The 63,253-nt window shown below is 40.6% G+C and overlaps 1 protein-coding gene and 2 pseudogenes across 2 annotated transcripts; all 3 read right to left on the bottom strand.

The window, feature by feature from the left end:
• Positions 1-3,523: 3,523 nt before the first annotated feature.
• LOC135536962 (C-type lectin domain family 4 member M-like) lies at positions 3,524-42,372 on the bottom strand (annotated as a pseudogene).
• On the bottom strand, positions 33,458-36,520 carry LOC135536956 (C-type lectin domain family 4 member E-like; annotated as a pseudogene).
• A 1,225-nt stretch (positions 42,373-43,597) lies between the features above and the next one.
• Positions 43,598-52,019, bottom strand: LOC135536952 (C-type lectin domain family 4 member E-like). 2 transcript variants are annotated; one of them, XM_064963169.1, is made up of 6 exons: positions 51,793-52,019; positions 48,489-48,590; positions 48,214-48,384; positions 47,959-48,101; positions 47,746-47,849; positions 43,598-43,990 (listed from the first exon to the last, which is right to left on the bottom strand). In XM_064963169.1, exons 1-6 carry the CDS (start codon positions 51,932-51,934, stop codon positions 43,834-43,836), a joined length of 819 nt encoding a protein of 272 aa, XP_064819241.1. In that variant the 5' UTR covers positions 51,935-52,019; the 3' UTR covers positions 43,598-43,833. The 2 variants fall into 2 exon arrangements, with proteins under 2 accessions (XP_064819241.1, XP_064819242.1); XM_064963170.1 differs by lacking the exon at positions 48,489-48,590.
• Positions 52,020-63,253: the final 11,234 nt, after the last annotated feature.

The raw sequence follows: 63,253 nt of genomic DNA, 5'->3' as shown, positions 1-63,253 counted from the left end.
ACATAAGTATTCACACCCCTAAGTCAATACTTTGTAGGAGCACATTTGGCAGCGATTACAGCTGTGAGTATTTCCTGGTAAATCTCTGGGAGCTTTCCACACCTGGATTGTGCAACGTGACCATTATTCTTTGGTCGGATTTGCAGTTCCACCACAAATGGTTAAGGTTAGGATTGGGGGAGAAAGACCTGATCCTAGATCTGTACCTAGGGGAAACTTCCCCCGGAGTGTGTTGTCTGTGAAGAGTTACTCAGAATGAAAAGGCAGAAGTTCTGAAAATATTTTCAGTTTGACAGATTTAAGAGAATAAAAAAAAGAATTTCAAATATTAACTGTTTATAATGATTAAATGAATCAGGTAATTATTACCTCAGCAACATGGGGCACCATGGGAAAGTTTGGTTTTATTGAGTTGCTTTTTCCCAGATTAACTCAAAGAATATCTGAATATTGATTTTACAACCGTTGCTAATGAATTAATTTCCTCGACAATCTCATCCTGAACGTTGCATAATCCGGGAATCTGCACAAACCCCAGTCCCCCAAAATAATCCGTGCCACACCAATTTAGTTAAATATTTATTTACTAACGAGCTAAAATGATAATATAAGATACACAAACACACAGTCTATTGGTTAGAATGTAGTTTAATAAAACATGTCCCTCGCTGGCCAACACAATATGGCACATGTTATACAAAATGGGGATTTAAAAAGAGTGAGAAAGTGAGAGAGCACAAGTGAAAAGCACACCTGGGTACATTTGTAAACTATGCTGAGTTTAGCCCTAACCTTGCCCCGAACTGCCGCTCTCATGGGTCAGAATATAATGATGTAATTACGTGTCAAAGGTCTCCGATTTGGCATCTCCTTGTGGACCGAGTTCCTCCTTCTCTGATGGCAGCACTTCTTTGGTTACCGGGTGTAACTCTCTGATTGTCCACACGATGTCAGGGTCCTTTCTCATAGTGGCCTGTTTCCTCGCCTTGTTCTGAACGGGGGTCTTCTGAGTATGGTCAGCCGTGTAGCGTAGGAATGAAAGCAGTGTTGACACACGATTCCTTGGAGTGTGGTAACCGGGTGGTCTTGCTTGAATTCAAGACACAGCTACTCATCCGTAGCATAGATTTGTTAAAAGGTTCCTTTGTCTTCTTCAACCTCGTGTTGCGTTGTGGGGTTACAACAAATAGGACATTGGCTGCAGCACATGGTCACGTAGTCTGTTATGTTAATGCTTAACTCACATGTTTTATACCCTCAGGTCAGAAAGAGGTGTTTCCGTCTTTTTGGCAAGTTCTCTGGGCGTAACTAGTTACGAGGCAAAGTCTGGATTTTACACATATCCTATTTAGACAACTAATGTCACATTTAATCTTTTCAGAAACATTCTATTTGATCTGGACATTTTCCACACAACGTACAGTGTGCAAACTTCAGGTACATATTGTGGAAACTCTTCAAGTTGCAATGTTTTCGTTATAACCTCATCATTTCACTTTTAATAACATAACAAAAACGACATTGATTTTCATATTCCATCTATCGTCATTACCACCATTTTGTCTGACAACACATATTGTCCCAAAGTCCCCTTATTGCATGTTACTGTTCTGAGGTAGGTTCTCCATAGGCCCAACATACATTCCATTCCTCCGCAGTAAGAGGACAAAGGGATTTTCTCTGCTGCCTTAAGATTTACAAAGGGCGTGAGGTTTCATAAAATCCGCCACCTCCATACCTCTCCATCTCTCCCCCTCTGGCGGGTGTGAGAGATGTCTCTGTAGGAGTGTGGTCCACGGTACCTGACCCGAACAGGACAGTTATGACACATCTTTAACAATATCTGGGTCTTTCTTTCTATGTAGGTCTACTATACATTAAGTCTCTGCTTCGAGAATTAATGTGGTGGACTTCCAACATGGCCACCAGGAGGCGTCGTACGTCAACTGCAAGACCTCTATACGTTAAGTCTCTGCTTCTGGTGACATGTCTGTCTCTGAGTCATCTGTGTGTCTCTGTCTGTGTGACTGTTGTAGGTGTTAACTCTAGCGAAGTATCAAAATGATGAAATGGTAGTTGTGGCTATGCTAATACAAAACATAGAACAAGTTTACTTACTTGTGTGCATACTGTAGTGTCACATCTATTGTCTGGACATTATAATGATTGTAGTTATCATTATCATGTTTGTAGTCCTGGACCTCCTGAACATGTTGATGTATATTTGGGAGTAAACAGTGTTTGTGTGTGTGTGTGTGTGTGTGTGTGTGTGTGTGTGAGATTGTTACAGTGGTTATTGTTAAACCATTTTCTGCAGCACAATATAAATCATTCCATGTCTCTACATGGTCAGCTTGTACAGAGTATATCTCAACACAGTCCTCCTGCCCAGGGAACCTGACTTGCTATTTGTGATGATGGACAGGACACTATCATACCAGGAAGATATAGATCATAGAGGGGAAGTGGAGAACAAAGACTAGCTGTTAACATGTATTAAATATCATATGTAACAGCCCCAAGATAATTCAGGGAGTTTCCAGAACTCCTCCTTCCTTTCACCTTTCTGCTGATTTGGACCCTCTGTTTACTCCCAAATATACATCAACATGTTCAGGAGGTCCAGGACTACAAACATGGGTCATTATAATGTCCAGACAATAGATGGGACACTACAAACTGCTCCTAGTGGATATTGAGGGTGGGTAGTTTTAACCAGTGAGGATGAGATGACAACAGTAACCCCCATGTCTCTCCTCTGCATTTACAGTTTAGTCATTTAGCAGACACTCTTATCCAGAGCGACTTACAGGAGCAATTAGAGTTAAGTGCCTTGCTCAAGGGCACATCTACAGATTTTTCAAATAGTCGTCTCAGGAATTTGAACCAACAACCTTTTGGTTCCTGGCCCAACGATCTTAACCGCTAGGCTACCTGCCACCCTTTCTCTTAATGAACCTGATTGGTTGAGGAGTTTTTGAGTGACATCTAGTTGAACCACTGAAAATATCCACTACACTTCCATCTTTTGGGACCCATATAGGAGAACAACAGTCAAATATGAGCATTTGATATTGTGCTTATATGTAAATTGACAACAAAGACTGACTGTTAAATATTATTAAGTAACATTCTTTGATATCTCTACTACACTCATTGATTGGTGATACAGTCAACTCCTATACAGTGTATGTAATGGTGTTGAGAATGTTATCACCAGGCCTAAATTGGAGCATGTAAATATCTGTAGAATATATTTGAATTAGAAATTATGTGTATGGAAAAGTCAAATGTACTGACTTCATGTTGAACCTGAGGAGGTATAAAACACAGGAAGTTACAAACAGGAAATAAGTAGGCCTTGTATTAATATAATACTGCAAATAAACACAACAATAGATAAGTTTGCATGCATGTGTGCACGCAGTGTGGGTGTGAGGTTGTGTGTGTGGGTTTGAGACAGAGAGAGAATGTCTGTGAGAGAGAGAGCTACAGAGAGAGAGACACACAGAGAGAGCGAGAGAATGAAGGAGGAAGTTTCGTGCACTGTGTGCTGCTGTATGTGTTACAGTATGTTGTCATGGTGATGTTAAACAACTTTCTCACAAACCCAGTAGATTTTTCTGTCACATGACAAGTCATTCCATGACTCCAGAGGACACTGATCTTTACGTATCTCAACACAGTCCTCCTCACCATATTCTAGTCTGCCAGCACCATTATCAGGCTGTGGTTTACGCCAGTACCTACAGGGTTAACAACAGTCAGATATCATGGTTAATACCAGTACCTACAGGGTTAATAACAGTCAGATATCATGGTTAATACCAGTACCTACAGGGTTAACAACAGTCAGATATCATGGTTAATACCAGTACCTACAGGGTTAACCAGTCAGATATCATGGTTAATACCAGTACCCACAGGTTAACAACAGTCAGATATCACTGTGGTCAGTGTTAATTTTTTAATTTTACCTTCATTTTACTAGGCAAGTCAGTTAAGAACAAATTCTTATTTTCAATTACAGCCTAGGAACAGTGGGTTAACTGCCTGTTCAGGGTCAGCTCAGGGATTCGAACTTGCAACCTTTTGGTTACTAGTCCAACGCTAACCCTGCCGTTATTAGAGCAGTAGTGTATTATCTTGGTTGGTCAGTGTTATTATAGCAGTAGTGTATTACCTTGGGTTGGTCAGTGTTATTAGAGCCTTGGGTTGGTCAGTATTATAATATATTATCTTGGGTTGGTCAGTGTTATTATAGTAGTATATTACCTTGTTGTATTTATTAGAGCAGTAGTATATTACCTTGTTGGTCAGTGTTATTAGAGCAGTAATATATTATCTTGGGTTGGTCAGTGTTATTATAGCAGTAATATATTATCTTGGGTTGGTCAGTGTTATTATAGCAGTAGTGTATTACCTTGGGTTTGTCAGTGGGGTGCTGTCCACCCATCTCCAGGTCCCCTCAGTAACAGAGTCAGTCAGACCAATCCAGACTCCCTTGTTGAGGTTGAAGAGAAACTCCTGTTGTTGAGAAAGATACATATATTTGATCATATCTACCCACTGAACACCCATATCTCTCTCTCTCTCTCTCTCTCTCTCTCTCTCTCTCTCTCTCTCTCTCTCTCTCTCTCTCACCTGTTCCTTGTCACTGTTTATGATCACCAGGTCTGCTCCTCTCTCCAGACAGTCCTTTCTGCTCTCATTCCAGGTTTTAGTCTCAGTAGACAGGAAGTACCAACTGGATTCAAACTTCTGCCAGCCTTCAGGACAGGTTTGTTCTTCAAGATGAAAACATGAATTTCCTTCAACTTATCACGATGTACACTTAATGAAAAAATACAGACACATGATAATAATAATAATTTATTACTGTAGGTTTACTCACTGAGATTGGTAAGCCTCCCGCTAAGAAAACTCTGTCAGAATGTAGCTGGTCTCTCTTTTAGTCAGGGTGTTGTAACTGGTCTGAAGCTGGTCTTCTCTTTAGTCAGGGTGTTGTAACTGGTCTGAAGCTGGTCTCTCTCTTTAGTCAGGGTGTTGTAACTGGTCTGAAGCTGGTCTCTCTCTTTAGTCAGGGTGTTGTAACTGGTCTGAAGCTGGTCTCTCTCTTTAGTCAGGGTGTTGTAACTTGTCTGAAGCTGGTCTCTCTCTTTAGTCAGGCTGTTGTAACTGGTCTGAAGCTGGTCTATCTGTGCTGAGTTGTGATGATCAGTGACTCCATCTGTAAAAGGGAAAAGTTCATCAAACATGTAAAACACCATTAATTAGTAAGTATAATTTAGTAGGCTACTTAAGTCTCAGTAAAAACACAGTAAACTTACAGTAGACAGACAGGACTATGATCCCAGCCAGTAGGAGAACACAGAGCAGCCCCAGACACACTGCAGCAACTCCAGAGGGTCTCTTCCACCACTGAACATGTGCTGAATCACAAATTATTAAAGTAAGTGTGTGCGTGTGCGTTTGCATATGGAATCTTACCTGAAGCAACAACTCCATCTCTTGTACTGGACTTGAAGGCTCTTACGTTGGCATATAATTTTCCATCAATGTCTGTGTTCTTCATTGCATCTGGCTCATCGTCATTAAATCCATCTGGGATTTATAGACTCCCTCTGACATAATTAAACTCTTGTGGTGAAACACAGTAACTTCTACTTCTAACCTCAACTCTGTGTCTTGTCCCTGCACTGTCCTGCGTCTGTGTAACTAATGGTAGTGTCACTATTTTTTAAACTGTCAACCACAGTGAAGGGGAAACTGTCAAATCCACACAACATTGGCCACCATGTGACTTGTTCCAGCTTTAGTTTCTAATCAGTGAAAAACACACATTATGTGTGAATTGACAGGGACCCAATATTGGATCTGCTCAAATAAATGGGGATCCTGTTAATTGGCATATAAACTACAAATATCCTGAGTTTACAGCACCACCAGCCTTCAAATGGAGACCATGGAGACTATGGCTTTCACACTGTGAACGGTGGTGTAGGGGGAAGTTGTCCCTAGACGCTGATCTTAGGTCGGTTTTGCATTTCCACCACAAATGGTTAAGGTTAGGTTTGGGGGAAGGAAAGCTGATCCTAGATCTGTGTGATCCTGATCCTAGATCTGCCAAGGAGTGTGAATGGCAACAATGATCATATCAGGGTCTTTGTCCTATCTATGTTGACTGTGAAGATTTAATCAGAATGAAAAATAGAAGTTCTGACAATATCTCCATAGATTCAGTTTGACAGACTTAATAGAATAGAAAGAAGAATGAAAACACTTCACATGTTTTATGACAAGAAGTTCATATCTCCACCCTGTCTTTCAGTACAACATAACATATACATACTGGTTACATCTAATGGCACAACTCTCTCTGCACTGATTCCACTGTTCCACATGACATCTACCAACATGAACTATTATACAACTCTACAGCTCTACTCTATTCCACAGGAGGAGAGAACATCACACAGACCATTAGATACAGGGACAGTCAAAGGTGGCCCTCTGGTGTATGTAGTACTAACTACAGCTACAGCTGAAGTGTTGGTGACAGAGACCTGGGTGGATGAAGTACTAACTATATATATATATATATCCATTTAGCAGACGCTTTTGTCCAAAGCGACTTACAAGTCGGCTGGGGCCACTACTTTTACATATGGGTGGTCCCAGCGGGAATCGAACCCACGACGCTTGGCGTTGCAAGCGCCATGCTCTACCGACTGAGCCACACATACAGGTACAGCTGTAGTGTTGGTGACAGAGACCTGGGTGGATGTAGTACTAACAACAGGTACAGCTGTAGTGTTGGTGACAGAGACCTGGGTGGATGTCGTACTAACTACAGGTACAGCTGTAGTGTTGGTGACAGAAACCTGGGTGGATGTAGTATTAACTACAGGTACAGCTGTAGTGTTGGTGACAGAGACCTGGGTGGATGTCGTACTAACTACAGGTACAGCTGTAGTGTTGGTGACAGAGACCTGGGTGGATGTAGTATTAACTGTACAGCTGTAGTGTTGGTGACAGAGACCTGGGTGGATGTCGTACACAGCTACAGCTGTAGTGTTTGGTGACAGAGACCTGGGTGGATGTCGTTACTAACTACAGGTACAACTGGCGTGACAGAGACCAGTGGATGTAGTGTAGTGTTGGTGACAGAGACCTGGGTGGATGTAGTACTAACAACAGGTACAGCTGTAGTGTTGGTGACAGAGACCTGGGTGGATGTACTAACTACAGGTACAGCTGTAGTGTTGGTGACAGAGACCTGGGTGGATGTAGTACTAACAACAGGTACAGCTGTAGTGTTGGTGACAGAGACCTGGGTGGATGTAGTAATAACTACAGGTACAGCTGTAGTGTTGGTGACAGAGACCTGGGTGGATGTAGTACTAACTACAGGTACAGCTGTAGTGTTGGTGACAGAGACCTGGGTGGATGTAGTACTAACTACAGGTACAGCTGTAGTGTTGGTGACAGAGACCTGGGTGGATGTAGTACTAACTACAGGTACAGCTGTAGTGTTGGTGACAGAGACCTGGGTGGATGTAGTACTAACTACAGGTACAGATGTAGTGTTGGTGACAGAGACCTGGGTGGATGTAGTACTAACTACAGGTACAGCTGTAGTGTTGGTGACAGAGACCTGGGTGGATGTAGTACTAACTACAGGTACAGCTGTAGTGTTGGTGACAGAGACCTGGGTGATGTAGTACTAACTACAGGTACAGCTGTAGTGTTGGTGACAGAGACCTGGGTGGATGTAGTACTAACTACAGGTACAGCTGTAGTGTTGGTGACAGAGACCTGATTGGATGTAGTACTAACTACAGGTACAGCTGTAGTGTTGGTGACAGAGACCTGATTGGATGTAGTCCTAACTACAATAGGATCCTGTGGTAATAATGATGGACTTCGACTTAAGATGCTTTTGGGAAACCGGCCCTGGGTAAACCGGCCCTGGGATGGGGTGGACTGTAGCTCACAACCACTCTAAAACACAGTTGTCTGCACTGTCCACTACCACCAGGACTCTGCAGCTTCTTGATGAACCGGATGTTTTGTGCACAGGTGGTTTTGGTTTTCACTGTAGACCACCCTCTTCCTCTGTAGTGTCACATTGGATGTCAGTACTAACTGGTATCACTCCTGGGGCCCTGACCTCTCCTGTGTAATAAGTGTTGAGGCCCCCTGTTGCCCTGGCACTGTTGTAGGGTGACTAAAACTGGATTGGTGCGCAATTTTTTTCTTATTCTAGCTACAGTGCTTAAAGCAGAGTTTCTCAAACTGACATCTTCGGTTTTGGGTTGGCAGAGAGCTTTGATGATTAGAATCAGCTGTGTAAGTTTGAGGAGCTCCATGCTAATGGTATGTCGGAGGAGACCACTGAGGTACAATAACAGCTGGAGACTGCATCCAAGATGTCCGCCCGTAGTTATCAAGGTAATCATGTTCGCATAATCAGATTCATGGACGTCTATATCCCAGGTGCATCCGGTTTACACAGCCAACATCACATGTGCAGTAACACTAAGTGCACAGGGAATAGTGTTAGCAGCAACATTGTCATTAAGTCATCCAAAAACATGCCAGACATTGGATGAATATAACATGTTTTTTAAAAATCAGCCTCAACAACAAATATTTAAATAATTCAATGGATGTTTTGTGCACAAATATGATGAAATCAGTGTCTTATTTGGAATTTTCTCATTTGGATTCTCAATGTGGCCGTGTTTGGAAAATTGTCTTTCTGGGCCGAGCCTCCGTTAAACTGCAGTACGAAAACTTTCAAAACTATCTCTCTTCCTCTGTAGCTGGCCTCTCTTTAGTCAACTTGTTGTAGCTTGTCTGTAGGTGGTCTCTTTCATTAGTCATGGTGTTATAACTTATCTGTAGCCTGTATCACTCTTCAGTTAAGTTGTTGTAACTGGTCTGTAGCTGTTCTCTCTCCTCAGGCAGGTTGATGTAACTGGTCTATGGCTAATCTCTCACTTCAGTCAGGTTGTTCTAGCTTGTCTGTAGTTGGTCTCTTTCCTCTGTAAAGGTGTTTTTAACTGTCTTGTAGCTGGCCTTTCTGTAGATGTGTCATGGTGCTGATCTCACTGTTCCCCCCAGTGTGTCTGCACTGTTGTAGATATCCACAATCCTCTCCTACATCTCACTTCTGTCAAACCTTATTGGTCATATCTGGATTGGTATAGATGGACTCACACATTTTAAACAATTGTTTTTGTCCTGGCTGGTTATACAGTAACATGTCCTGGCTGGTTATACAGTAACATGTCCTGGCTGGTTATACAGTAACATGTCCTAGCTGGTTATACAGTACCATGTCCTGGCTGGTTATACAGTAACATGTCCTGGCTGGTTATACAGTATCATGCCCTGTCTGGTTGTACAGTAACATGTCCTGGCTGGTTATACAGTATCATGTCCTGTCTGGTTATACAGTAACATGTCCTATCTGGTTGTACAGTAACATGTCCTGGCTGGTTATACAGTAACATTTCCTGTCTGGTTATACAGTTACATGTCCTGGCTGGTTATACAGTTACATGTCCTGGCTGGTTATACAGTAACATATCCTGGCTAGTTATACAGTAACACGATCACCAGAAGTGAATGCACATTTCACATCAGTTCAGATCAGAGCAAATGCATTTCACATTAGAACAGAGCGCAGAGTTGCTAGTGTGCACATTTCTTGATATTCTTTGCTAGTTGATGAGTTATTAGCCCAGTTATTGTAAGGTCTCCTTCCAACTCACACCTTCAAACACATAGATCCCCTGAGTGCAGCTCACTTTCCAGCCCCCTTTCCAGCTCACACTGTCAAACACTTAGATCCCCTGAACACAGTTCACTCTCCAGATCCCAATCTCCTGAATTCTGATCACCTGTTCATACACCTGTATGTCATTTTCACACACTATTTAGTTCAGTTCTTTGCTCCCCATCACTGTGAGGTGTTGTTTATTTTGTGACACTTATTTCGGTGTGCTGGTTTTCCCATGAATTGCTCCTCCCGTGTATGATCGTTTTTGACTATTCCCAGCCTGTACTTTAGCCTATCGGATTTCCTGTTATCTACCTATTGCCTGATCTCCCAAAACTACGTTACTAGCCTTTTCCCTGCCTGTACTGTTGCTGTTTTGAACCCCCTGTGTATGGATTTCCTGTTATCTACCTATTGCCTGATCTCCCGAAACTACATTACTAGCCTTTTCCCTGCCTGTACTGTTGCTGTTTTGAACCCCCTGTGTATGACCTCCGGCCTGCCCCTGGACCCAGCTACCTGCCTCCTCCAGTGGTCCTTTGCAATAAACACCTGCTACACCCTGCGCTTGAAACCAGCTCTCTGTCTCCCCTCGTGTCCATTACAGTTATACATTAGTGTATGTCAGATATGGGAGTTACTGCTTCCTACAAGAGCACACAACTTGTAAGCTACATTTCAAACTGTCTTTGAAAAACCAGTCAGGTAAAAAAGCTTACGTCTTAATTAAAGGGACGATGGTGAATTTTAAGACAGGTTTGAATATGTAAATAAGTCAATAGGCAGAGGGGTAGCCTACATTGTCTGATTCGCTGTCAGGTTAAAATAATTCATTTTATTTTGTGGAGTGGAGTGGTGTCTTGCATAATACAACAATGCCAATTAGTCACCTATTTGGCCCATGGTGTTATAGACCAAATAAAACATTAGTAAGTAGTATGATTAGAACACCATAGTTTTAGTAAGTAGTAGCAAGACAAATGTCAGACACGGCCTATGTGGTTTGTCTTTGAGGCAGGTTGACAAACATAAAATTGTGCAATAATTTTAGGATATATTTTTGCCATTGACCTTTTCTAAATTGAACTGATCAAGGGACAAAGTGGAAGAAAACTATACTTACATAAAAACAATTGCAGAATGTGCATTGTCCTCAGACAATAGCATGGTATTCTTACACTTTTCACTTAATAGCTACGGTATTGGTATCAAACACAAACATATGGAAACCACATGTTTGACTCCGTTCCATGAATTCCATTCCAACCATTACAATGAGCCCATCCTCCTATTTCTCCTCCCACCAGCCACCACTGATGTTAAGACATGAAGGTCTGCATGACTTTGTGCACATACAGTGGGGAGAACAAGTATTTGATACACATGTAGAGATCTGTAATTTATATCATAGGTACACTTCAACTGTGAGAGACGGAATCTAAAACAAAAATCCAGAAAATCACATTGTATGATTTTTAAGTAATTAATTTGCATTTTATTGCATGACATAAGTATTTGATCACCTACCAACCAGTAAGAATTCCGGCTCTCACAGACCTGTTAGTTTTTCTTTAAGAAGCCCCCCTGTTCTCCACTCATTACCTTTATTAACTGCACCTGTTTGAACTCGTTACCTGTATAAAAGACACCTGTCCACACACTTAATCAAACAGACTCCGACCTCTCCACAATGGCCAAGACGAGAGAGCTGTGTAAGGACCTCAGGGATAAAATTGTAGACCTGCACAAGGCTGGGATGGGCTACAGGACAATAGGCAAGCAGCTTGGTGAGAAGGCAACAACTTTTGGCACAATTATTAGAAAATGGAAGAAGTTCAAGATGACGGGCAATCACCCTCGGTCTGGGGCTCCATGCAAGATCTCACCTTGTGGGGCATCAATGATCATGAGGAAAGTGAGGTTCAGCCCAGATCTACACGGCAGGACCTGGTCAATGACCTGAAGAGAGCTGGGACCACAGTCTCAAAGAAAACCAGTAGTAACACACTACGCCGTCATGGATTAAAATCCTGCAGCGCACGCAAGGTCCCTCTGCTCAAGCCTGCGCATGTCCAGGCCCATCTGAAGTTTGCCAATGACCATCTGGATGATTCAGAGGAGGAATGGGACAAGGTCATGTGGTCTGATGAGACAAAAATAGAGCTTTTGGTCTAAACTTCACTCGCCGTGTTTGGAGGAAGAAGAAGGATGAGTACAACCCCAAGAACACCATCCCAACTGTGAAGCATGGAGGTGGAAACATCATTCTTTGGGGATGCTTTTCTGCAAAAGAGACAGGACGACTGCACCTTATTGAGGGGAGGATGGATGGGGCCATGTATCGCGAGATCTTGGCCAACAACCTCCTTCCCTCATTAAGAGCATTGAAGATGGGTCATGGCTGGGTCTTCCAGCATGACAACGACCCGAAACATACAGCCAGGACAGCTAAGGAGTGGCTCCGTGAAAGCATCTCAAGGTCCTGGAGTGGCCTAGCCAGTCTCCAGACCTTAACCCAATAGAAAATCTTCGGAGGGAGCTGAAAGTCCGTATTGCCCAGCGACAGCCCCGAAACGTGAAGGATCTGGAAAAGGTCTGTATGGAGTGGGCCAAAATCACTGCTGCAGTGTGTGCAAACCTGGTCAAGAACTACAGGAAACGTATGATCTCTGTAATTGCAAACAAAGGTTTCTGTACCAAATATTAAGATCTGCTTTTCTGATGTATCACTACTTATGTCATGCAATAAAATGCAAATGAATTAAAATCATACAATGTGATTTTTCTGGATTTTTGTTTTAGATTCCGTCTCTCACAGTTGAAGTGTACCGATGATTAACATGTACAGACCTCTACATGCTTTGTAAGTAGAGAAAACCTGCAAAATTGGCAGTGTATCAAATACTTGTTCTCCCCACTGTATGTGGTGCTTCAGTGTGGGAACATGGTTTGTAGTCATGTCTCCTTGTAAAGTCAGATCTCTGATTAGGTTTAAGTAGATTTTATCAGACAGTCTGCAAACACAAGTCCTGAAACTGAACAATACAAAACTACCTCTGTTGCAGTGGTGACCCATCATTCATAGTTGACCTATTTTTTTGCATGTTATTTTGGCGTTCATTCGTGTTGCATATCAGTTTGCAAACAATGTTAAAAAGAAATCAATGAGTTAACAAAGCTGCATACAAAAATGGTTTGTTGAGTAAGGCAGCTCCAAACTGCAGGTGTTTCAGTCTAGCTCAGAGTTTAATGTGGTGGTCAGGCAGCCAGCGAAATTTTGCTACCAGACAAGGCTCTGCTGATAGCCAGGTGTAGCAGTGGAAAGGTGTTGGGACTGCTGCTGGGACTCTGCTGTTGGGACAGCTTTATGTAGGCCCTAACAATTTGTATGCACCGTTTGTCACAGTTATAGTCCAACTAATGTATTGTTTAGTGTTTTGTTTTGCAGTGGTTTCGCTGGAGTTTGAATTAGATTTTTCCCCACCAAGATTTACATTGCAAAATCACCACTGATGTTGACTATGACGTTACTTTAGCTAATATGGTGACAACGATGTAGGCTGTGTGTACCGGTTATGATATGATTTGCTTGGAAAGTTTTTTTCGGCTGGTCACACACAGCTGATGTGATTTGCATTGAAGTCCACACGCGAAGGGAAATGGTGAGAGGGGGAGAGCGCATAGTTGCGAGAAGGAATACAAAGTGGCTGCTATGAAAGTGAACTGTGTTAACACGTGATCAGGGGTGTATTCATTTCATTCTGAAAAATGTTTCTTAAACGGAAGCAAATACAGTGGGGCAAAAAGTATTTAGTCAGCCACCAATTGTGCAAGTTCTCCCACTTAAAAAGATGAGAGAGGCCTGTAATTTTCATCATAGGTACACTTCAACTCTGACAGACAAAATGAGAGAAAAAAAGCCCCAGACACACTGCAGCAACTAGGAAGGGTCTCTTCACTGAGCTATCAGGCTCTGTGGACACATACAAGAGACTTTTATGTTTTTTGTGTGTGTGTTACCTGTTTGCTGGCCTCCTGGTCCATTATTAGGAGCAGTGTCTGCTGACTGTTCTCTCTTGGTGCTGGTCTCACCGTCTCTCTGGGTGACTGCACTGACATAGATATCCACAATCCTCTCCTTCATCTCACCTCTGTCAAACTTTACCTTCTTGTTCATATCTGGCTCAGCATAGATGACCTTTGACATCTTTAACAATACGTGGGTCTTTCTTTCTATGTGGGTCTACTATACATTAAGTCTCTGCTTCTAGAATTAATGTGGTGGTCTTCCAACATGGCCGCCAGGTGGAGTCGTACGTCAACTGCAAGACCTCTATCCGTTAAGTCTCTGCTTCTCGTGATATCTCTGTCTCTGAGTCATCTGTGTGTCTGTCTGTATGACTGCTGTAGCTGTTAACTCTAGGGAAGTATCATATATATGACACGGGTAGATGTGGCTATGCTAATGCAAAAAATAGAACACGTTGGCATACTTGTGTGCTTGTGAGAGATTGTTATAGTGGTTATTGTTAAACCATTTTCTGCAGAACAATATAAATCATTCCATGTCTCTACATGGTCATCTTGTCCAGAGTATATCTCAACACAGTCCTCCTGCCCAAGGAATGGTACTTGCTATTTGTGATGATGGACAGGACACTATCATACCAGGAAGATATAGATCATAGAGGGGAAGTGGAGAACAAAGACTAGCTGTTAACATATATTAAATATCATATGTAACAGCCCCAAGATAATTCAGGGAGTTTCCAGAACTCCTCCTTCCTTTCACCTTTCTGCAGATTTGGACCCTCTGTTTACTCCCAAATATACATCGACATGTTCAGGAGGTCCAGAACTACAAACATGGGTCACTATAATGTCCAGACAATAGATGTGACACTACAAACTGCTCCAAGTGGATATTGAGGGTGGGAAGGCTTAACCAGAGAGGATGAGATGGCCACATAACTGGCCGCAGCTCTCTTCTCTCTAAATGAATCTGATTGGTTGAGTTTGAGTGACAGCTGGTTGAACCACTGAAAAGATCCACTTCACTTCACTCTTTTGAGACCCATATGGGGGAACAACAATCAAATATGAGCATTTGATATTGTGCTTATATGTAACTTCACAACAAAGACCGACTGTCCAAGGTTATTAGGACACACATAGCAGCCTCAGACACACTGCAGCAACTCCAGAGGGTCTCTTCCACCAATGAAAATGTACTCCATCACAAATGATTAAAGATCTAATATGTTTTACAGTATCATCCACACCAAACAAATGATGGTTTAGTAATACAGGGTAATCTCACCTGTTTAATATATTGTGTGGTGTGTGTGTGTGTGTGTGTTCATGCAACCTTACCTGAAGCAACACCTCCATCACTTCGACTGGGTTTGAAGGCTCCTACATTGCCATATAATTGGTCATCAATGTCTGTGTTTATTTCATCAGGTTTGTTGTCTTCAAATCCATCTGAGTTTTCATAGACTCCCTCTGACATCTTAACACACTTGTGCTCAAATACAGTAACTTCTACTCCTTACTTCAACTCTAATATACGTCTGTAGCTGTGTCTTCTCCCTGCACTGTCCTGCGTATGTGTGACTTTAGGTAGTGAAACTCTTTATCAGTCAACCAAAGTGGGAAATTAACGCAACACTGGCCACCATGTGACTTGCACCAGCATTAGTGACTCCCACCAGTGTTAGTTTGATAATATAATACATGATATGACTCCCACCAGTCTTAGTTTGATAATATAATACATGATGTGACGCCCACCAGTCTTCGTTTGATAATATATAACATGATATGACTCCCACCAGTCTTCGTTTGATAATATACAACATGATATGACTCCCACCAGCCTAAGTTTGATAATATAATATATGATATGACTCCCACCAGCCTTAGTTTGATAATATAATATATGATATGACTCCCACCAGCCTTAGTTTGATAATATAATACATACATGACTCCCACCAGCCTTAGTGTGATAATACAGTGCCTTGCGAAAGTATTCGGACCCCTTGAACTTTGACCTTTTGCCACATTTCAGGCTTCAAACATAAAGATATAAAACTGCATTTATACGGAGACTTGATTACACACAGGTGGATTGTATTTATCATCATTAGTCATTTAGGTCAACATTGGATCATTCAGAGATCCTCACTGAACCTCTGGAGAGAGTTTGCTGCACTGAAAGTAAAGGGGCTGAATAATTTTGCACGCCCAATTTTTCAGTTTTTGATTTGTTAAAAAGTTTGAAATATCCAATAAATGTCGTTCCACTTCATGATTGTGCCCCACTTGTTGTTGATTCTTCACAAAAAATACAGTTTTATATCTTTATGTTTGAAGCCTGAAATGTGGCAAAAGGTCGCAAAGTTCAAGGGGGCCGAATACTTTCGCAAGGCACTGTATACTACATGATATGACTCCCACCATCCTTGATAATATAATACATGATATGACTCCCAACAGACTTAGTTTAATAATGTAATACATGATATGACTCCCACCAGCCTTAGTGTGATAATATACGACATGATATGACTCTAAATCATGCTATATGATGTACAGTATGTGTGAATTCACAGAGTCCCAATTTTGGATGTGCTAAAATAAATGGGGATTCTGTTAATTGACATATACACTACATATATCCTGACTGAGTTTACAGCACCCCCAGCCTTCAAATGGAGGGCACATTATGGATCTCACTCTGTGGCTGGAGGTGTAGGGGAAGTTGCCCCTAAACTCTGATCTTGGGTCAGTTTTGCATTTCCACCACAAATGGTTAAGGTTAGGATCAGGGGAAGGATTGCTGATCATAGATCCTTACCTAGAGGAAACGTCCCCCCAGAGTTTGACTGGCCACCAAATACCATTTACTGTACAGTGCATTCAGAAAGTATTCAGACCCCTTGACTTGTTTCACATTTTGTTACCTTACAGCTTTAGTCTAAAAATTGATTGCATAATTTTTTTCCCCTCATCAATCTACACACCATACCCCATAATGACATCACAATACCCCATAATGACATCACAATACTCCATAATGACAAAACAAAAACAGGTTTTCAGAAATGTTTGCAGGACATATAGAAAAACCTATTGTTGACTTTCAAATAAATCATTAGACATAGGTTTACACTAAAGTAACACTAAGACATGGCTTTGAAATATACTTGAGGCCAAAGAGTAACAAGTATGCTGTCCAACCAGAGAGAGAATAGGAAACTGTGGCTGTCAGAGTGAGATGGGAGGGAGAACAGTAGCAGGGTTAATAGTTTCCTGTATCTGTGAGGTCAGAGTGAGATGGGAGGGAGAACAGTAGCAGGGTTAGTAGTTTCCTGTATCTGTGAGGTCAGAGTGAGATGGGAGGGAGAACAGTAGCAGGGTTAGTAGTTTCCTGTATCTGTGAGGTCAGAGTGAGATGGGAGGGAGAACAGTAGCAGGGTTAGTAGTTTCCTGTATCTGTGAGGTCAGAGTGAGATGGGAGGGAGAACAGTAGCAGGGTTAGTAGTTTCCTGTATCTGTGAGGTCAGAGTGAGATGGGAGGGAGAACAGTAGCAGGGTTAGTAGTTTCCTGTATCTGTGAGGTCAGAGTGAGATGGGGGGGAGAACAGTAACAGGGTTAGTAGTTTCCTGTATCTGTGAGGTCAGAGTGAGATGGGAGGGAGAACAGTAGCAGGGTTAGTAGTTTCCTGTATCTGTGAGGTCAGAGTGAGATGGGAGGGAGAACAGTAGCAGGGTTAGTAGTTTCCTGTATATGTGAAGTCAGAGCTCAGAACTAATCAATCTATCAACTACAATGAGGAGAGAACAGTCTCGTTCAAGACCGACTATATTGTAGTTGAGTTGCACGCATCAACAAATGGGCATCAGAAATACTGTACAACATGATGTTATTAACTGATGTGTTAAACACCAATCCAGACATTGTGAGATCTGGCAGGCGACTTCAATGTAGTCAATCTGGAACGTGGCCAATGTCATGAGTGGGATTGGAGGAGAGAGATGGCGGGACTTGGTAATGAAGGAAGCTTTCAGCAGACATCATGTCAACTAGCAGAGACAACAGAGGTCATAGGGTGGCAGTGAACAGTCATAACATCTACTGTCTATCCACAGGTTAACTGTCATAACATCTACTGTCTATCCACAGGTTAACTGTTATAACATCTACTGTCTATCCACAGGTTAACTGTTATAACATCTAATGTCTATCCACAGATTAACTGTCATAACATCGACTGTCCATCCACAGGTTAACTGTCATAACATCTACTGTCTATCTACAGGTTAACTGTCATAACATCTACTGTCTATCCACAGATTAACTGTCATAACATCGACTGTCTATCCACAGGTTAACTATCATAACATCTACTGTCTATCCACAGGTTAACTGTTATAACATCTACTGTCTATCCACAGGTTAACTGTTATAACATCTACTGTCTATCCACAGATTAACTGTCATACCATCTACTGTCTATCCACAGGTTAACTGTCATAACATCTACTGTCTATCCACAGATTAACTGTCATAACATCTACTGTCTATCCACAGGTTAACTGTCATAACATCTACTGTCTATCCACAGGTTAACTGTCATAACATCTACTGTCTATCCACAGGTTAACTGTCATAACATCTACTGTCTATCCACAGGTTAACTGTCATAACATCGACTGTCCATCCACAGATTAACTGTCATAACATCTACTGTCTATCCACAGGTTAACTGTCATAACATCAGGTTAACTGTCATAACATCTACTGTCTATCCACAGGTTAACTGTCATAACATCTACTGTCTATCCACAGGTTAACTGTCATAACATCTACTGTCTATCCACAGGTTAACTGTCATATCATCTGCTTTCTACCCACAGGTTAACTGTATTAACATCAACAGTCTTTGAGGACAATACAGTGCCAATGACACGGCCTGCAAAGGAAACATGCGGTCTCTCCTTCACTGCAGCCAAGGTGAGTAAAACATTTAAACGTGTTAACCCTCGCAAGGCTGCAGGCCCAGACGGCATCCCCAGCCGCGCCCTCAGAGCATGCGCAGACCAGCTGGCTGGTGTGTTTACGGACATATTCAATCAATCCCTATACCAGTCTGCTGTTCCCACATGCTTCAAGAGGGCCACCATTGTTCCTGTTCCCAAGAAAGCTAAGGTAACTGAGCTAAACGACTACCGCCCCGTAGCACTCACTTCCGTCATCATGAAGTACTTTGAGAGACTAGTCAAGGACCATATCACCTCCACCCTACCTGACACCCTAGACCCACTCCAATTTGCTTACCGCCCAAATAGGTCCACAGACGATGCAATCTCAACCACACTGCACACTGCCCTAACCCATCTGGACAAGAGGAATACCTATGTGAGAATGCTGTTCATCGACTACAGCTCGGCATTCAACACCATAGTACCCTCCAAGCTCGATGACGAGCTCGTCATCAAGCTCGAGACCCTTGGTCTCGAACCCGCCCTGTGCAACTGGGTACTGGACTTCATCTCAACATCTCCTCCCGCTGATCCTCAACACTGGGGCCCCACAAGGGTGCGTTCTGAGCCCTCTCCTGTACTCCCTGTTCACCCACGACTGCGTGGCTACGCACGCCTCCAACTCAATCATCAAGTTTGCGGACGACACAACAGTGGTAGGCTTGATTACAAACAACGACGAGACGGCCTACAGGGAGGAGGTGAGGGCCCTCGGAGTGTGGTGTCAGGAAAATAACCTCACACTCAACGTCAACAAAACTAAGGAGATGATTGTGGACTTCAGGAAACAGCAGAGGGAACACCCCCCTATCCACATCGATGGAACAGTAGTGGAGAGAGTAGCAAGTTTTAAGTTCCTCAGCATACACATCACAGACAAACTGAATTGGTCCACTCACACAGACAGCATCGTGAAGAAGGCGCAGCAGCGCCTCTTCAACCTCAGGAGGCTGAAGAAATTCGGCTTGTCACCAAAAGCACTCACAAACTTCTACAGATGCACAATCGAGAGCATCCTGGCGGGCTGTATCACCGCCTGGTACGGCAACTGCTCCGCCCTCAACCGTAAGGCTCTCCAGAGGGTAGTGAGGTCTGCACAACGCATCACCGGGGGCAAACTACCTGCCCTCCAGGACACCTACACCACCCGATGTTACAGGAAGGCCATAAAGATCATCAAGGACATCAACCACCCGAGCCACTGCCTGTTCACCCCGCTATCATCCAGAAGGCGAGGTCAGTACAGGTGCATCAAAGCTGGGACCGAGAGACTGAAAAACAGCTTCTATCTCAAGGCCATCAGACTGTTAAACAGCCACCACTAACATTGAGTGGCTGCTGCCAACACACTGACACTGACTCAACTCCAGCCACTTTAATAATGGGAATTGATGAGAAATGATGTAAATATATCACTAGCCACTTTAAACAATGCTACCTTATATAATGTTACTTACCCTACATTATTCATCTCATATGCATACGTATATACTGTACTCTATATCATCGACTGCATCCTTATGTAATACATGTATCACTAGCCACTTTAACTATGCCACTTTGTTTACATACTCATCTCATATGTATATACTGTACTCGATACCATCTACTGTATCTTGCCTATGCTGCTCTGTACCATCACTCATTCATATATCCTTATGTACATATTCTTTATCCCCTTACACTGTGTATAAGACAGTAGTTTAGGAATTGTTAGTTAGATTACTTGTTGGTTATTACTGCATTGTCGGAACTAGAAGCACAAGCATTTCGCTACACTCGCATTAACACCTGCTAACCATGTGTATGTGACAAATAAAATTTGATTTGATTTGATTTGATTTGACATGCGCACACACACACACACACACACACACACACACACACACACACAAATAAGAGGGTGAAAACCAAACATAACCACACACACACACAGTTTCTCACAGCTGTTTGATGATATCAAGTCTACCAATCCATTCTTAAAGATGCTAACTTATAAATGCCTCATCAGCTTAATTCAACAGTTGTACCCCATTGGAACACAAAATTTAAGATTTAGTTTTTAATTGTTTGTAAACAACATTATTGTAAATAAACTGTATGTAAACCTCAAAACACGGATAAAACTACAATGTTGATGGATGATCCGTTGATGCATCCATAGCTCTGTCTATGAATTTAACAGTGGTTACATTTCTCCAGCACCATTCCTCAGACTTTTACAAAATCAGTGGTGGGGTGACCGCTATGTTTAGGTTGAACAGCAGATTGCCTTCACAATAACACTGAATAGTCTTAAAACATACGATCGTCAGGGCGTGACACGCGTCATGCGTTGCAACAATTTTGGCAGATCATTTTAGAAAGAAAGGGTCCAGATTGTCTAGTCCGGTGATTTGTAGAGGTCCATATTTTGTAGCTCTTTCAGAACATCAGCTGACTGGATTTGGGAGAAGGAGAAATGGGGAATGCTTGGGCGAGTTGCTGTGGGGGGTGCAGTGCTATTGACCGGGGTAGGGTTAGCCAGGTGGAAAGCATGGCCAGCCGTAGAAAAATGCATGTTGAAATACTCAATTGTAGTGGATTTATCTGTAGTGACAGTGTTTCCTATCCTCAGTGCAGTGGGCAGCTGGGAGGAGGTGTTCTTATTCTCCATGGACTTTACAGTGTCCCAGAACTTTTTTGAGTTTGTGTTGCAGGAGGCAAATTTCTGCTTGAAAAAGCTAGCCTTGGCTTTTCTAACTGCCTGTGTATTGGTTTCTAGCTTCCCTGAAAAGTTGCATCTCACTGGGGCTGTTTGATGCTAATGCAGAACACCATAGGATGTTTTTGTGTTGGTTAAGGGCAGTCAGGTCTGGAGAGAACCTAGGGCTATATCTATTCCTGGTTCTACATTTCTTGAATAAGGCATGCTTATTTAAGATGGTGAGGAAGGCATTTAAAAAAAAATCAGGCATCCTCTACTGACGGGATGAGATCAATACCCTTCTAGGATACCCCGGCCAGGTCGATTAGAAAGGCATGCTCGCTGAAGTGTTTCAGGGAGCGTTTGACAGTGTTGAGTGGGGGCCGTTTGACCGCTGAACCATTACAGATGCAGGCAATGAGGCAGTGATCGCTGAGATCTTGGTTGAAAACAGCAGAGGTGTATTTAGAGGGCAAGTTGGTTAGGATGATATCTATGAGGGTGCCCGTGTTTACGGCTTTGGGGTGGTACCTGGTAGGTTCATTGATAATTTGTGTGAGATTGAGTGCATCAAGCTTAGATTGTAGGATGGCCGGGGTGTTAAGCATGTTCCAGTTTAGGTCGCCTAGCAGCACGAGCTCTGAAGATAGATGGGGGGCAATCAGTTCACAAATGGTGTCCAGAGCACAGCTGGGGGCAGAGGGTGGTCTATAGCAGGGGGCAACAGTGAGAGACTTGTTTTTAGAGAGGTGGCTTTTTAAAAGTAGAAGTTGAAATTGTTTGGGTACAGACCTGGATAGTAGGACAGCACTCTGCAGGCTCTCTTTGCAGTAGATTGCAACACTGCCCCCTTTGGCCATTCTATCTTGTTTGAAAATGTTGTAGTTTGGATGGAGATTGCAGAATTTTTGGTGGTCTTCCTAAGCCAGGATTCAGACATGGCTAGATCATCCGGGTTGGCAGAGTGTGCTAAAGCAGTGTTTTACTCAAACTTAGGGAGGAGGCTTCTAATGTTAACATGCATGGGGATCAATCCGAATGGCAAAATAGATATAGTTATAGTGACCCAAGTAAAATTGTCCAATAGACCTATTCAGATAGCAGCCGACAAGACAGCTAACGATTAGCGGGCCGCAGATGGGCGTTCAGGAACAGTCACGGCGGAGGGGCCAGTGGGATAACTCCCTCGGGCAGATAACGTTGGTAGTCCAGTCGTGAAGGCTCGGTGGGCCACCGCATCGGCAGTAAAACGGGTCCGGATAGGAGATTGTAGCCCAGGGGTGGCTGATGGAACTCTTCAGCTGGCTAGCTCCGGAATAATTAATGTTTGCTCCGGAATCGACGTAAGCCAATAGTCACACAGATAACAGCTAGCTAGCTGCAAGATCCAGGTGTAAATGTCCAGAGTTTCCGGTTGAAATCCGGTGATATGGAGAGAAAAATAGGTCCGGTATGATCTGGTCTGAGTCGCGTTGTACAAAACTGGTGATAGCTTTTCAAGCTAAAGGAGAGCTGATGGCCACCAACTGTGGTTAGCTGAATGCTAACGTTAGCCAGTAAACTGGCTAGCTTCTGGTTAGCTTCTGGCTAGCTTCTGGTTAGCTTCTCGAAAGCTTCTGGTTAGCTTCTGGCTATCTTCTGGCCAGTTTCTGGTTAGCTTCTGGCTTGCTTCTATTGTTAATTTCAGATTTGAGGTAAATACATTTTTATTTTTTTAAATTGGTGAGGCGGGTTGCAGGAGAGTGTTTTGAAGTTGATTTTTTGGAAAAGAAAATATATAAAAGATATGCGAAGAAAGATGCATATATGTATATAAAGTTGAGTAGTAATCCATCTTAACTAATCTTAACTAACTGTATGATTACCTTTCTAACTGACTCCTAATGGTAATGTCTACTGTATGATTACCTTTCTGACTGTCTCCTAATGATAATATCTACTGTTTGATTACCTTTCTAACTGTCTCCTAATGTTAATATCTACTCTGTGATTACCTCAGAATTTTTGTTGGTCTTCCTAAGCCAGGATTCAGACATAGCTAGATCATCTGGGTTGGCAGAGGGTGCTAAAGCAGTGTTTTACTCAAACTTAGGGAGGAGGCTTCTAATGTTAACATGCATGAAACCAAGGCTATTACGGTTACAGAAGTCATCAAAAGAGAGCACCTGGGGAATAGGAGTGGAGCTAGGCACTGCAGGGCCTGGATTCCCCTCTACATCACCAGAGGAACAGAGGAGGAGTACGATAAGGTTACGGCTAAAAGCTATGAGAATTGGTCGTCGAGAACGTCTGGAACAGAGAGTAAAAGGAGGTTTCTGGGGGCGATAAAATAGCTTCAAGGTATAATGTACAGACAAAGTGTCACGACTCCGACCGAAGGACACTCCCCTTCCCGTTCGGGTGGCGCTCGGCGGTCGTCGTCGCCGGCCTACTAGCTGCCACTGATTATTTCCTCCCCCTCCTTATGTGTTTATTGAGTGCACCTGTTTTGAGTTAGGTAGTTAGTAGTAAGGCTTTATTAGTCAGCCGGCCCGCCTGGTTCCTTGTGTGGGATTAATTAATGTGACCGTCTGTTTGGTGTACTTGTGTGCACGTCTATGGGTTTTGTGTTTTCCCATTTTGTGGGTTTTTTCTGGACAGTTTAAGTCCCCCTGTTTGGGGCATTTGTTTGTTCATTACGCCCTGTGTTTTTGTGGGGGTTGGCTTATGTTTGCCGTTTCTCTGTGCATTAAAATAGCACTCCCCTGAACCCTCTGCTTCCTGCGCCTGACTCCTCACCCACTACACTCAGACCGTTACACAAAGGCATGGCAGGATGTGAATAGAGTGGAGGTAAACCTAGGTATTGAGTGATGATGAGAGAGATATTATCTCTAGAAACATAATTGAAACCCGGTGATGTCTTCGCATGTGTGGGTGGTGGAACTAAAAGGTTGGAGAAGGTATAATGAGCAGGACTAGAGGCTCTACAGTGAAATAAGCTAATAAACACCAGAACCAGAACAGCAATGGACAAGGCATATTGACATTAAGGAGAGGCATGCTTAGTCGATTGATTGTAAGGGTCCAGTGAGTAGTGAGGTTGGTTGGGGTCAAGGCGATTCAGACAGCTAGCTAGGCCATCGGTAGCAAGCTAGCATAGGATGGAGGTCTGTTTTTAGCCACCTCATGCATTCCGTCGGTATGATTAGTGGGGTTCCGTGTGGTAGAGGGGATCAATCCAATTGGCAAAATAGATATAGTTATAGTGACCCAAGAAAAATTGTCCAATAGACCTATTCAGATAGCAGCCGATAAGACAGCTAACGATTAGCGGGCCGCAGATGGGTGTTCAGGAACCGTTGCGACGGAGGGGCCAGTTGGATAACTCCCTCGGGCAGATAACGTCGGTAGTCCAGTCGTGAAGGCTCGGTGGGGCTCCGCATCGGCAGTAAAACGGGTCCAGATAGGTGATTGTAGCCCAGGGGTGGCTGATGGAACTCTTCAGCTGGCTTGCTCCGGAATAATTGATGTTTGCTCCGGAATCGACGAAAGCCAATAGTCACACAGATAGCAGCTAGCTAGCTGCAAGATCCAGGTGTAAATGTCCAGAGTTTTCGGTTGAAATCCGGGGATATGGAGAGAAAAATAGGTCCGGTATGATCTGGTCTGAGTTGCGTTGTACAAAACTGGCGATAGCTTTTCAAGCTAAAGGAGAGCTGATGGCCACCACTATGGTTATGCTGAATGCTAACGTTAGCCAGTAAACTGGCCAGTTTCTGGTTAGCTTCTGGCTTGCTTCTATTGTGAATTTCAGATTTGAGGTAAATACATGTTTATTTTTAATTGGTGAGGCGGGTTGCAGGAGAGTGTTTTGAAGTTGATTTTTTTTTAAAGAAAATATATAAAAGATATGCGAAGAAAGATGCAAATATATATATATACAGTTGAGTAGTAATCCATCTTAACTAATCTTAACTAACTGTATGATTACCTTTCTAACTGACTCCTTATGGTAATATATACTGTATGGTTACCTTTCTGACTGACTCCTAATGGTAATATCTACTGTATGATTACCTTTCTGACTGACTCCTAATGGTAATATCTACTGTATGATTACCTTTCTAACTGTCTCCTAATGGTAATATCTACTGTATGATTACCTTTCTACCTGACTCCTAATGGTAATATCTACTGTATGATTACCGTTCTAACTGACTCCTAATGGTAATATCTACTGTATGATTACCTTTCTAACTGACTCCTAATGGTAATATCTATTGTATGATTCTAACTGTACTGACTTGTAGTCAAATCAAATCAACATTTATTTGTCACATACACATGGTTAGCAGATGTTAATGCGAGCATAGCGAAATGCTTGTTCTTCTAGTTCCGACAATGCAGTAATAACCAACGAGTAATCTAGCCTAACAATTCCAAAACTACTACCTTATACACACAAGTGTAAAGGGATAAAGAATATGTACATAAAGATATATAAGTGAATGATGGTACAGAACAGCATAGGCAAGATGCAGTAGATGGTATCGAGTACAGTATATACATATGAGATGAGTAATATAGGGTATGTAAACAAAGTGGCATAGTTTAAAGTGGCTAGTGATACCTGTATTGCATAAAGATGCAGTAGATGATATAGAGTACAGTATATACATATACATATGAGATGAGTAATGTAGGGTATGTAAACATTATATTAAGTAGCATTGTTTAAAGTGGCTAGTGATATATTTTTACATCAATTTCCATCAATTTCTGTTATTAAAGTGACTGGAGTTGAGTCAGTGTGTTGGCAGCAGCCACTCAATGTTAGTGGTGGCTGTTTAACAGTCTGATGGCCTTGAAATAGAAGCTGTTTTTCAGTCTCTCGGTCCTTGCTTTGATGCTCCTGTACTGACCTCACCTTCTGGATGATAGCGAGGTGAACAGTCAGTGGCTCGGGTGGTTGTTGTCCTTGATGATCTTTATGGCCTTCCTGTGACATCGGGTGGTGTTGATGTCCTGGAGGGCAGGTAGTTTGCCCTCGGTGACGCATTGTGCAGACCTCACTACCCTCTGGAGAGCCTTACGGTTGTGGGCGGAGCAGTTGCCGTACCAGGCGGTGATACAGCCTGACAGGATGCTCTCGATTGTGCATCTGTAGAAGTTTGTGAGGGCTTTTGGTGACAAGCCAAATTTCTTCAGCCTCCTGAGGTTGAAGAGGCGCTGCTGAGCCTTCTTCACGACGCTGTCTGTGTGGGTGGACCAATTCAGTTTGTCTGTGATGTGTATGCCGAGGAACTTAAAACTTACTACCATCTCCACTACTGTCCCGTTGATGTGGATAGGGGGGTGCTCCCTCTGCTGTTTCCTGAAGTCCACAATCATGTCCTTTGTTTTGTTGACGTTGAGTGTGAGGTTATTTTCCTGACACCACATTCCGAAGGCCCTCACCTCCTCCCTGTAGGCCGTCTCGTTGTTGTTGGTAATCAAGCCTACCACTGTAGTGTCGTCCACAAACTTGATGATTGAGTTGGAGGTGTGCATGGCTACGCAGTCGTGGGTGAACAGGGAGTACAGGAGAGGGCTCAGAACACACCCTTGTGGGGCTCCAGTGTTGACGATCAGCGGGGTGGAGATGTTGTTACCTACCCTCACCACCTGGGGGCGGCCCGTCAGGAAGTCCAGTACCCAGTTGCACAGGGCGGGGTCGAGACCCAGGGTCTCGAGCTTGATGACGAGTTTGGAGGGTACTATGGGGTTAAAATGCTGAGCTGTTGTCGATGAACAGCATTCTCACGTAGGTATTCCTCTTGTCCAGATGGGTTAGGGCAGTGTGCAGTGTGGTAGAGATTGCGGCGTCTGTGGACCTATTTGGGCTGTAAGCAAATTGGAGTGGGTCTAGGGTGTCAAGTAGGGTGGAGGTGATATGGTACTTGACTAGTCTCTCAAAGCACTTCATGAAGACGGAAGTGGTGGTCGTTTAGCTCAGTTACCTTAGCTTTCTTGGGAACAGGAACAATGGTGGCCTTCTTGAAGGATGTGGGAACAGAAGACTGGGATAAGGATTGATTGAATATGTCCGTAAACACACAAGCCAGCTGGTCTGCGCATGCTCTGAGGACGCGGCTGGGGATGCTGTCTGGGCCTGCGGCCTTGCGAGGGTTAACACGTTTAAATCTTTTACTCACGTTGGCTGCAGTGAAGGAGAGTCCGCAGGTTTTGGTTGTGGGCCGTGTCATTGGCACTGTATTGTCCTCAAAGCAGGCAAAAAGTGATTTAGTCTGTCTGGGAGCAAGACATCCTGGTCCGCGACGGGGCTGGTTTTCTTTTTGTAATCCGTGATTGACTGTAGACCTCTGATCTCTGCTCTCTGTCTGTGGTCCTATACAGTTGCTAGAATGTTTTAAGTATCCAATCAAAATCAGACTGGAAGTTATACTTTGCAAGGCCTGTATGTGTCATTGTTCATAAGGAAGTCACGTTATGTTTTGTGCTCCGTGGCCAGCCACCAATGGCCCTATAGGGGCCTTCTTTACTGTCTGTTCTCTATCTATACTGACATCAGTGTGAAGAGTTATTCAGAAGTGTGTGTATGTGTTGTGTCTTTGTGTATGTTTTCTTGTGTGTGTGGATGCTTGTGTGCTCATGTACGTGCCTCTTAGATCTACCCTCTGTTGTGTTCAGGTCACACTATTTTATTGATCCAATCACATCCAATCAGGAAGCTAGTTCTCCTGCTGGGACATTGTTTCCTTGTTAGTTGACTTTCAGAGCCTTGAAAAGACAGTGTTAGAATATGGCAAATCACATGACATGTTCCTAATGAAAACAATTAATACAAGCTTTTTACAGAGTAAAGTCCCACTGGGCAGAGACAATGTCAATGTCAATTCCACGTTGGTTCAGCGTAATTTTATTGAAATGATATTGATACAATGTTGATTCAACTAATGTGTACCCAGTAAGGTATGTTTTCACACTCCTTTTATTAAATCTTAAACTAACTATTCTTATTTTCTTTCTGCCTTTTTCTTAATCTTCTTCTTCATCTCAGTTTGTGTTTCTTCAATTCCTCACCTACTATCAACCCTATTGGGAGAGAAGGTCCAAGGTCCCTCCCCTAGGATTGTATTCTCCAGTGTGTTTTGAGACAGTCTGTAATACCATTATTTCACCTCCTTGGTGAGTTCATCTCTCATTTTAACCACGAGGTGGAATCATCACTTAACCATTCAGGACCTTATCCAACTGAAGGGTTAAAGTTGATTTTGTGGGTCTTCTAAAGACCCCCACCATTGATTATGTTGTTACTTATTTGCTTTCGTGCCATTGTACTTTTGCTCACTGTATAGCTGAGTATTAAACCTCTGTCTGTGTCGAGCTCTCTGCCAAAACCCACCGCCCAGCGTCTGTGAGGAAAGGTGAGAAAAGGTACTGTGGGTGATAGCGAGACAGAGAGAGACAGTGTCTGTTCTTCTCTAAAACAAGGGCAGATTTGCATACTGCTGAGACAGGTTCTGAGAAACCTTGTGTTAAGAATAACTTTAGCTGCACATGCAGGTTTTGACATAGGAGATCGCACCATAAGGTCTGATCTCGGGTATAAAAGATGCCGTCTTTCTTTTGTTCGGGGCAGAACTCAGGAGAGACATCAGTTGCATGTCTGATGTTTGATCTTTGACTTCTGTCTACGGCTGTATTCTAATGAAAATATCTCTATTTTATATATGCACATTTTAAGTATTCCTTATCTGTTAAGTAAATGACGGAGCCCAGAAGAGTGTAACCAACACAACCATTAACATAATAACTATGGGAAATAATAGCGAAAGGGGAGAGAGACTCTTCTCTCTCACCTCTCACCTCCCTCTCTCTCTCTCTCTCTCTCTCTCTCTCTCTCTCTCTCTCTCTCCTTTCTCACCTCTCACCTCCCTCTCTCTGTCTCTCTCTCTCTCTCTCCTTTCTCACCTCTCACCTCCCTCTCTCTCTCTCAACTCTCTCTCTCTTCTCTATCACCTCCCTGCCTCCCTCCCTATCACCTGTTCCTCTCTGCTGTTTATGATCACCAGGATTGCTGCTCTCTTCAGACAGGTTTTCTTCCTAGTGGAGTGGAAGTACAAACTGTAGTCAAGGTTTCCCCATCCCTTTTGAAAATGCTGCTCAGTTGTAGAGCAAAGGTGTACACATCGAGAAACATAGCCAGTATCTTCATACTCATTGATATATAATATAACCCATTGATATATATTTACTGTTTATTTTACTTATAATTTATCACAGATTATATCTCACAAAAAGCTTTGCCTGAATATGGCCTTTCTCTTTAGTCAGGATGTTGTAGCTGGTCTGTAACTGGTCTCTCTCTTGTCAGGTTGTTGTATCTGGTCTGTAACTGGTCTCTCTCTAGTCAGGTTGTTGTATCTGGTCTGTAACTGGTCTCTCTCTTTAGTCAAGTTGTAGTATCTGGTCTGTAACTGGTCTCTCTCTTCCGTCAGGTTGTTTTATCCGGTCTGTAGCTGGTCTCTCTCTTCAGTCAGGTTGTTGTATCTGGTCTGTAGCTGGTCTCTCTCTTCAGTCAGGTTGTTGTATCTGGTCTGTAACTGGTCTCTCTCTTCAGTCAGGTTGTTGTATCTGGTCTGTAGCTGGTCTCTTTCTGCAGTTGTGTTAGTATTATAAAGGGAAAAACTCTGGTTGTTCCTTTTATCCTCAGAATCTGTGATGTCTCTGTTATCTACAAAGCATAAACACATAGTTACTAGGTAAAACACCTGGTAAATAGGCTTAGTAACCAGCACTTCTTACAACTAGGTGATAATCAATGAACTTGGACACAAACTCACAGTAGACAGACAGGCCTATGATCCCAGCCAGTATGAGACGCAGCAGCCCCAGAAACACTGCAGCAACTAGAAAGGGTCTCTTCCCTGAGACGTTTACGTTGTTTGTGTGTGTGTGTGTGTGTGTGTGTGTGTGTGTGTGTGTGTGTGTTTGTGTGTGTGTGTGTGTGTGTGTGTGTGTGTGTGTGTGTGTGTGTGTGTGTGTGTGTGTGTGTGTGTGTGTGTGTGTGTGTGTGTGTGTGTGTGTGTGTGTGTGTGTGTAATCTGCCTGAGTCGCTGTGATTGTGTGTTATCACTAGAGTGTTTCAGTCTCCGTGACAGAGTTTTCTTAGTTCCTACCTGAGTGATGGGTCTTCACTCTGCTCGGTCGGGGTGTGTGTGTTACCTGAGTGCTTGTCTCCTGGTCCATTATTAGGAGCAGTGTCTGCTGACTGTTCTCTCTTGGTGCTGGTCTCACCGTCTCTCAGGGTGTCTGCACTGACATAGATATACACAATCCTCTCCTCCATCTCACCTCTGTCAAACTTGACCTTCTTGTTCCCATCTGGTTCAGCTTCGACGACCTTTGACATCTTTAACAATGCCTGGGTCTTTCTTTCTATGTAGGTCTACTATACATTAAGTCTCTGCTTCTAGAATTAATGTGGTGGTCTCCCAACATGGCCACCAGGAGGCGTCGTACGTCAACTGCAAACCCTCTATACGTTAACTCTGCTTCTTGTGATATCTCTGTCTCTGAGTCATCTGTGTGTCTCTGTCTGTGTGACTGCTGTTGGTGTTCAAATCAAATCAAATCAACGTTTATTTGTCAAGTGCGCCGAATACAACAGGTGAAGACCTTACTTACAGGCTCTAACCAATGGTGCAAAAAAAGGTGTGTGTGTGTTTGTGTAGGTAAGTAAAGAAATAAAACAACAGTAAAAATACATTTGAAAAAAAGAGTAGCAAGGCTATATACAGACCTGATAATAAGGCTTATTGAGGTAGTATGTACATGTAGGTATCATTGTGACTATGCATATATAATTCTAGGAAAGTATCAACAAATGACACGGGTAGTTGTGGCTATGCTAATACAAAGAATTGAACAAGTTGGCATGCTGTGTCTGTGCGTGTGAGAGATTGTTACAGTGATTATTGTTAAACCGTTTTCTGCAGAACATTATAAATCAATCCATGTCTCAACATGGTCGTCTTGTCCAGAGTATATCTCAACACAGTCCTCCTGCCCAGGGAATGGTACTTACTATTTGTGATGATGGACAGGACACTATCATGCCAGGAAGATATAGATCATAGAGGGGAAGTGGAGAACAAAGGCTAGCTGTTAACATAAACTCAGCAAAAAAAGAAGCATCTCACTGTCAACTGCATTTATTTTCAGCAAACTTAACATGTGTAAATATTTGTATGAACATAACAAGATTCAACAACTGAGACATAAGCTGAACAAGTTCCACATACATGTGACTAACAGAAATGGAATAATGTGTCCCTGAACAAAGGGGGGTCAAAATCAAAAGTAACAGTCAGTGTCTGGTGTGGCCACCAGCTGCATTAAGTACTGCAGTGCAACTCTTCCTCATTGACTGCACCATAATTGCCAGTTCTTGCTAAGAGATGTTATCCCACTCTTCCACCAAGACACCTGCAAGTTCCTGGACAATTCTGGGTGGAATGGTCCTAGCCCTCACCCTCCGATCCAACAGGTCCCAGACGGGCTCAATAGGATTGGAATACGGGCTCTTTGCTGGCCCTGGCAGAACACTGGCATTCCTGTCTTGCAGAAAATCACGCACAAAACGAGCGGTATGGCTGCTGGCATTGTCATGTTGGAGGGTCATGACAGGATGAGCCTGCAGGAAGGTTACCACATGAGGGAGGAGTATGTCTTCCCTGTAACACACAGCGTATAGATTGCCTGCAATGACAACAAGCTCAGTCCGATGATGCTGTGACACACCGCCCCAGGCCATGACGGACCCTTCACCCCCAAATCGTTCCCGCACAAGAGTACAGGCCTCGGTGTAACGCTCATTCCTTCGACGATAAACGCGAATCCGACCATCACCCCTGGTGAGACAAAACCGCGACTCGTCAGTGAAGAGCACTTTTTGCCAGTCCTGTCGGGTCCAGCAACGGTGGGTTTGTGCCCATAGGTGACGTTGTTGCCGGTGATGTCTGGTGAGGACCTGCCTTACAACAGGTCTGCAAGCCCTTAGTCCAGCCTCTCTCAGCCTATTGCGGACAGTCTGAGCACTGATGGAGGGATTGTGCATTCCTGGTGTAACTCGGGCAGTTGTTGTTGCCATCTTTTACCTGTCCCGCAGGTGTGATGTTCGGATGTACCAGTCCTGTGCAGGTGTTGTTACACGTGGTCTGCCACTGTGATGATGATCAGCTGTATGTCCTGTCTCCCTGTAGCGTTATCTTAGGTGTCTCACAATATGGACATTGCAATTTATTGTCCTGGTCACATCTGCAGTCTTCATGCCTCCTTGCAGCATGCCTGAGGCACGTTCACACAGATGAGCAGGGACCCTGGGCATCTTTCTTTACTCCCAAATATACATCAACATGTTCAGTAGGTCCAGGACTGTAATCATGGGTCATTATAATGTTCTTACAATATATTCAACACTACAAACTGCTCCAAGTGGATATTGAGGGTGGTTATGCTTAACCAGTGAGGATGAGGAGACAACATAAACCACCAGGGCTCTCCTCTCTCGCTATGAACCTAATTGGTTCAGGCGTTTTAAGTGACAGCTGGTTGAACCACTGAAAATATCAACTTCACTTCCCTCTTTTGGGACTCATTTAGGAGAACAACAGTCAAATATGAGCATTTGATATTGTTCTTATACGTAACTTGACCACAAAGACTGACTGTCAAAGATTATTAATTAACATCGTTACGGGAAGCTATAATGTCAGGAAAAAAGCAGGACATTTATTAATACAAACTAATACAAAATTTGTGTGCATGCGTTTGAGACAGAGATAGAGAGAGAGAAAGAGAGAGCGACAGAGACAGAGAGAGAATGAGGAAGCTGTGTGCACTGTGGTTTACAGAATGTGTTACAGCATGTTATCATGGTGATGTTAAAGCACTTTCTCACAAATCCAGGTCCGTTTATTGCCACATGACAAGTCATTCCATGACTTTCGAGGACTCTGGTCTTTGTGTATCTCAGCACAGTCCTCGTCCCCATTTGGACCTATATTATCAGGCTGTTTGGAATACCAGTACCTACAGGGTTAACAACAGTCAGATATCATGGTTAATACCAGTACCTACAGGGTTAACAACAGTCAGATATCATGGTTAATACCAGTACCTACAGGGTTAACAACAGTCAGATATCATGGTTAATACCAGTACCTACAGGGTTAACAACAGTCAGATATCATGGTTAATACCAGTACCTACAGGGTTGAAAACAGTCAGATATCATGGTTAATACCAGTACCTACAGGGTTAACAACAGTCAGATATCATGGTTAATACCAGTACCTACAGGGTGAACAACAGTCAGATATCATGGTTAATACCAGTACCCACAGGGTTAACAACAGTCAGATATCATGGTTAATACCAGTACCTACAGGGTTAACAACAGTCAGATATCATGGTTAATACCAGTACCTACAGGGTTAACAACAGTCAGATATCATGGTTAATACCAGTACCCACAGGGTTAACAACAGTCAGATATCATGGTTAATACCAGTATCTACAGGGTTAACAACAGTCAGATATCATGGTCAATACCAGTATCTACAGGGTTAACAACAGTCAGATATCATGGTTAATACCAGTATCTACAGGGTTAACAACAGTCAGATATCATGGTTAATACCAGTACCTACAGGGTTAACAACAGTCAGATATCATGGTTAATACCAGTACCTACAGGGTTAACAACAGTCAGATATCATGGTTAATACCAGTATCTACAGGGTTAACAACAGTCAGATATCATGGTTAATACCAGTACCTACAGGGTTAACAACAGTCAGATATCATGGTTAATACCAGTACCTACAGGGTTAAAAACGGTCAGATATCATGGTTAACACCAGTACCTACAGGGTTAAAAACGGTCAGATATCATGGTTAATACCAGTACCTTCAGGGTTAACGACAGTCAGATATCATGGTTAATACCAGTACCTACAGGGTTAACGACAGTCAGATATCATGGTTAATACCAGTACCCAAGGGGTTAACAACAGTCAGATATCATGGTTAATACCAGTACCTACAGGGTTAACAACAGTCAGATATCATGGTTAATACCAGTACCTACAGGGTTAAAAACAGTCAGATATCATGGTTAATACCAGTACCTTCAGGGTTAAAAACAGTCATATCATGGTTAATACCAGTACCTACAGGGTTAACAACAGTCAGATATCATGGTTAATACCAGTACCTACAGGGTTAAAACAGTCAGATATCATGGTTAATACCAGTACCTTCAGGGTTAACAACAGTCAGATATCATGGTTATTACCAGTACCAACAGGGTTAAAAACAGTCAGATATCACAGTTAGAACATCACCATCCTAAATAATATACAGAAATGTGTCATAGTTAATCGTCTTGACTGGTATCATCAGTGACAGTAACCAGTATAGAAAAAGGTTGAATGGAGCCTTATTGACAGATTAGTTATCATCTCTCACCTTGTGGTCAGTGGGGGTTCCATCCACCCATTTCCAGGTCCCCTCAATAACAGAATCGGTCAGACCAATCCAGACTCTCCTCTTGAGGTTGAAGACAAATTGTTGTTATTGAAAAAGATAAATATACTGTACATATAATTGTATGTTTGATCTCATCTAACCCCCACACACACCTGTTCCTTATCACTGTTTATGATCACCAGGTCTGCTCCTCTCTCCAGACAGTCCTCTCTGCTCTCCTTCCAGGTTTTAGTCTCAGTAGACAGGAAGTACCAAATGGATTCAAACTTCTGCCAGCCAGCAGGACAGTTTTGTTCTTGAAGATGAAAACATGAATTTCCTTCAACTTAAAACACTGGATATTTTATGAAAGAATGCAGACACACGATAAAGTGTGTGGGATTAATGACAATGTACTACTGTATGTTTACTCACTGAGATTGGTAAACCTCCCATTAAGAAAAACTCTCAGTCTGTAGCTGGTCTCTCTTTAGTCAGGTTGTTGTTACTGGACTGTAGCTGGTCTCTCTCTTTAGTCAGGTTGTTGTAACTGGTCTGTAGCTGGACTCTCTCTTTAGTCAGGTTGTTGTAGCTGGTCTGTAGCTGGACTCTCTCTTTAGTCAGGGTGTTGTAACTGGACTGTAGCTGGACTCTCTCTTTAGTCAGGGTATTGTAACTGGACTGTAGCTGGACTCTCTCTTTAGTCAGGGTGTTGTAACTGGACTGTAGCTGGACTCTCTCTTTAGTCAGGGTATTGTAACTGGACTGTAGCTGGACTCTCTTTTAGTCAGGGTATTGTAACTGGACTGTAGCTGGACTCTCTCTTTAGTCAGGGTATTGTAACTGGACTGTAGCTGGTCTCTCTCTTTAGTCAGGGTGTTGTAACTGGACTGTAGCTGGACTCTCTCTTTAGTCAGGGTATTGTAACTGGACTGTAGCTGGACTCTCTTTTAGTCAGGGTGTTGTAACTGGACTGTAGCTGGACTCTCTCTTTAGTCAGGGTGTTGTAACTGGACTGTAGCTGGACTCTCTCTTTAGTCAGGTTGTTGTAACTGGTCTGTAGCTGGTCTCTCTCTTTAGTCAGGCTGTTGTAACTGGACTGTAGCTGGACTCTCTCTTTAGTCAGGGTATTGTAACTGGACTGTAGCTGGTCTCTCTCTTTAGTCAGGTTGTTGTAACAGTCCTGTAGCTGTTCTCTCTCTGTTGAGTCGTGATGAAAAGCGACTCCATCTGTAAAAGGGAAAGTTAGTCAAACATGTAACTAAAACACCATTAATGAGAAAGTATAATTTAGTTGGCTACTTAAGTCTCAGTAAAAACATACTAAACTTACAGTAGACAGACAGGCCTATGATCCCAGCCAGTAGGAGAACACACAGCAGCCCCAGACACACTGCAGCAACTCCAGAGGGTCTCTTCCACCACTGAACATGTACTGAATCACAAATGATTAAAGATCTTTGGTCATGTTTCATCCAGGATTGAGACAAATAAAGGTAGAGTTCTACAGGGTTGTCACACCTATAATTTTGTGTGTGCTCATGTGTGTGTGTGTGTGTGTGTGTGTGTGTGTGTGTGTGTGTGTGTGTGTGTCTGTGTGGGTGTGTTCGTGCAATCTTACCAGATGCAACATCTCCATCTCTTGTACTGGGCTTGAAGGCTCTTATGTTGGCATGTAATTGGCCATCAATGTCTGTGTTCTTCATTGCATCAGGCTCATCGTCTTCAAATCCATCTGAGTTTTCAAAGACTCCCTCTGACATCTTAACACACTGGTGGTCCAATACAGTAACTCCTACTTATCGCAACTCTAATATACGTCTGTATCTATGTGTTCGTTCTGGAATGTCCTGCATCTGTGTGACTAATTGTAGTGATACATGTTTTAAACTGTCAAATCAACACCACACTGGTCAACACGTGACTTGCACCTGCTCATCAGTATTAAACATGTGTTTCAACTGAAGTGATAATATAATACATGATATGACTCCCACCAGCCTTAGTTTGATAATATAATACATGATATGACTCCCACCAGCCTTAGTTTGATAATATAATACATGATATGATTCCCACCAGCCTTAGTTTGATAATATAATACATGATATGACTCCCACCAGCCTTCGTGTGATAATATAATACATGATATGACTCCCACCAGCCTTAGTTTGATATTATAATACATGATATGACTCCCACCAGCCTTTGTTTGATAATATAATACATGATATGACTCCCACCAGCCTTAGTGTGATAATATAGTACATGATATGACTCCCACCAGCCTTAGTTTGATAATATAATACATGATATGACTCCCACCAGCCTTAGTTTGATAATATAATACATGATATGACTCCCACCAGCCTTAGTGTGATAAAATAATACATGATATGACTCCCACCAGCCTTCGTGTGATAATATACTACATGATATGGCTCCCACCAGCCTTAGTTTAATCATATAATACATGATATGACTCCCACCAGCCTTAGTGTGATAATATAATACATGATATGACTCCCACCAGCATTAGTTTGATAATATAATACACATGACTCCCACCAGCATTAGTTTGATAATATAATACACATGACTCCCACCAGCCTTAGTTTGATAATATAATACATGATATGACTCCCACAAGCCTTAGTTTGATAATATAATACATGATATGACTCCCACCAGTCTTAGTTTGATAATATAATACACATGACTCCCACCAGCATTAGTTTGTTAATATAATACATGATATGATTCCCACCATCCTTAGTTTGATAATATAATACACATGACTCCCACCAGCCTTAGTTTGATAATATAATACATGATATGACTCCCACCAGCCTTAGTTTGATAATATAATACATGATATGACTCCCACCAGTCTTAGTTTGATAATATAATACACATGACTCCCACCAGCATTAGTTTGATAATATAATACATGATATGACTCCCACCAGCCTTAGTTTGATAATATAATACATGATATGACTCCCACCAGCATTAGTATGATAATATAATACATGATATGACTCCCACCAGCATTAGTATGATAATATAATACATGATATGACTCCCACCAGCCTTAGTTTGATAATATAATACACATGACTCCCACCAAGAAATTAGTTTGATAATATAATACACATGACTCCCACCAGCATTAGTTTGATAATATAATACATGATATGACTCCCACCAGCCTTAGTTTGATAATATAATACATGATATGACTCCCACCAGCATTAGTTTGATAATATAATACACATGACTCCCACCAGCATTAGTTTGATAATATAATACATGATATGACTCCCACCAGCCTTAGTTTGATAATATAACACATGATATGACTCCCACCAGCCTTAGTTTGATAATATAATACATGATATGACTTCCACCAGTCTTAGTTTTATAATATAATACACATGACTCCCACCAGCCTTAGTTTGATAATATAATACACATGACTCCCACCAGCCTTAGTTTGATAATATAATACATGATATGACTCCCACCAGCCTTAGTTTTATAATATAATACACATGACTCCCACCAGCCTTAGTTTGATAATATAATACATGATATGACTCCCACCAGCCTTAGTTTTATAATATAATACACATGACTCCCACCAGCCTTAGTATGATAATATAATACACATGACTCCCACCAGCCTTAGTTTGATAATATAATACATGATATGACTCCCACCAGCCTTAGTTTTATAATATAATACACATGACTCCCACCAGCCTTAGTTTGATAATATAATACATGATATGACTCCCACTAGCCTTAGTGTGATAATATAATACATGATATGACTCCCACCAGTCTTAGTTTGATAATATAATACACATGACTCCCACCAGCCTTAGTTTGATAATATAATACATGATATGACTCCCACCAGTCTTAGTTTCTTAATATAATACACATGACTCCCACCAGCCTTAGTTTGATAATATAATACACATGACTCCCACCAGCATCCGTTTGATAATATAATACACATGACTCCCACCAGCCTTAGTTTGATAATATAATACACATGACTACAACCAGCCTTAGTTTGATAATATAATACACATGACTCCCACCAGCATTAGTATGATAATATAATACATGATGACTCCCACCAGCCTTAGTTTGATAATATAATACATGATATGGGGTCCTGTGTGGCTCAGTCGGTAGAGCATGGCGCTTGCAGCCAAGCGTTTCTATTCCCACTGGGGCCACCCATATGCAAAAGTATGGCCCCAATTGTAAGTCACAAAAGCGTCTGCTAAATGGGATATATATATATGACTCCCACCAGCCTTAGTTTGATAATACAATACACATGACTCCCACCAGCATTAGTTTGATAATATAATACACATGACTCCCACCAGCCTTAGTTTGATAATATAATAGACATGACTCCCACCAGCCTTAGTTTGATAATATAATACATGATATGACTCCCACCAGCCTTTGTTTGATAATATAATACACATGACTCCCACCAGCCTTAGTTTGATAATATAATACACATGACTCCCACCAGCCTTAGTTTGATAATATAATACATGTATTGACTCCCACCAGTCTTAGTTTGATAATATAATACATGATATGACTCCCACCAGCCTTAGTTTGATAATATAATACATGATATGACTCCCACCAGCCTTAGTTTGATAATATAATACATGATATGACTCCCACCAGCCTTAGTTTGATAATATAATACATGATATGACTTCCACCAGTCTTAGTTTGATAATATAATACAATTGACTCCCACCAGCCTTAGTTTGATAATATAATACATGATATGACTCCCACCAGCCTTAGTTTGATAATATAATACATGATACACTCTCTGTTCTCTAGTTTGAAGAGTTATTCAGAAGTGTGTGTATGTGTTGTGTCTTTGTGTGTGTGTGTGTTGTGTGTGTGGATGCTTGTGGATGCTTGTGTGCTCGTGTAAGTGCCTCAGATCTAACCTCTGTTGTTTTCAGGTCACTCTATTTTATTAATCCAATCACATCCAATCAGGAAGCTGGTACTCCTGCTGGGGCATTGTTTCTGTAAGGGATTACTTCCATTGACGGAGAGGCGGACCAAAGCGCAGCGTGGTTATTTTGAATCATGTTTTAATAAATCACTTCACATGAACAAACTAACAAAAACAAGAAACGTGAAAACCCAAAACAGTCCTATCTGATGCAAACACAGAGACAAGAATAATCACCCACCAACACACAGTGAAACCCAGGCGACTTAAGTATGATTCTCAATCAGAGACAACTAATGACACCTGCCTCTGATTGAGAACCATACTAGGCCGAAACATAGAAATACCCAAATCATAGAAAAATGAACATAGACTGCCCACCCCAACTCACGCCCAACTCACGCACTGACCATGTTCCTAATGAAAACTATTAATACAAGTATTTTACAGAGTAAAGTCCCACTGGGCAGAAACGTCAATACAATGTTAATTGCACATTGGTTCAGCGTAATTTTATTGAAATGAAATGGGGTTAAAGTTGATTTTGTGGGTCTTCTAAAAACCCCCACCATTGATTATGTTGTTACTAATTTGCTTTCGTGCCATTGTACTTTTGCTCACTGTATAGCTGAGTATTGAGGCCTCTGTCTGTGTCTAGCTCTCTGCCAAAACCCGCCGCCCAGCATCTGTGAGGAAAGGTGAGAAAAGGGACTGTGGGTGATAGGGAGACAGAGAGAGACAGTGTCTGTTTTTCTCTAAAACAAGGGCAGATTTGCATACTGCTGAGACAGGTTCTGAGAAACCTTGTGTTAAGAATAACTTTAGCTGCACATGCAGGTTTTGACATAGGAGATCGCACCATAAGGTCTGATCTCGGGTATAAAAGATGCCGTCTTTCTTTTGTTCGGGGCAGAACTCAGGAGAGACATCAGTTGCATGTCTGATGTTTGATCTTTGACTTCTGTCTACGGCTGTATTCTAATTAAAATATCTCTATTTTATATATGCACATTTTAAGTATTCCTTATCTGTTATGTAAATAACGGAGCCCAAAAAAGTGTAACCAACACAACCATTAACATAATAACTATGGGAAATAATAGAGAAAGGGGAGAGACTCTCTCTCTCTCTCTCTCTCTCTCTCTCTCTCCTTTCTCACCTCTCACCTCCCTCTCTCTGTCTCTCTCTCTCTCTCTCCTTTCTCACCTCTCACCTCCCTCTCTCTCTCTCAACTCTCTCTCTCTTCTCTATCACCTCCCTGCCTCCCTCCCTATCACCTCTTCCTCTCTGCTGTTTATGATCACCAGGATTGCTTCTCTCTTCAGACAGGTTTTCTTCTTAGTAGAGAGGAAGTACAAACTGTAGTCAAGGTTTCCCCATCCCTTTTGAAAATGCTGCTCAGTTGTAGAGCAAAGGTGTACACATCGAGAAACATAGCCAGTATCTTCATACTCATTGATATATAATATAACCCATTGATATATATTTACTGTTTATTTTACTTATAATTTATCACAGATTATATCTCACAAAAATCTTTGCCTGAATATGGCCTTTCTCTTGAGTCAGGATGTTGTAGCTGGTCTGTAACTGGTCCCTCTCTAGTCAGGTTGTTGTATCTGTTCTTTAACTGGTCTCTCTCTTTAGTCATGTTGTTGTATCTGGTCTGTAGCTGGTCTCTCTCTTCAGTCAGGTTGTTGTTTCTGGTCTGTAACTGGTCTCTCTCTTATGTCAGGTTGTTGTATTTGGTCTGTAACTGGTCTCTCTCTTCAGTCAGGTTGTTGTATCTGGTCTGTAGCTGGTCTCTTTCTGCAGTTGTGTTAGTATTATAAAGGGAAAAACTCTGGTTGTTCCTTTTATCCTCAGAATCTGTGATGTCTCTGTTATCTACAAAGCATAAACACATAGTTATTAGGTAAAACACCTGGTAAATAGGCTTAGTAACCAGCACTTCTTACAACTAGGTGATAATCAATGAACTTGGACACAAACTCACAGTAGACAGACAGGCCTATGATCCCAGCCAGTAGAAGACGCAGCAGCCCCAGAAATACTGCAGCAACTAGAAAGGGTCTCTTCCCTGAGACGTTTACGTTGTTTGTGTTTGTGTTTGTGTGTGTGTGTGTGTGTTACCTGAGTGCTTGTCTCCTGGTCCATTATTAGGAGCAGTGTCTGACTCTTGGTGCTGGTCTCACCGTCTCTCAGGGTGTCTGCACTGACGTAGATATCCACAATCCTCTCCTCCATCTCACCTCTGTCAAACTTGACCTTCTTGTTCCCATCTGGTTCAGCATAGATGATGTTTGACATCTTTAACAATGCCTGGGTCTTTCTTTCTATGTAGGTCTACTATACATTAAGTCTCTGCTTCTAGAATTAATGTGGTGGTCTTCCAACATGGCCACCAGGAGGCGTCATACGTCAACTGCAAGCCCTCTATACGTTAAGTCTCTGCTTCTTGTGATATCTCTGTCTCTGAGTCATCTGTGTGTCTCTGTCTGTGTGACTGCTGTCGGTGTTAACTCTAGGGAATTATCAACAAAATGACACGGGTAGTTGTGGCTATGCTAATACAAAAATAGAACAAGTTTGCATACTAGTGTGCGTACTTGTGTGTATACTTGTGTCCGTGCGTGTGTATGTGTCTGTGCATATGTATGTGTATGTGTGTGTGTGTGTGTGTGAGAGAGATTGTTACAGTGGTTATTGTTAAACCATTTTCTGCAGAACAATATAAATCATTCCATGTCTCTACATGGTCATCTTGTCCAGAGTATATCTCAACACAGTCCTCCTGCCCAGGGAATGGTACTTGCTATTTGTGATGATGGACAGGACACTGTCATACCAGGAAGATATAGATCATAGAGGGGAAGTGGAGAACAAAGACTAGCTGTTAACATATATTAAATATCATATGTAACAGCCCCAAGATAATTCAGGAGTTTCCAGAACTCCTCCTTCCTTTCACCTTTCTGCTGATTTGGACCCTCTGTTTACTCCCAAATATACATCAACATGTTCAGGAGGACCAGGACTACAAACATGGGTCATTATAATGTCCAGACAATAGATGTGACACTACAAAATGCTCCAAGTGGATATTGAGGGTGGGTATGCTTAACCAGTGAGGATCAACCTGATTGGTTGAAGAGTTTTTGAGTGATAGCTGGTTGAACCACTGAAAATATCCACTTCCCTTCGCTCTTTTGGGACCCATTTCGGGAACAACAATCAAATATGAGCATTTGATATTGTGCTTGACAACAGACTGACTGTCAAAGATTTTTATTTAACATCCTTTGATATCTCTACTACACTCATTGATTGGTGATACAGTCACCTCCTATACAGTGTATGTAATGGTGGTTTGGTACTGTTGAGAATGTCATCACCAGGCCTAAATTGGAGCATGTAAATATCTGCAGAATATATTTGAATTGGAAGTTATGTGAATGCACAAAGTCAATAGTACTGAACTCATGTTGAACCTGATGATGTGTGAAACATAACTACTGGTACACAGGAAGTTACAAACAGGAAATAAGTAGGACATTTATTAATATGATACTACAAACAAATACAACAATAGGTGTTTGTGTGTGTGTGTGTGTGTGTGTGTGTGTGTGTGTTTGTGTACGTGCATGCAGGTGTGCGTGCTTGTGTGTGAATGAGGGTGTGTGATGGTGTGTGTGTGAGAGAGAGAATGAAGGAGAAAGTTGAGTGTACTGTAGGCTACTGTATGTGTTACAGTAGGTTGTCATGGTGATGTTAAAGCATTTTCTCACAAACCCAGGTGAGTCTGCTGCGACATGATATGTCATTCCATGACTTTCGAGAACTCTGTTCTTTATGTATCTGAACACAGTCCTCCTCACCATATTCTGTTTTGCCACCACCATTATCAGGCTGATGTGGAGACCAGTACCTACAGGGTGAACAACAGTCAGATATCATGGTTAATACCAGTACCTACAGGGTTAAAAACAGTCAGATATCATGGTTAATACCAGTACCTACAGGGTGAACAACAGTCAGATATCATCAGATATCATGGTTAATACCAGTACCTACAGGGCTAACAACAGACAGATATCATGGTAAATACCAGTACCTACAGGGTTAAACACAGTCAGATATCATGGTTAATACCAGTACCTACATAGTTAACAACATTCAGATATCATGGATAATACCAGTACCTACAGGGTTAACAACAGTCAGATATCATGGTTAATACCAGTACCTACAGGGTTAACAACAGTCAGATATTATGGTTAATACCAGTACCTACAGGGTTAACAACAGTCAGATATCATGGTTAATACCAGTACCTTCAGGGTTAAAAACAGTCAGATATCATGGTTAATACCAGTACCTACAGGGTTAACAACATTCAGATATCATGGTTATTACCAGTACCTACAGGGTTAACAACAGTCAGATATCATGGTTAATACCAGTACCTACAGGGTAAACAGACAGATATCATGGTTAGAACATCACAATCCTAAATAATGCACAGAAATGTTTCAGTTTAAATTCAACTTTGTTGACTGCTGCCATTAATGACAATAACCTGTATAGATAAAGGTTGAATGAACTGAAAATTGGCCCCTTATTGTCAGAGTAGTTATCATCTCTCACTCTGTGGTCAGTGTTGGTACACTAGTTGAGTATGGAGAACCTAGAGTATGAACAACACAGAGAATCAGTCCTACTCCTTACACTGTGGTCAGTGTTATTAGAGCAGTAGTGTATTACCTTGGGGTGGTCAGTGTTATTATAGCAGTAGTATATTACCTTGAGGTGGTCAGTGTTATTAGAGTAGTAGTATATTACCTTGGGGTGGTCAGTGTTATTATAGCAGTAGTGTATTACCTTGGGGTGGTCAGTGTTATTATAGCAGTAGTATATTACCTTGGGTTGGTCAGTGTTATTAGAGTAGTAGTATATTACCTTGGGGTGGTCAGTGTTATTATAGCAGTAGTGTATTACCTTGGGGTGGTCAGTGTTATTATAGCAGTAGTATATTACCTTGGGGTGGTCAGTGTTATTAGAGCAGTAGTATATTACCTTGGGGTGGTCAGTGTTATTATAGCAGTAGTATATTACCTTGGGTTGGTCAGTGTTATTATAGCAGTAGTATATCACCTTGGGTTGGTCAGTGTTATTAGAGCAGTAGTAAATTACCTTGGGTTGGTCAGTGTTATTAGAGCAGTAGTATATTACCTTGGGTTGGTCAGTGTTATTATAGCAGTAGTATATTACCTTGGGTTGGTCAGTGTTATTAGAGCAGTAGTAAATTACCTTGGGTTGGTCAGTGTAATTAGAGTAGTAGTATATTACCTTGGGTTGGTCAGTGTTATTAGAGCAGTAGTATATTACCTTGGGTTGGTCAGTGTTATTAGAGCAGTAGTAAATTACCTTGGGTTGGTCAGTGTTATTATAGCAGTAGTATATTACCTTGGGTTAGTCAGTGTTATTAGAGCAGTAGTATATTACCTTGGGTTGGTCAGTGTTATTAGAGCAGTAGTATATTACCTTGGGGTGGTCAGTGTTATTAGAGCAGTAGTATATTACCTTGGGGTGGTCAGTGTTATTATAGCAGTAGTATATTACCTTGGGTTGGTCAGTGTTATTAGAGCAGTAGTAAATTACCTTGGGTTGGTCAGTGTTATTAGAGTAGTAGTATATTACCTTGGGTTGGTCAGTGTTATTAGAGCAGTAGTATATTACCTTGGGGTGGTCAGTGTTATTACAGCAGTAGTATAATACCTTGGGTTGGTCAGTGTTATTATAGCAGTAGTATATTACCTTGGGGTGGTCAGTGTTATTATAGCAGTAGTATATTACCTTGGGTTGGTCAGTGTTATTAGAGCAGTAGTAAATTACCTTGGGTTGGTCAGTGTTATTAGAGTAGTATATTACCTTGGGTTGGTCAGTGTTATTAGAGCAGTAGTATATTACCTTGGGGTGGTCAGTGTTATTACAGCAGTAGTATATTACCTTGGGTTGGTCAGTGTTATTATAGCAGTAGTGTATTACCTTGGGGTGGTCAGTGTTATTATAGCAGTAGTATATTACCTTGGGTTGGTCAGTGTTATTAGAGTAGTAGTATATTACCTTGGGGTGGTCAGTGTTATTATAGCAGTAGTGTATTACCTTGGGGTGGTCAGTGTTATTATAGCAGTAGTATATTACCTTGGGGTGGTCAGTGTTATTAGAGCAGTAGTATATTACCTTGGGGTGGTCAGTGTTATTATAGCAGTAGTATATTACCTTGGGTTGGTCAGTGTTATTATAGCAGTAGTATATCACCTTGGGTTGGTCAGTGTTATTAGAGCAGTAGTAAATTACATTGGGTTGGTCAGTGTTATTAGAGCAGTAGTATATTACCTTGGGTTGGTCAGTGTTATTATAGCAGTAGTATATTACCTTGGGTTGGTCAGTGTTATTAGAGCAGTAGTAAATTACCTTGGGTTGGTCAGTGTAATTAGAGTAGTAGTATATTACCTTGGGTTGGTCAGTGTTATTAGAGCAGTAGTATATTACCTTGGGTTGGTCAGTGTTATTAGAGCAGTAGTAAATTACCTTGGGTTGGTCAGTGTTATTAGAGTAGTAGTATATTACCTTGGGTTGGTCAGTGTTATTAGAGCAGTAGTATATTACCTTGGGGTGGTCAGTGTTATTACAGCAGTAGTATAATACCTTGGGTTGGTCAGTGTTATTATAGCAGTAGTATATTACCTTGGGTTGGTCAGTGTTATTATAGCAGTAGTATATTACCTTGGGTTAGTCAGTGTTATTAGAGCAGTAGTATATTACCTTGGGTTGGTCAGTGTTATTAGAGCAGTAGTATATTACCTTGGGTTGGTCAGTGTTATTAGAGCAGTAGTATATTACCTTGGGGTGGTCAGTGTTATTAGAGCAGTAGTATATTACCTTGGGGTGGTCAGTGTTATTATAGCAGTAGTATATTACCTTGGGTTGGTCAGTGTTATTAGAGCAGTAGTAAATTACCTTGGGTTGGTCAGTGTTATTAGAGTAGTAGTATATTACCTTGGGTTGGTCAGTGTTATTAGAGCAGTAGTATATTACCTTGGGGTGGTCAGTGTTATTACAGCAGTAGTATAATACCTTGGGTTGGTCAGTGTTATTATAGCAGTAGTATATTACCTTGGGGTGGTCAGTGTTATTATAGCAGTAGTATATTACCTTGGGTTGGTCAGTGTTATTAGAGCAGTAGTAAATTACCTTGGGTTGGTCAGTGTTATTAGAGTAGTATATTACCTTGGGTTGGTCAGTGTTATTAGAGCAGTAGTATATTACCTTGGGGTGGTCAGTGTTATTACAGCAGTAGTATATTACCTTGGGTTGGTCAGTGTTATTAGAGCAGTAGTATATTACCTTGGGGTGGTCAGTGTTATTAGAGCAGTAGTATATTACCTTGGGTTAGTCAGTGTTATTATAGTAGTAGTATATTACCTTGGGTTGGTCAGTGTTATTAGAGCAGTAGTATATTACCTTGGGGTGGTCAGTGTTATTAGAGCAGTAGTATATTACCTTGGGTTAGTCAGTGTTATTATAGTAGTAGTATATTACCTTGGGTTGGTCAGTGTTATTAGAGCAGTAGTATATTACCTTGAGGTGGTCAGTCTTATTACAGCAATAGTATATTACCTTGGGTTGGTCAGTGGGGTGCTGTCCACCCATTTCCAGGTCCCCTCAGTAACAGAGTCAGTCAGACCAATCCAGACTCCCTTGTTGAGGTTGAAGAGAAACTCCTGTTGTTGAGAAGGATAAATATTTATGCGTATATGTTTGATCATATTTACCACCTGCACACCCAGAGCTTCTCCCCCCCTCCCCCCACTCACTCACTCACTCACTCACCTGTTCCTTATCACTGTTTATGATCACCAGGTCTGCTCCTCTCTCCAGACAGTCCTCTCTGCTCCCCTTCCAGGTTTTAGTCTCAGTAGACAGGAAGTACCAACTGGATTCAAACTTCTGCCAGCATTCAGGACAGGTTTGTCCTACAAGATGAAATCATGAATTTCCTTCATCTTTTCACACTGGATAAAATAATACAGACACACGATAAAGTGTGTGCGATTAATGAAAATGTAATACTGTAGGTTTACTCACTGAGATTGGAAAGCCTCTCGCTAAGAAAAACTTTCTCAGTCTGTAGCTGGTCTCTCTCTTTAGTCAGGTTGTTGTAACGGGTCTGTAGCTGGTCTCTCTCTTTAGTCAGAAGGCTGTTGCTGTCCTGTAGCTGGTCTATCTCTGTTGAGTCGTGATGATCAATGACTCCATCTGTAAAAGGGAAAAGTTCATCAAACATGTAACTAAAACACCATTAATGAGTAAGTATAATTTAGTAGGCTACTTAAGTCTCAGTAAAAACATACTAAACTTACAGTAGACAGACAGGCCTATGATCCCAGCCAGTAGGAGAACACACAGCAGCCCCAGACACACTGCAGCAACTCCAGAGGGTCTCTTCCACCACTGAACATGTACTGAATCACAAATTATTAAAGATCTTTGGTTATGTGTTTTACTGTATCATCCAGGATTGAGACAAATAAAGCTATTGCACTACAGGGAAATCTCACCTGTTTAATGTGTGTTTTTTATGTGTTTTCCTTATTTGTAACTTTTTTTTGTACATAATGTTTCTGCAACCATATCTTACGGCAAAGAAGAACTTCTCGATATCAGGACAGCGATCACTCACCTCGGCTTAGACAATGATTTTTTCGCACAAGACATTCTCCAAACACCCCAAGACCGTCATCCCCGTTATTTGCAAGAGGAAGCAACGCAGGTACGGAGGGCAAAGAGCCGGATGCCTGGTCAGGACACGGCGAAGGCGACTGGGAAAGCTGCCGCTACCGTCAATACTACTCGCCAACGTGCAATCATTGGACAATAAATTATACGAGGTATTATCACAAATATCCTACCAACGGGACATCAGAAACTGTAATATCCTATGTTTCACGGAATCGTGGCTGAATGACGACATGGATATTCAGCTAACGGGATACACGCTGCACCGGCAGGATAGAACAGCACACTCCGGTATGACGAGGGGGGATGGGGACGGTCTGTGCATGTTTGTAAACAACAGCTGGTGTACGAAATCTAAGGAAGTCTCTAGATTTTGCTCGCCTGAAGTAGAGTATATTGTGATAAATTGCAGGCCACACTACTTGCCTAGAGTGTTTTCAGCTATACTTTTCATGGCTGTTTATTTACCACCACAGACAGATGCTGACATTAAGACAGCACTTAGTCAGCTGTATTAAGGAAATAAGCAAACATCAAACCACTCACCAAGAGGCGGCGCTCCTAGTGGCTGGAGACTTTAATGCAGGGAAACTTAAATCAGTTCTACCAAATTTCTATCAACATGTTAAATGTGCAACCAGAGGGAAAACATTCTAGATCACCTGTACTCCCCACACAGAGATGCATACAAAGCTCTCCCTCGCCCTCCATTTGGTAAATGGAACATGTTCCGGGATTCTTCCGATAGCATTGAGAAGTACACCACATCAGTCACTGGCTTTATCAATAAGTGCATCGAGGACGTCCTCCCCACAGTGACTGTACGTACATACCCCAACCAGAAGCCATAGATTACAGGCAACATTCGCGCTGAACTAAAGGGTTGTGCTTCTGCTTTCAAGGTGTGGGACTCTAACTGGGAAGCTTACAAGAAATCCTGCTATGCCCTGCAAAGAACCATCAAACAGGTAAAGCGCAAATGCAGGGCTAAGATTGAATCATACTACACCAGCTCCGACGCTCGTCTTATGTGGCAGGGCTTGCAAACTATTACAGACTACAAAGGGAAGCACAGCTGCGAGCTGCCCAGTGACACAAGCCTACCAGATGAGCTAAATCAGTTCTATGATCGCGTCGAGGCAAGCAACACTGAGGCATGCATGAGAGCATCAGCTGTTCCGGACGACTGTGTGATCACACTCTCTGTAGCTGACGTAAGTAAGACCTTTAACCAGGTCAACATACACAAGGCTGCGGGGCAAGATGAATTACCAGGACGTGTGCTCCGGGCATGTGCCGTAGCACTCACGTCCGTAGCCATGAAGTGCTTTGAAAGGTTGGTAGTGGCTCACATCAACACCATTATCTCAGAAACCCTAGACCCACTCCAATTTCCAATTTGCATACCGCCCAAACAGATCCACAGATGATACAATCTCTATTGCACTCCACACTGCCCTTTCCCACCTGGACAAAAGATATACTTATGTGAGAATGCTATTCATTGACTACAGCTCAGCGTTCTACACCATAGTACACTAAAAGCTCATCACTAAGCTAAGGATCCTGGGACTAAACACCTCCCTCTTCAACTGGATCCTGGACTTCCTGACGGGCCGCCCCCAGGTGGTGAGGGTAGGTAGCAACACATCTGCCACGCTGATCCTCAACACTGGAGCGCCACAGTGGTGGGTGCTCAGTCACCTCCTGTATTCCCTGTTCACCCACAACTGCATTGCAAAGCACGACTCAAACACCATCATTAAGTTTGCAGACGACACAACAGTGGTAGACCTGATCACAGACAACGACGAGACAGCCTATAGGGAGGAGGTCAGAGACCTGGCCGTGTGGTGCCAGAATAACAACCTATCCCTCAATGTTGCCAAGACTAAGAAGATGATTGTGGACTACAGGAAAAGGAGCACCGAGCACACCCCCATTCTCATCAACGTGGCTGTAGTGTAACAACAAACTAGAATGGTACAAACACACCAAAAACAGTCGTGAAGAGGGCACGACAAAGCCTATTCCCCCTCAGGAAACTTAAAATATTTGGCATGGGTCCTCAGATCCTCAAAAGGTTCTGCAGCTGCAACATCGAGAGCATCCTGACTGGTTGCATCACTGCCTGGTACGGCAATTACTCGAACTCTGACCGCAAACTCTGCCTCTGACTGCGTACAGCCCAGTACATCACTGGAGCTAGCTACCTGCCATCCAGGACCTCTACCTGCCATCCAGAACCTCTACACCAGGCGGTGTCAGAGGAAGGCCTATTACCGCATGCAAGCAGTACCGGAGTACTGCTTGCAAGTCTAGGACAAAAAGGCTTCTCAACAGTTTTTAGCCCCAAACCATAAGACTCCTGAACAGGTAATCATATGGCTACCCGGACTATTTGCTTTGTATGCCCCCACCAACCCCCAAACCTTCTTTTTATGCTGCTGCTACTCTCTGTTTATCGTATATACAGTCACCTGAACGTTCATGTATATACTACCTCAATTGGGCCGACCAACCAGTGCTCCAGCACATTGGCTAACCGGGCTATCTGCGTTGTGTCCCTCCACCCACCACATGCTAACCCCTCTTTTACGCTACTGCTACTCTCTGTTCATCATATATGCATAGTCAATTTAACCATATCTACATGTACATACTACCTCAACCAGCCTGACTATCCGGTGTCTGTATGTAGCCTCTCTACTTTTATAGCATTGCTACTGTATATAGCCTGTCTTTTTACTGTTGTTTTATTTCTTTACCTACCTATTGTTCACCTAACACCTTTTTTGCACGATTGGTTAGATCCTGTAAGTAAGCATTTCACTGTAAGGTCTACACCTGTTGTATTCGGCGCACGTGACAAATGAACTTTGATTTGATTTAAGTAAAGTATGTGTGTGTGTGTTCTTGCAATCTTACCTGAAGCAACAACTCCATCTCTTGTACTGGACTTGAAGGCTCTTACGTTGGCATATAATTGGCCATCAATGTCTGTGTTCTTCATTACATCAAGCTCATCGTCTTCAAATCCATCTGAGTTTTGATAGACTCCCTCTGACATTCTAACACACTTGTGATCAAGTACAGTAACTTCTACTTCTTACATCAGCTCTAATATGCGTCTGTAGCTGTGTCTTCTCCATGCAATGTCCTGTCTCTGTGTGAATTATAGAAGTGAAACTCTTTATCAGTCAACCACAGTCAGCCACCACGTGACTCCCACCAGTATTAGTTCGATAATATAATACATGATATGACTCCCACCAGTATTAGTTTGATAATATAATACATGTATTGACTCCCAACAGCCTTAGTTTGATAATAAAATACATGATATGACTCCCACCAGTCTTAGTTTGATAATATAATACATGATATGACTCCCACCAGTCTTAGTTTGATAATATAACACATGATATGACTCCCACCATATTTAGTTTGATAATATACAACATGACATGTCTCCCACAAGTCTTAGTTTGATAATATAATACATGATATGACTCCCACCAGTATTAGTTCGATAATATAATACATGATATGACTCCCACCAGCCTTAGTTTGATAATATAATACATGTATTGACTCCCACCATATTTAGTTTGATAATATACAACATGACATGTCTCCCACAAGTCTTAGTTTGATAATATAATACATGATATGACTCCCAACAGCCTTAGTTTGATAATATAATACATGATATGACTCCCACCAGTATTAGTTTGATAATATAACGCATGATATGACTCCCACCATATTTAGTTTGATAATATACAACATGACATGTCTCCCACAAGTCTTAGTTTGATAATATAATACATGATATGACTCCCAACAGCCTTAGTTTGATAATATAATACATGATATGACTCCCACCAGTATTAGTTCGATAATATAATACATGATATGACTCCCAACAGCCTTAGTTTGATAATATAATACATGATATGACTCCCACCAGTATTAGTTTGATAATATAATACATGATATGACTCCCACCAGTATTATTTCGATAATATAATACATGATATGACTCCCACCAGCCTTAGTTTGATAATATAATACATGTATTGACTCCCAACAGCCTTAGTTTGATAATATAATACATGATATGACTCCCACCAGTCTTAGTTTGATAATATAATACATGATATGACTCCCACCAGTCTTAGTTTGATAATAAAACACATGATATGACTCCCACCATATTTAGTTTGATAATATACAACATGACATGTCTCCCACAAGTCTTAGTTTGATAATATAATACATGATATGACTCCCAACAGCCTTAGTTTGATTATATAATACATGATATGACTCCCACCAGTATTAGTTTGATAATATAACACATGATATGACTCCAACCATATTTAGTTTGATAATATACAACATGACATGTCTCCCACAAGTCTTAGTTTGATAATATAATACATGATATGACTCCCAACAGCCTTAGTTTGATAATATAATACATGATATGACTCCCACCAGTATTAGTTCGATAATATAATACATGATATGACTCCCACCAGTATTAGTTCGATAATATAATACATGATATGACTCCCAACAGCCTTAGTTTGATAATATACCACATGACATGACTCCCACCAGCCTTAGTTTGATAATATAACACATGCTATGACTCCCACCATATTTAGTTTGATAATATACAACATGACATGTCTCCCACAAGTCTTAGTTTGATAATATAATACATGATATGACTCCCACCAGTATTAGTTCGATAATATAATACATGATATGACTCCCACCAGTATTAGTTCGATAATATAATACATGATATGACTCCCAACAGCCTTAGTTTGATAATATACCACATGACATGACTCCCACCAGCCTTAGTTTGATAATATAACACATGCTATGACTCCCACCATATTTAGTTTGATAATATAACACATGCTATGACTCCCACCATATTTAGTTTGATAATATACAACATGACATGTCTCCCACAAGTCTTAGTTTGATAATATAATACATGATATGACTCCCAACAGCCTTAGTTTGATAATATAATACATGATATGACTCCCACCAGTATTAGTTCGATAATATAATACATGATATGACTCCCACCAGTATTAGTTCGATAATATAATACATGATATGACTCCCAACAGCCTTAGTTTGATAATATACCACATGACATGACTGCCACCAGCCTTAGTTTGATAATATAACACATGCTATGACTCCCACCATATTTAGTTTGATAATATACAACATGACATGTCTCCCACAAGTCTTAGTTTGATAATACAATACATGATATGACTCCCACCAGCCTTAGTTTGATAATATACAGCATGACATGTCTCCCACAAGTCTTAGTTTGATAATATAATACATGATATGACTCCCAACAGCCTTAGTTTGATAATATAATACATGATATGACTCCCACCAGTATTAGTTCGATAATATAATACATGATATGACTCCCACCAGTATTAGTTCGATAATATAATACATGATATGACTCCCAACAGCCTTAGTTTGATAATATACCACAAGACATGACTGCCACCAGCCTTAGTTTGATAATATAACACATGCTATGACTCCCACCATATTTAGTTTGATAATATACAACATGACATGTCTCCCACAAGTCTTAGTTTGATAATACAATACATGATATGACTCCCAACAGCCTTAGTTTGATAATATAATACATGATATGACTCCCACCGGTATTAGTTCGATAATATAATACATGATATGACTCCCAACAGCCTTAGTTTGATAATATACCACATGACATGACTCCCACCAGCCTTAGTTTGATAATATAACACATGCTATGACTCCCACCATATTTAGTTTGATAATATACAACATGACATGTCTCCCACAAGTCTTAGTTTGATAATATACTACATGATATGACTCCCACCACCCTTAGTTTGATAATATAATATATGATATGACTCCCACCAGTCTAAGTTTGACAATATATTACATGATATGACTCCCACCAGTCTTAGATTGATATTTTAATTCATGATATGACTCCCACCAGCCTTAGTTTGATAATATAATGTGTGATTTGACTCCCACCAGCCTTAGTTTGATAATAAACTACATGATATGACTCCCACCAGCCTTAGTTTGATAATATAATACATGATATGACTCCCACCAGTCTTAGTTTGATAATATAACACATGATATGACTCCCACCATATTTAGTTTGATAATATACAACATGACATGTCTCCCACAAGTCTTAGTTTGATAATATAATACATGATATGACTCCCAACAGCCTTAGTTTGATAATATAATACATGATATGACTCCCACCAGTATTAGTTTGATAATATAACACATGATATGACTCCCACCATATTTAGTTTGATAATATACAACATGACATGTCTCCCACAAGTCTTAGTTTGATAATATAATACATGATATGACTCCCAACAGCCTTAGTTTGATAATATAATACATGATATGACTCCCACCAGTATTAGTTCGATAATATAATACATGATATGACTCCCACCAGTATTAGTTCGATAATATAATACATGATATGACTCCCACCAGCCTTAGTTTGATAATATAATACATGTATTGACTCCCAACAGCCTTAGTTTGATAATATAATACATGATATGACTCCCACCAGTCTTAGTTTGATAATATAATACATGATATGACTCCCACCAGTCTTAGTTTGATAATATAACACATGATATGACTCCCACCATATTTAGTTTGATAATATACAACATGACATGTCTCCCACAAGTCTTAGTTTGATAATATAATACATGATATGACTCCCAACAGCCTTAGTTTGATAATATAATACATGATATGACTCCCACCAGTATTAGTTTGATAATATAACACATGATATGACTCCCACCATATTTAGTTTGATAATATACAACATGACATGTCTCCCACAAGTCTTAGTTTGATAATATAATACATGATATGACTCCCAAAAGCCTTAGTTTGATAATATAATACATGATATGACTCCCACCAGTATTAGTTCGATAATATAATACATGATATGACTCCCACCAGTATTAGTTTGATAATATAATACATGATATGACTCCCAACAGCCTTAGTTTGATAATATACCACATGACATGACTCCCACCAGCCTTAGTTTGATAATATAACACATGCTATGACTCCCACCATATTTAGTTTGATAATATAACACATGCTATGACTCCCACCATATTTAGTTTGATAATATAACACATGCTATGACTCCCACCATATTTAGTTTGATAATATACAACATGACATGTCTCCCACAAGTCTTAGTTTGATAATATAACACATGCTATGACTCCCACCATATTTAGTTTGATAATATAACACATGCTATGACTCCCACCATATTTAGTTTGATAATATACAACATGACATGTCTCCCACAAGTCTTAGTTTGATAATATAATACATGATATGACTCCCAACAGCCTTAGTTTGATAATATTATACATGATATGACTCCCACCAGCCTTAGTTCGATAATATAATACATGATATGACTCCCAACAGCCTTAGTTTGATAATATACCACATGACATGACTTCCACCAGCCTTAGTTTGATAATATAACACATGCTATGACTCCCACCATATTTAGTTTGATAATATACAACATGACATGTCTCTCACAAGTCTTAGTTTGATAATACAATACATGATATGACTCCCACCAGCCTTAGTTTGATAATATACAGCATGACATGTCTCCCACAATTCTAAGTTTGATGATATACTACATGATATGACTCCCACCAGCCTTAGTTTAATAATACAATACATGATATGACTCCCACCAGCCTTAGTTTGATAATATAACACATGCTATGACTCCCACCATATTTAGTTTGATAATATACAACATGACATGTCTCCCACAAGTCTTAGTTTGATAATACAATACATGATATGACTCCCACCAGCCTTAGTTTGATAATATAACACATGCTATGACTCCCACCATATTTAGTTTGATAATATACAACATGACATGTCTCCCACAAGTCTTAGTTTGATAATATAATACATGATATGACTCCCACCATATTTAGTTTGATAATATACAACATGACATGTCTCCCACAAGTCTTAGTTTGATAATATAATACATGATATGACTCCCAACAGCCTTAGTTTGATAATATAATACATGATATGACTCCCACCAGTATTAGTTCGATAATATAATACATGATATGACTCCCACCAGTATTAGTTCGATAATATAATACATGATATGACTCCCACCAACCTTAGTTTGATAATATAATACATGTATTGACTCCCAACAGCCTTAGTTTGATAATATAATACATGATATGACTCCCACCAGTCTTAGTTTGATAATATAATACATGATATGACTCCCACCAGTCTTAGTTTGATAATATAACACATGATATGACTCCCACCATATTTAGTTTGATAATATACAACATGACATGTCTCCCACAAGTCTTAGTTTGATAATATAATACATGATATAATAATAATATATGACTCCCAACAGCCTTAGTTTGATAATATAATACATGATATGACTCCCACCAGTATTAGTTTGATAATATAACACATGATATGACTCCCACCATATTTAGTTTGATAATATACAACATGACATGTCTCCCACAAGTCTTAGTTTGATAATATAATACATGATATGACTCCCAACAGCCTTAGTTTGATAATATAATACATGATATGACTCCCACCAGTATTAGTTCGATAATATAATACATGATATGACTCCCACCAGTATTAGTTCGATAATATAATACATGATATGACTCCCAACAGCCTTAGTTTGATAATATACCACATGACATGACTCCCACCAGCCTTAGTTTGATAATATAACACATGCTATGACTCCCACCATATTTAGTTTGATAATATAACACATGCTATGACTCCCACCATATTTAGTTTGATAATATAACACATGCTATGACTCCCACCATATTTAGTTTGATAATATACAACATGACATGTCTCCCACAAGTCTTAGTTTGATAATATAACACATGCTATGACTCCCACCATATTTAGTTTGATAATATAACACATGCTATGACTCCCACCATATTTAGTTTGATAATATACAACATGACATGTCTCCCACAAGTCTTAGTTTGATAATATAATACATGATATGACTCCCAACAGCCTTAGTTTGATAATATAATACATGATATGACTCCCACCAGCCTTAGTTCGATAATATAATACATGATATGACTCCCAACAGCCTTAGTTTGATAATATACCACATGACATGACTTCCACCAGCCTTAGCTTGATAATATAACACATGCTATGACTCCCACCATATTTAGTTTGATAATATACAACATGACATGTCTCCCACAAGTCTTAGTTTGATAATACAATACATGATATGACTCCCACCAGCCTTAGTTTGATAATATACAGCATGACATGTCTCCCACAAGTCTTAGTTTGATAATATAATACATGATATGACTCCCAACAGCCTTAGTTTGATAATATAATACATGATATGACTCCCACCAGTATTAGTTCGATAATATAATACATGATATGACTCCCACCAGTATTAGTTCGATAATATAATACATGATATGACTCCCAACAGCCTTAGTTTGATAATATACCACATGACATGACTGCCACCAGCCTTAGTTTGATAATATAACACATGCTATGACTCCCACCATATTTAGTTTGATAATATACAACATGACATGTCTCCCACAAGTCTTAGTTTGATAATACAATACATGATATGACTCCCAACAGCCTTAGTTTGATAATATAATACATGATATGACTCCCACCGGTATTAGTTCGATAATATAATACATGATATGACTCCCAACAGCCTTAGTTTGATAATATACCACATGACATGACTCCCACCAGCCTTAGTTTGATAATATAACACATGCTATGACTCCCACCATATTTAGTTTGATAATATACAACATGACATGTCTCCCACAAGTCTTAGTTTGATAATATACTACATGATATGACTCCCACCACCCTTAGTTTGATAATATAATATATGATATGACTCCCACCAGTCTAAGTTTGACAATATATTACATGATATGACTCCCACCAGTCTTAGATTGATATTTTAATTCATGATATGACTCCCACCAGCCTTAGTTTGATAATATAATGTGTGATTTGACTCCCACCAGCCTTAGTTTGATAATAAACTACATGATATGACTCCCACCAGCCTTAGTTTGATAATATAATACATGATATGACTCCCACCAGTCTTAGTTTGATAATATAACACATGATATGACTCCCACCATATTTAGTTTGATAATATACAACATGACATGTCTCCCACAAGTCTTAGTTTGATAATATAATACATGATATGACTCCCAACAGCCTTAGTTTGATAATATAATACATGATATGACTCCCACCAGTATTAGTTTGATAATATAACACATGATATGACTCCCACCATATTTAGTTTGATAATATACAACATGACATGTCTCCCACAAGTCTTAGTTTGATAATATAATACATGATATGACTCCCAACAGCCTTAGTTTGATAATATAATACATGATATGACTCCCACCAGTATTAGTTCGATAATATAATACATGATATGACTCCCACCAGTATTAGTTCGATAATATAATACATGATATGACTCCCACCAGCGTTAGTTTGATAATATAATACATGTATTGACTCCCAACAGCCTTAGTTTGATAATATAATACATGATATGACTCCCACCAGTCTTAGTTTGATAATATAATACATGATATGACTCCCACCAGTCTTAGTTTGATAATATAACACATGATATGACTCCCAACATATTTAGTTTGATAATATACAACATGACATGTCTCCCACAAGTCTTAGTTTGATAATATAATACATGATATGACTCCCAACAGCCTTAGTTTGATAATATAATACATGATATGACTCCCACCAGTATTAGTTTGATAATATAACACATGATATGACTCCCACCATATTTAGTTTGATAATATACAACATGACATGTCTCCCACAAGTCTTAGTTTGATAATATAATACATGATATGACTCCCAAAAGCCTTAGTTTGATAATATAATACATGATATGACTCCCACCAGTATTAGTTCGATAATATAATACATGATATGACTCCCACCAGTATTAGTTTGATAATATAATAAATGATATGACTCCCAACAGCCTTAGTTTGATAATATACCACATGACATGACTCCCACCAGCCTTAGTTTGATAATATAACACATGCTATGACTCCCACCATATTTAGTTTGATAATATAACACATGCTATGACTCCCACCATATTTAGTTTGATAATATAACACATGCTATGACTCCCACCATATTTAGTTTGATAATATACAACATGACATGTCTCCCACAAGTCTTAGTTTGATAATATAACACATGCTATGACTCCCACCATATTTAGTTTGATAATATAACACATGCTATGACTCCCACCATATTTAGTTTGATAATATACAACATGACATGTCTCCCACAAGTCTTAGTTTGATAATATAATACATGATATGACTCCCAACAGCCTTAGTTTGATAATATTATACATGATATGACTCCCACCAGCCTTAGTTCGATAATATAATACATGATATGACTCCCAACAGCCTTAGTTTGATAATATACCACATGACATGACTTCCACCAGCCTTAGTTTGATAATATAACACATGCTATGACTCCCACCATATTTAGTTTGATAATATACAACATGACATGTCTCTCACAAGTCTTAGTTTGATAATACAATACATGATATGACTCCCACCAGCCTTAGTTTGATAATATACAGCATGACATGTCTCCCACAATTCTAAGTTTGATGATATACTACATGATATGACTCCCACCAGCCTTAGTTTAATAATACAATACATGATATGACTCCCACCAGCCTTAGTTTGATAATATAACACATGCTATGACTCCCACCATATTTAGTTTGATAATATACAACATGACATGTCTCCCACAAGTCTTAGTTTGATAATACAATACATGATATGACTCCCACCAGCCTTAGTTTGATAATATAACACATGCTATGACTCCCACCATATTTAGTTTGATAATATACAACATGACATGTCTCCCACAAGTCTTAGTTTGATAATATAATACATGATATGACTCCCACCATATTTAGTTTGATAATATACAACATGACATGTCTCCCACAAGTCTTAGTTTGATAATATAATACATGATATGACTCCCAACAGCCTTAGTTTGATAATATAATACATGATATGACTCCCACCAGTATTAGTTTGATAATATAACACATGATATGACTCCCACCATATTTAGTTTGATAATATACAACATGACATGTCTCCCACAAGTCTTAGTTTGATAATATAATACATGATATGACTCCCAACAGCCTTAGTTTGATAATATAATACATGATATGACTCCCACCAGTATTAGTTCGATAATATAATACATGATATGACTCCCACCAGTATTAGTTCGATAATATAATACATGATATGACTCCCACCAGCCTTAGTTTGATAATATAATACATGTATTGACTCCCAACAGCCTTAGTTTGATAATATAATACATGATATGACTCCCACCAGTCTTAGTTTGATAATATAATACATGATATGACTCCCACCAGTCTTAGTTTGATAATATAACACATGATATGACTCCCACCATATTTAGTTTGATAATATACAACATGACATGTCTCCCACAAGTCTTAGTTTGATAATATAATACATGATATAATAATAATATATGACTCCCAACAGCCTTAGTTTGATAATATAATACATGATATGACTCCCACCAGTATTAGTTTGATAATATAACACATGATATGACTCCCACCATATTTAGTTTGATAATATACAACATGACATGTCTCCCACAAGTCTTAGTTTGATAATATAATACATGATATGACTCCCAACAGCCTTAGTTTGATAATATAATACATGATATGACTCCCACCAGTATTAGTTCGATAATATAATACATGATATGACTCCCACCAGTATTAGTTCGATAATATAATACATGATATGACTCCCAACAGCCTTAGTTTGATAATATACCACATGACATGACTCCCACCAGCCTTAGTTTGATAATATAACACATGCTATGACTCCCACCATATTTAGTTTGATAATATAACACATGCTATGACTCCCACCATATTTAGTTTGATAATATAACACATGCTATGACTCCCACCATATTTAGTTTGATAATATACAACATGACATGTCTCCCACAAGTCTTAGTTTGATAATATAACACATGCTATGACTCCCACCATATTTAGTTTGATAATATAACACATGCTATGACTCCCACCATATTTAGTTTGATAATATACAACATGACATGTCTCCCACAAGTCTTAGTTTGATAATATAATACATGATATGACTCCCAACAGCCTTAGTTTGATAATATAATACATGATATGACTCCCACCAGCCTTAGTTCGATAATATAATACATGATATGACTCCCAACAGCCTTAGTTTGATAATATACCACATGACATGACTTCCACCAGCCTTAGTTTGATAATATAACACATGCTATGACTCCCACCATATTTAGTTTGATAATATACAACATGACATGTCTCCCACAAGTCTTAGTTTGATAATACAATACATGATATGACTCCCACCAGCCTTAGTTTGATAATATACAGCATGACATGTCTCCCACAATTCTAAGTTTGATAATATACTACATGATATGACTCCCACCAGCCTTAGTTTAATAATACAATACATGATATGACTCCCACCAGCCTTAGTTTGATAATATAACACATGCTATGACTCCCACCATATTTAGTTTGATAATATACAACATGACATGTCTCCCACAAGTCTTAGTTTGATAATACAATACATGATATGACTCCCACCAGCCTCAGTTTGATAATATAACACATGCTATGACTCCCACCATATTTAGTTTGATAATATACAACATGACATGTCTCCCACAAGTCTTAGTTTGATAATATAATACATGATATGACTCCCAACAGCCTTAGTTTGATAATATAATACATGATATGACTCCCACCAGTATTAGTTCGATAATATAATACATGATATGACTCCCAACAGCCTTAGTTTGATAATATACCACATGACATGACTCCCACCAGCCTTAGTTTGATAATATAACACATGCTATGACTCCCACCATATTTAGTTTGATAATATACAACATGACATGTCTCCCACAAGTCTTAGTTTGATAATAT

Source organism: Oncorhynchus masou, unplaced genomic scaffold (genome assembly GCF_036934945.1).
Source record: "Oncorhynchus masou masou isolate Uvic2021 unplaced genomic scaffold, UVic_Omas_1.1 unplaced_scaffold_688, whole genome shotgun sequence".
In the NCBI taxonomy this organism is placed as follows: domain Eukaryota; kingdom Metazoa; phylum Chordata; class Actinopteri; order Salmoniformes; family Salmonidae; genus Oncorhynchus; species Oncorhynchus masou.
This window is presented reverse-complemented; position numbering and strand designations above follow the sequence as displayed.

Coding starts and splice junctions, on each gene's coding strand:
- LOC135536952 (XM_064963169.1), bottom strand. CDS start 51,934: ATGTCAGAGGGAGTCTATCAAAACTCAGATGGATTTGAAGACGATGAG. Junction 47,850..47,958: donor TAAACAGTGATAAGGAACAG/GTGAGTGAGTGA, acceptor TCTCAACAACAG/GAGTTTCTCTTCAACCTCAA. Junction 43,991..47,745: donor ACCCCACTGACCAACCCAAG/GTAATATACTAT, acceptor TTCACCCTGTAG/GTACTGGTCTCCACATCAGC.